The sequence below is a fragment of the Gossypium raimondii genome, chromosome 8 (genome assembly GCF_025698545.1).
Source record: "Gossypium raimondii isolate GPD5lz chromosome 8, ASM2569854v1, whole genome shotgun sequence".
NCBI lineage: Eukaryota > Viridiplantae > Streptophyta > Magnoliopsida > Malvales > Malvaceae > Gossypium > Gossypium raimondii.
The window spans coordinates 57,660,483-57,731,189 of record NC_068572.1 but is presented as its reverse complement, the minus strand read 5'-3'; the positions used below and the strand labels follow the sequence as shown (position 1 = coordinate 57,731,189).

At 33.9% G+C, this 70,707-nt stretch overlaps 7 protein-coding genes across 11 annotated transcripts; 4 read left to right on the top strand and 3 right to left on the bottom strand.

The window, feature by feature from the left end:
* The first annotated feature begins 7,737 nt into the window (after nt 1–7,737).
* LOC105792449 (root phototropism protein 2) lies at nt 7,738–10,056 on the top strand. The gene is made up of 5 exons (XM_012621030.2): nt 7,738–7,906; nt 7,995–8,064; nt 8,148–8,525; nt 8,607–9,332; nt 9,435–10,056. Exons 1-5 carry the CDS (start codon nt 7,845–7,847, stop codon nt 9,921–9,923), a joined length of 1,725 nt encoding a protein of 574 aa, XP_012476484.2. The 5' UTR covers nt 7,738–7,844; the 3' UTR covers nt 9,924–10,056.
* A 16,820-nt stretch (nt 10,057–26,876) lies between these two features.
* On the top strand, nt 26,877–29,790 carry LOC105792450 (UDP-xylose transporter 3). Of its 4 annotated transcripts, none has more exons than XM_052634338.1 (7): nt 26,877–27,094; nt 27,881–28,065; nt 28,273–28,340; nt 28,437–28,569; nt 28,682–28,843; nt 28,921–29,196; nt 29,341–29,790. In XM_052634338.1, exons 1-7 carry the CDS (start codon nt 26,974–26,976, stop codon nt 29,359–29,361), a joined length of 966 nt encoding a protein of 321 aa, XP_052490298.1. In that variant the 5' UTR covers nt 26,877–26,973; the 3' UTR covers nt 29,362–29,790. The 4 variants fall into 4 exon arrangements, with proteins under 4 accessions (XP_052490298.1, XP_012476485.1, XP_012476486.1 ...); XM_012621031.2 differs by having other exon boundaries at nt 26,881–27,094; nt 29,304–29,790; XM_012621032.2 differs by lacking the exon at nt 26,877–27,094 and adding an exon at nt 27,613–27,729 and having other exon boundaries at nt 29,304–29,790.
* A 19,670-nt stretch (nt 29,791–49,460) lies between these two features.
* Nucleotides 49,461–51,137, bottom strand: LOC105793709 (cationic peroxidase 1). Its single transcript, XM_012622552.2, has 4 exons — nt 50,878–51,137; nt 50,411–50,608; nt 50,147–50,312; nt 49,461–50,055 (listed from the first exon to the last, which is right to left on the bottom strand). Exons 1-4 carry the CDS (start codon nt 51,091–51,093, stop codon nt 49,670–49,672), a joined length of 966 nt encoding a protein of 321 aa, XP_012478006.1. The 5' UTR covers nt 51,094–51,137; the 3' UTR covers nt 49,461–49,669.
* A 4,483-nt stretch (nt 51,138–55,620) lies between these two features.
* LOC105792448 (uncharacterized) lies at nt 55,621–56,920 on the bottom strand. Its single transcript, XM_012621029.2, has 4 exons — nt 56,720–56,920; nt 56,475–56,600; nt 56,220–56,393; nt 55,621–56,009 (listed from the first exon to the last, which is right to left on the bottom strand). Exons 1-4 carry the CDS (start codon nt 56,807–56,809, stop codon nt 55,908–55,910), a joined length of 492 nt encoding a protein of 163 aa, XP_012476483.1. The 5' UTR covers nt 56,810–56,920; the 3' UTR covers nt 55,621–55,907.
* Nucleotides 56,921–62,852: 5,932 nt separating this feature from the next.
* Nucleotides 62,853–64,376, top strand: LOC105792447 (protein LURP-one-related 7). Of its 2 annotated transcripts, none has more exons than XM_012621026.2 (3): nt 62,853–63,229; nt 63,364–63,615; nt 64,057–64,376. In XM_012621026.2, the coding sequence occupies exons 1-3, from the start codon at nt 62,996–62,998 to the stop codon at nt 64,225–64,227; spliced, it is 657 nt and encodes a 218-aa protein (XP_012476480.1). In that variant the 5' UTR covers nt 62,853–62,995; the 3' UTR covers nt 64,228–64,376. The 2 variants fall into 2 exon arrangements, with proteins under 2 accessions (XP_012476480.1, XP_012476481.1); XM_012621027.2 differs by having other exon boundaries at nt 62,859–63,229; nt 63,403–63,615.
* Nucleotides 64,377–64,475: 99 nt separating this feature from the next.
* LOC105792446 (uncharacterized) lies at nt 64,476–66,821 on the bottom strand. Its single transcript, XM_012621025.2, has 6 exons — nt 66,173–66,821; nt 65,834–66,045; nt 65,440–65,694; nt 65,236–65,322; nt 64,879–65,051; nt 64,476–64,787 (listed from the first exon to the last, which is right to left on the bottom strand). The coding sequence occupies exons 1-6, from the start codon at nt 66,720–66,722 to the stop codon at nt 64,676–64,678; spliced, it is 1,389 nt and encodes a 462-aa protein (XP_012476479.1). The 5' UTR covers nt 66,723–66,821; the 3' UTR covers nt 64,476–64,675.
* A 251-nt stretch (nt 66,822–67,072) lies between these two features.
* On the top strand, nt 67,073–68,470 carry LOC105792444 (uncharacterized). The gene has a single exon (XM_012621024.2). The coding sequence runs from the start codon at nt 67,073–67,075 to the stop codon at nt 68,468–68,470; it is 1,398 nt and encodes a 465-aa protein (XP_012476478.1).
* The last annotated feature ends 2,237 nt before the right edge of the window (nt 68,471–70,707 follow it).

Here is a 70,707-nt window from a genome sequence, read left to right as displayed (position 1 = left end):
TTGCAAATATATATACCAATACAATTATAACATTAATAGGAACTCTGAATTTAATAGAATGCAAATACAACATCAACTTACCTCTTCATCGTCTCATCGATCGATTTCTTGTTACAACCAAGTCAAGTCCTTTTTATAACACATGTGATCCAAGTGGCCTCTAAATTCGTTCAAATATTCAATACAACAAAGGAATGTAAATACTAGTAGTTGAAGACATTTTAAGATATTGTACATGATTTTATTTTTACCTTTTGTTAAGAGGGAACTCCCATTCTTACGAAGGGATTGGCGCTAACCATGGATCTGTATCTATTCCCATGTTTGCAAATACAACCAACAATCATTTAATTTGTTGATCAGTTCTTGCTTCGCCTTGCATAGCATCTTGTATGGCTACACTAGTCGTAGAGCCCTAGTTGAATCTACTAGCATAGCATCCATAACATCCAATCTCTAGCATATCAATCCATTTCCTCTACAATTACATGTGGTGGAGGGTTGGTTGAATCGACCTCTCTAACCATGTACATTTCGCCCGATTCTCATCTAATTCCTTATTTGGCTTATCTTTAGATTGGACGAACCTAAAAACCAATAACACTTGTATGCCATATCAGCGTTACTAGCTCCAATTACCACATGCCTGTTGATTGAAAGGCCAATTACTAAAGCAACATTTTCTTGTGTTATGGTCGCCTCTTCGCATAGAAAATGGAATGTATGTGTTTTTGGCCTCCACGTTTCAAACAAGGCGACAAACAACTCCAATGTCATAATTTTTGGAACTTTGGTTGCTTCTCTTATTTCATGTTCGAACAATAAATAGAAAGACAACATTGGTGTAGTCAAAATCTTTGTGTTGGCATGCTTGAGTTTTGATTTAATCTCGTTAGTGCAGCAAATGAAGAAGCATTTCGTACCAAAATATCATGTTTATCCATTTGATTGACTTGGAGGAAAAGAGAAAAGTTTAAAGTGTTAAATATGCTTAGGTTTATCCTTATCTTATCCTTATCTTTCAAAAGTTTTGAAGCTGATGGAAAGTTATTTTATAAAGAGATTTATTTGAATATTTTTCAAGCTAAGTTATGAAGACAATTATCTACATTTAAACTAGTGACAAAAAATTATCTCTTGGCTGCTGATCAACATTGAAGAAAAGCCTATAAATAGGTTGATAGCCGACTTTGTTCTTCAGCTGTTTGGGGGTGTTTTAGACACTTTTTGCTTAGAGATTTTTATGGAGAGATATTGTATGTATTGTAAGGTATTTAAGGGAAGTAATTTGTAACAATTGGAGTTTGACTTTAGGGTCATGATTATGCTAGGGAAATGGTAGATTGAGTTTGAACCAAGAGTTGTACTCGATCAGTTGTTGAATAAAATCATTTTCTGAGCGAGGCTCTTCAAAGTCGGATTGGGGAATGCAAACTGCATTAACAGATATCATGTATTGATTCTCTCTTTATTATCTATTTGACTCACTTACTATTTCGGATTTTGTTAAACAAACTCTCTAAATACTGCTTCAACTTCTGTTCCTACATAAATAGAACAAGATTGTTTTTTTTGAATGATTATAAACCAACTGCCTTCAAGCACCCTTCGATACATGCATCGACCTCTGAAATTTTATATTATGTTAGATTTAAATAATTTGATCATCTTGCTATTAAGAAAATTACAATGAGTTAATATTTTTTTTGATTAGACAATAAATTAATATTTGATTTTTGCAATACGTTAAATATATTTTTTTAAAAATTACAAAATTCAAAATTTAAGTTGGAAATTTGACCATATTGATGGCATAGTGTGCAATACGTTGTTCGCATAAAAAAAAAGATAGAGATTTTATCATGCATGATTAAGTAGTCAAATAATTACCCTTGGAAAATTATTGAAATAAAAAGAAAAGATGCTGATAACGCGAAATTGCGGGTCACCATGACATTATTCAAAGAAGGAAAGCGAGCAAGACATTAGACATTATTGAAAGCAAAAGAAAGCTACGGTTGAATTCAGTCCACAAATTAGATCTAAGAAGGACAGAAGTGAAGAGGGGAGGGACCCGACATTTATTGCTTCCTCATAGGCTAAATGGCTAATAATAATAGTCGTCTCCTGCCTGCTGGTCCCCCATTTATGCAGGCATCACCCCCAACCTCGTGGATGCATTCATTCGCCCTTTTTACTTTTATCCAATTCCATTCTTCAATATTCCCGGTCTTTGTCCAACTAACATTATAAATACCTTAATATGTCCCATATCAACTTTGCAATTACTTACAATCATATTGAAAATGAGTAATAAATCGTATGTATACACATCACTGTTACAAGTATCTATGAGTTGGATTTCTGTTGATTAAATTTTCCTTTTTACATCTAATTAATTAAATTCAAGTATTAAGTGTACTGTAATTTAGTTATGTTGATGCACTGGATCAACGGTTGTGAATAGAGATGAGATTGAGTGGTTAAAATTTTTAGGAGCAGAGAACCAGAAGCAGAGAGGAGCCAGCCCCCTTTAAAATGTCTGTCAACTTTTATTAAATCGGATTGAATTTTGGGTCGGATTTCGAGTCGGATTATAATTATATATTATGTTAATATTATATTTATTTCGAATATAAAACGTGGATATATATACACGAATGAAAGGTAAACATTTTTCCAGAGGTTAGAGCTTTTAGGGAGGACAAAATTAAAATATTTTTATTAAATATTCATTAATTTAATGGCTAAAAAACTTAAATTAGTTGCTAGCAGGAGTTAGATTAATTTATTTGATAATAATAAGAACATAATTCCAATCTTGTTGAATAAAGGAATTAAAATTTATATTGAATAACCAAAATGTTTCAAGTTTTATGATTTAAATTATAATAAAATTATTTACAGATTTTAACTAATAGCTCCTTTTTCTTTTTATATAAATAGATATAATGATATTTTAGGTAAGATATTTTAACGGATCATGATTCCCTTATAAACTTTTTGTACTTTTATTTCATTTATATTAAATACTTTGGAAAAGTGGAATTGCCGAACTTAATACCATTAAATAGTATTCAATTTTAAATTAAAACTTTTATATCAGAGGGTAAATTACACCCAAGGTCTTTCAACTATCCATAAGTTTATATTTTAGTCACTTAATTTCAAAAAATTACAAATTGGGTATTGCACTATTCTGCCGTTATCGTTTAAGCCATTGGCAGATTAACTTGGTAACAAACATCTGATGTGGCAGTTAAGCTACTATTCATCATAGGGTAAATTACACCCAAGGTCACTCAACTATTAGTATATTTACACTTTAGTCACCCAATTTCAAAAAGTGTTGGCCATTAGACTATTTGAAAGTTTTGCAATGGGATTTTGGGACATCTTTCACAATTGTATTCTAGTAATCTTGTAATTGTTCAACCTCCTTTGGAGAAGAAACACACCAAACTAAAGCTTTTCCAACATCTTTCAACTTTACAATTTATTTTTTCCTTGAAATGGCCTGAAACACTGTTAATTTAAACCTGAAGCCCTAATGAAGAAGCTTTTTGATCTTTGTCCACCATCGTTGGATGGTCGCTTGACTCCAATATGTTCTTCTTCTCAGAGAGATTTTCTCCTTGATCGTTTGGATTGAGTCAAAGGCGAATTTAGTTGGGGGGCTGGCTGGGGGCCCAACCCCCTAAACTTTGGTAATTCTTTTTAGGCCCTTTTACATTAAAAACTTTTATTTGATATTATAATTATTGTTAAAAAAAAGGACAAATTTGTGTTTGGCCACCACAAAGTTTTTATAATTTGATTTCTTTTATAGAATTTATACTTTTTTAATGATAAATTTAGTAACATTTTTAGTTTAATTTGGTAAACTAATACAAGGTAGTATCTAAATATTAATTTGGTAAAAAAAAGTTTAATAATTGCAATATCTAAGTATGAATAATATTTAAATATTAATTAGGTAAAAAGATAAACCTATATAATTATAATATCTAATACAAGTTGAGCATTTAACTTATTTTGGTTTCCTTTTTCTAAATTTTGGTGATCAAGATTATCCCGAATTTAGAAATATATTGTAGTTTAGGCCTACTTTCAACATGTATATTTTATATAAATATCTCGATCCCCATTATCAAAAATTCTGGCTTCACCCTTGGATTGAGTCTTTGTTGCTTGGAGCTCTCCAACTAACTCTTGACTGAATCTAAAACGTTTGACTCCTTTTATGTATATTGATTATATTTTCTCTAATTTTATTCCATCCCTAGGTCCTATTTAGTGCTAGTTGAAATGGGAGATTTTTTAAAGATTTTGGTTTGTTTTGATTGTGATTGTAGTGATATTTGGTTGTTGATTCAAGGTAAATGTGTGTGAATAGCTTGATTGTGGATTATTGGGTTATGATTTTGGCCAAAGGAGAAAAAGAAGTGGGTTAACTATGAAAGGTTGCTAAGTTGGTTGGGTTAGGCATGTGATTGGCAATGGCTTTGATAGGTTTGAGTTGTTGATACGATTTGAATTATTGAGATGAGGGGTAGTGGTGTAAAGATAGAGTGATGAAAGGAGAAACTTATAAATAGTTGAGTAAACTTTGGTGTAAATAGTGTGACTTAATGGATAGATCAGATGCCCGTTATCAAGTTAATGGGTTAGTAAAGTAAATGATAATGTTCGAATTCAGTGGCTTAAATGACAATGTTCGAATAGTTTAGTAATCAACTTGTAATTTTTTTCAATTGAGTGCTTAAAGTGTAGACTTACTGATCATTAATTTATATTAAATGTAGTTTACTCTAAATTATAGATGTAGTTATAGGGTTTAAGATGTTTAACTAAATATATGGAAATAAATACATGTAATGTGGCATTCATAACCACTTTCTTTGCAGCTTAATCTTTAGGTTAATAAATTTATATCTGACATAGTCAAAGAAACATTGATTATAATATGAAAGTTGGTCTAGGTATATAAGTGTCTATATTAAATTTAATTTAGGCATAATAATTTTTTGGTTCTCCAACTTTATAAAAAAAGTTATGTTAGTCATATATTTAATTTTTGTCTTTTTAGTCTTTGAAATTGTATTTTTTGTCAAATCACCCCAAAATGGATGAAAAAGTTAGTATTTGTTAACTTTGCTAATGTGTCATACACGTGAATTGCCATGTGGATGACATATCAACATTCAATTAATATTTTAAAATTTTATAATTTTAAAATATTAAAACTTATAAGTTTTATACGGTTTTAATAATTTTAATGATTTATAATTTTAAAATAACTTTTAAAATTTTAAATTTTAAAAATTAATTAAATGTTGACATCCACTGACAAAGTTAAAAAATATTAACTTTTCATTTATTTTAAGGTGATTTGACAAAAAATACAAATTTAAGAACTAAAAAATTAAATGAGAGTTAAAATAAAATTTTTATAAAGTTAATGGGCCTTTAAATTATGAAATCTAATGAAATAAGTAGAACCTAAATGAAAAGAATAATTATTAAAAGTATGGAATGTGTGGTGAAATGGGGATGAGGGGCCAACAATTATTCTCATTCCCTTCTAATTAACAATAAAAACAAAACTGAATCCAAAAATTGCATACAGTGGATATGATGGGTTTCTTCTACTAAAATTGCATACAGTGCTTCTCTTCTTTCTTAACCCTTCTAATTCCACGACACGTCAATACATTTTATAATTATGATTGTAATAAACTTTGTAGCATCTAAATATCAGCCTTCCGGTTTTCCTGTTCATCCACTTTTTAGTATAATCCCTGCAAACACAATCGTTGCTTACCAAATTTGGATTCTTGATCTCCACTCTAATGGGTTGATAAGACGTGGATCATATATTGTCCATAAATTTTTAAAATTTAAAACCAGCAAAATAAAATTTAATTTTTAGATCATGTCTTCTTGCTGATAGCAGAGTATCAATAGAGATTGGATGTCATTTCCTGTAGACAAGGATGTCATGATGTAGGCTTAGTTTGGATGGGCGATGTATTTACCTCCGTTGAGGTTAAAAACAGCGGTGACGGTAAGATTGGATACTGTAGCGGTGAGATTAGAAACAATGGTAGAGTGTGTGTTTGGATTCAAAACGCAGCTGTAGCGGTGCGACAAGAATAAAAAATGACTATTAAGGACATCAGATTAGAATGGATATATAATAGAAGTTTTTTAAATTATTTTACTTTTTTAAAATTATTAAAATATGTGAATTTATAAATTAATTTAAATTATTTATTAGATAAAATGATAATTATTTTTAATTTTTATAGTTAAATATTTTTTATAACAATGATAAATATTTTTTATAACATTATTTTCATACATCTATTCATCTACGTGTTTATTAATTATATTTCTACTTATTTTTCATATAATTATTAAACTATATAAAATTAAATATTATTAACATAAAGAGTATTAAATAAATATAATGATTTATTTAAAATATAAATTATCTAAATTATTTTAAATTTTATTTTAAGATCTTAAAAAAACTAATAAATAATAAATAAAACTACAATCTTTAAAATAAAATGAAGACATTAAAAGACAACAATTGAAGGAAGGCTAAAATAGGAAGTAAAGTCCAGTGAGATTTAACTGGAACTTTTTTCACTGGTGAAATTTTTTTATTTCACTGATGGTCACATAAATTTACTATACTGAAGTTTGTCATCCAAATAGAGAGAACCAGTGCAATTGCTCCAAAAAGGTGATTAAACGCACTGCGCTGGAGCAAAATCAGTGTTCCAAAGGCACCCGTAATCTATATTACTATTTTTCAAATCAACATATTTTAGATTAAAAAAATCCATTGTTTCGATGGAATCACATCAACAAAGTTCTCAAATATTTTCGAATGATAATTGAGTTTTTCCTGTTTTAATTAAGTGTTTAATTTGATTCTTCAATATTTTTTTTCTTCAATTAATTAATTATATTTTTTTATTACCATACTTAAAGTTGGTGTTCCATGATACTTTCTTTTACTTTGAACATAAAGCGTACCGTTCAAGTGGACTCAAGGGCTGTAGCTGCAAGAGGAGTGCTACGAGGTAGAAATGGAGAGTAGATCTTAGGTTACAACAAATACTTAGGTAATTGCTCGATCCTTAATGCAGAACTTTGGGGTATTCTTGACGGTCTAAAACTCATCCAGCGAAGAGGCGAGGTCAAGGTTATAATTCAATCTAACAACTTGGAGACAGTTAAAGCTATTTACGAAAGTATCTTAAAAACCTCACACTCTGCTCTAATCAGAAGGATATAATGCATCCTATTCCAAAAAAACAATTAAATCCTACGTTACATTCCTAGAGAGCAAAATCAAAATGTGAATTTTATAGCCAAATTAATTTTTGGAGAAAAAAAGACCTACAACTAATTGAAACCCTCCAAAGCAATCTCAACACTCATCAAAGCTGACAAAGAGAAGAACTTTTGGATTCCATTTTTAAACCATGTAACTTAGTTTTATAAGTTTCTTTTTTCAAAAAAAAAAAAAAAAAGCGTAAAAGCTTTGCTTTTTATTTTTTTTCCATGATATTTAAATCCAATGTAATAGCCAAAGGAAAGTACGGTTTGTCGTGAAGCAGTATCAGGGTATAATGGTCCATACTCAAAATTAGTCACAGCTCACAGCGGATAAGGTCACAAGCATGAAAAGCAAAATCAAAGGAGCCAATGAGATTAATTGAATCTCTATAAAAAAAACTATACATCTTCTCTTAATAGAAACAGCTCCATTTCTCCTCAGTTTCCCTACGTTCTCCATTCCCCTTACCAAACCAGCTCGCCTATCTATGGCTACTCCACTAAGGAGCAACAGCAGGCTGTCCACTGCCATGGAGAGGACCGGCCAGTGGTACATCCAATTACTTCACCATGCCTACTCACTTGTATTACCCTAGTGCGATTCTTTAATAGTTATCGTTATTTATGGTTAATTTCAGGGTTTTCTCCCAAGAGATTCCTACTGATGTTATTGTCGAAGTTGGTGAAGCCAATTTCAATCTCCACAAGGTAAAATTCCTTTGCGTTTCATGTTTAATATTTAGTGGCAAATTCTGGGTATGATCCAACAGGGCATATGGTCATGAATGCAGTTCATGCTAGTGGCAAAGAGCAATTACATAAGGAAGTTGATAATGGAAACAAATGAAGCGGATTTGACAAGAATCAACCTGTCTGAAATCCCCGGAGGCCCTGAGATCTTCGAGAAAGCAGCCAAGTTCTGCTACGGCGTTAATTTCGAGATTACAGTGCATAACGTGGCAGCTCTCCGATGTGCTGCCGAGTATCTCCAAATGACGGATAAATACTGCGACAACAACCTGGCAGGGCGCACCGAAGATTTCCTCTCACAGGTTGCCCTGTCTAGCCTTTCTGGCGCCGTCGTCGTTCTCAAATCATGCGAGGATCTGCTTCCCATGGCTGAGGAGCTCAAGATTGTTCAAAGATGCATTGATGTAGCCAGTGCTAGGGTGCGTGTATTTTTTATGCGAATCGATTTAATTATGTTATATACCATGAATATTAAATATAAACTGGATTGGTGCCTGCAGGCTTGTAACGAGGCGAGTTTCCCTTGCCGTACGCCTCCAAACTGGTGGACGGAAGAGCTATCGATCCTGGACGTTGAGTTGTTTGGTAGAATCATTGGCGCAATGAAACAAAGGGGTGCAAAACCCCTAACCATCGCTACCGCTCTCATAACTTACGCGGAGAGATGGCTCCGAGATCTAGTACGAGATCACTCGGGCAACGGCATCAAGTGTTCGGAGCCCATTGACTCTGATCTTCGGATCCAGCAGCGTGAGCTTTTAGAGTCCATTGTGCAACTGCTTCCGGCGGAGAAAGCTGCCTTTCCGATCCACTTCTTGTGTTGCCTTCTCCGCTGTGCAATTTTTCTGAAAGCCTCCAGTGCTTGCAGGAACGAGGTGGAGAAACGGATCTCGCTCATATTGGAGCATGTTACGGTTGATGATCTTTTGGTCCTGTCTTTCACATATGATGGGGAGAGGCTCTTCGATCTGGACAGCGTGAGGAGGATCATCTCCGGGTTTGTGGAGAAGGAGAAGAGCATGGCTGTTTTCAATGGCGGCGATTTTAGGGAGGTAAGTTCCTCCGCGATGCAGAGAGTTGCTAAGACTGTAGACGCATACCTGGCGGAGATAGCAACTGCAGTTGAACTTTCCATCTCCAAGTTCAACGGCATCGCCAATCTCGTCCCTAAAGGAGCCAGAAAGGTGGAGGATGATCTCTACCGGGCCATTGACATCTACCTCAAGGTTAATTTTTAATCTTTTAATTAATCTAAAAGTTGAATAATTTATCAACAACTATGAATTGTGAGTTAATTTGCAAATGAATGAATTAATGCATGCATGCAGTCTCATCCAAATCTGGACGAGATAGAGAGGGAGAAGGTATGCAGCTCCATGGACCCCCTGAAGCTGTCCTATGAAGCTCGAGTGCATGCATCCCAAAACAAGCGCTTGCCTGTGCAGATTGTTTTGCACGCTTTGTACTATGATCAGCTAAAGCTAAGGAGTGGGGGGGCGGATGACCGCAACCAGCCAGACGCCGTGACCACCAGGAATCAGTTGCAGGCTGACGTGTCGCTGGTAAAGGAGAATGAGGCATTGCGAACGGAGCTTTTGAAGATGAAGATGTACATATCGGACATGCAGAAGAACAATCAAACTGGAACTAGTTCAAAGAGCGTTGGGACCAGAAAGCCTACCTTCTTCTCTTCCATGTCCAAGACTCTAGGCAAGCTAAATCCCTTCCGACATGGCTCCAAGGACACTTCCCATATCGATGATAACCTTGGAGTAGACGGTACCAAGCCTAGGAGGAGAAGGTTTTCAATCTCTTGATACCGCAGCTAGCTAGCTAGCTTGTTTGTTTGTTTGTTTGTGATGCTTGATGTTTACATATATTGTTTGATTTCTATATTTGTGATAAAACAAATCTAAATTTCTTAATTATAAAAACTCATTGTGAGCAGAATAGTCCTGGGAAAAGGGGAAGTTGTACTAGCTGCTGCTTCTTTTTAATTTCATCCATCCACTCAACTTCATAACCTTCCTTCGATGTTCAAAATCTAATGTATTACTACTGTTGCTACTCAATATATTTCTAATGCGCCTATTAAAGTTTTGACTTGTGTAATGACCCATTTATCCCGGGCCCAAATAAAACCAAAAAATAATCCATTTACAATAATGAGCCCAAAATGCCCTGGCCCAAAACCAAAATAACCCTATCCCAACATTTAAACATTTTCAGTAAAATCAAAACCCTAATGCCCCTTACGCCGTTGCTCATGTGCCTCCAGCGCACTCGTCGCCCTAGGCAGCCCCTACTTGCACCAAAACGGAAAATTCTTGCCTCCGTTGACCGACATCGTCTGCAAAAGAAGGATACCTGCAAGAAATACAAAAACAACATCCAATAACAGTAGAGGCAATGAAAAATAAAAGAAAAAAAACACTTTGTATTCGGCTATATAAGCCAAAAACCAAACAATGTAAAAAAAAAAGAAAAAAGAAAAAAACACGAACATTTGCAATAAGAAAAACAAAAAGCAAGTTTAAAGGTGATTTTTTTAACATTTTCGATTCGCATTTTTTTCTCTATCCATTTTTTGTATCTTCTGTATATACGAAATAAATAGAAAATAGGAGAGGAAAGACATACCTGAATCGCCCGTGGCTCCGTCGGCAGAGGACCCTTCGCCGTCGTCGGAATCGAGCTTTGATAGAGGTCTAAAGCTCTCGGTCCCTTAGGTTGAGGACCCAGCTTTGGTGCGCTGCGAAATAAGGGCCGAAGAGCCCATTTCTTTCGTCGTCGACCATTGGCCATAGTGGCGGCGCGTTGGAAGCCAGAGAGGCCCTAATAGAAGGAGAAAGGAAATTTATTGAGAAAGTTTGACTCTCTGTTTTTTTAAGTGAAGAATGAAATGCTTTTTTTGTATTTTTTAATATTTATATGGGGCATAATATGACGCCGTTTTGAACCTTGGCATCAGTGGCCAAAACGGTGTTGTTTTGGCATTTGACCCGTGACCCGACCCGACAGTACTGAAGATCCGCGTGTTTTGCTAGGAGGGGCTAATTGCATGTTCAGCCCCTCCGTTTATGCAGTGAAGTACAACCGGGTCCATCCCTTTTTTATTTTATTTTATTTCGACCGCGGCACTTTTAAACCCATTTCAATTGGGTCCCTGCGCAAAACGACGTGTATAAAAGACGGGGATATTTTCTAGATCAGTCCTTCACTCCTTGCACGTACTCTATTTCGGTCCCCTGCCTTGTTCTTCACTTGTATCAGCGTAACTCAGAATAATCTCCAAGAGTTGAAAGAAATATGGGCCCAATGGGATGATGAAGTCAAACAGTTATTTTGCTGTAATTATGGTGATTTGCCGTATTTGCTCGACATCAAGGTGGATGAGCATTTATTTCGAGCTCTAACCCAGTTTTAGAATTCTGCTTATAGCTGCTTCACCTTTAGGAAAGTAGACATGGTGCCTACTGTGGAAGAGTATACGGCTTTACTTCGTTGTCCGAGAGTTCAAGTGAATAAATTTTATTCTAGAGCAGCCAATGTTCTAACTTTTGCAAAGAAGCTAATGAAAATCTCTGGAATGAGAGAGCAATGGGTCACGGTGCGGATCAAATAAAAAAGGGAAAACAAATGTATCCCTTGGAAAAGTTTGCGATATCAGATTTTGGCACACCTCGATACAAAGAAAAAGGTTGATGTTTTTGCTTTGAGTATTTACGGGCTGGTTATTTTTCCTAAAGCGTTAGGAAACATAGACGGATCAGTTACAGATTTGTTCGATCAACTTGGTAGGAGTGTCACACCTATCCCAGCAATTTTGGCTGAGACATTTAGATCTTTGAGCGCATGTCGGGAAGCAGGTGAAGGAAGATTCATTTGTTGTGCACAGCTTCTGTTGGCTTGGTTTCACAGTCACTTTTGGAAAGTGGATAAGATTTTTTATCGAGTATTCTCTAAAAATTATTCACCATTAAAAGAATTAGAAGCGACACCAAGACGTGATGACATTATAGAGGAAAGATGGATGGCGATCCTTCAAAATCTCCAAGATGAAGATGTTGAATGGAAAGCTCCTTAGATGGTGCCTGACGAGATTTTGTACCGGTGTGGGGACTTCGACTGGGTTCCTTTACTTGGAATTTGGGGAGCTGTCGGATATACCCCTTTGCTCGTGTTAAGACAATATAGATCAAGACAGTTCATACCGGTAACACAGGGGCTGTCTCAGTGTGAGTTTTCTTACAAGGACGATAACTACAAGAGAAAGATTCGAGAAATGTCTAACGCGTGGAAACAAATTCACCAGATGAAAATATTTACCGTAGGAGCAATGACAACTCCAGAATATTATGAATGGTGGAGTAAGAGGGTCAATGACAATATCTCCGAGCTAGGTCATGAAAACAGCTAGTCGATAGAAGAACATCTGCGAGTCGTCCCTTCTAAATTGGAAATTATAAAGCAAGATTTTGAAAGGAGAAATACGGAATTAGAAAAGAAGATAGAACAAATGGAAGAAGAAAAGATGAATTTGAGATTAGATGCGGATGTTCAAAAACTCGAGACAGAAAGATTAATAAAAGGGAAAACCAAGGCGGAGGAGGATCTAGATAGCTTTAAGATAGATTATAAGAAGCTGCGCCGATCGATGAGAACTGCTGGGTTGGGAAAAACTTCGGAGCAGTGGCGTGAAGAGATTCAAGAAGAAAAGAACAAGGCTGATAGACGGGAAAGGAAATTCCAAGAGCTCCAGACACGAAATGAGGCTCTAATGAAAAGTTTTTCAGAGAACAAAAGAGAAAAATGTGAACTAAAAGATAAAGTGGCTGAGTTAGAAGGCTCTTTCCATCGGTATCAAAATCGAAACTCTGTGATAGAATTGAAAGCAAGCTTAAATAAAATTGAAGAAATGAAAGAAAGAAGAAAAGAGTTAGAAATGGCATTGCGAAATTGTGAGATCCGGATCGAGTACTTAGAGGCTAATGAAGACCGTCAAAATGAACAGCTTCACGTTTTTCAGAACCAGGTCAGAAACAGAGATCACATTATGGGAGAAGCCGTGGCTCAAATGGTTTCACAATGGCCAAACAAATCATGAGATTCAGATATTATTGGTTCACCATGGAAGGAGATTGTATCAAATATGCCAAGAAATGCCACAAGTGCCAAATTTATGGAGACAAGATTCACGTACCCCATTCACCTCTCCATGGCCTTTCTCTATATGGGGCATGGATGTCATTGGGCCGATCTCGCCAAAAGCTTCGAATGGGTATCGATTCATATTCTTAGTTATTGACTACTTGACTAAGTGGGTAGAGGCCGCTTCTTATGCCAATGTTACAAACTCAACAGTCAGCAGATTCCTAAAAAAGGAGATCATATGTCGGTACGGGATGCTAGAAAGGATTATATCCGACAATGCGTTAAACTTGAACAATAGCACTATAGCGGAGGTCTGTAATCAATTCAAGATCAAACACCACAACTCATCGCTATATCACCTAAAAATGAATGGTGCGGTAGAAGCAGCCAATAAAAACATCAAGAAGATCGTAGGAAAGATGACTGAGACTTATAAGGATTGGCACGATTAGTTACCATTTGCCCTTTTTGCCTATTGAACGTCTATCAGAACCTCTACCGGGGCAACACCTTTCTCATTGGTGTATAGAATGGAGGCAGTTTTACCAATTGAAGTAAATATTCATTCCCTCTGAGTTTTATCAAAACTGAAACTAGATGAAGTATAATGGATTCAATCCCGATATGATCAACTGAATTTGATCGAATAAAAGAGGCTACGAGTTATACGTCATGGTCAAATGTACCAAAGGAGAATGATGCGAGCTTACAATAAAAAGGTTCGTCCCAGGGAATTCTACGAAGGAGACTTGGTACTGAAGAAAATCCTCCCCATATAAAAAGACTTTAAAGAAAAGTGATGCCAAATTGGGAAGGACCTTACGTGGTAAAAGAAAGGCTTTTCTGGAGGAGTGTTAATTTTGACCGAGATGGATGGCAAGAATATGCCTAATTCTGTGAATTCAGATTCAGTCCAGAAGTACTTCACCTAAAAAAAAGGGAGGAGAGGCCAAGGTGAAAACCCGCAAAGGGTGCCTTCAGACCAAAGGGGTTTTGAATTGAAAACCCAGGAATGGGCAGTTCAAATTTTAATCAAAGGTGGGGCATGCGGTAGCTTTGTTCTCTCTAAATTAGTAAGAAGGTGAGACGCTACATCTTGGGGGATTAACACAGTCTTCTAGGACTTCGAAACACATATCAAGTTCAAAATGGTCCTCAAGAAGTTTGGGGCAGAGAAGCTCATGCTACGATATCTGGGGCACTTATTTCCATTTTATTCATTTTTTGTATTTTTGACAAAATACGCCATCTTGATTAATTTATTCTCATTTTGTATTCTAGCAAAATTTGCTATCTTGATTGATTCATTCATTTCGAGCTTTGCTCTCAACAAAATTTCATCTTGTCCATTTTGATAATCTTTTTCAAGCATTTTTCATTGAAATAACGATTATTGGACTGATAATATTCAAGCAAAAGAAGTTTTGCATATTACTCTAGAAGCTTCTAAATGGTACGAGGACCTGAAACAGGGCTATTGTTTAGAACTAATGAACTTAAGGGTTAGAAGCATTGGAGAAAGAATAGTTTAAATTGTGACTATTTCTTTGGCTTTTCTGTCAAAAATACTGGTTGAACAAGAAGGCATCGATGATAGAACCTTGATAAACAACGAGGAATGACAATCCATATATTAAAAAGGGATCATTCTCATGACATTCAACATTCATGTAAATATCATTCATACACATCTGGTTTGGAAATTTTGATTCATTCCGATCATAATATTCTAATCACTAGGCATAAATAGGCCCATGAAATGGATTCTACAGGTTATGTTCCCCAGAACAGATCGGTGAAACCATAAACCCTATACCATTAAAGTTGTAGTGGAATGGATTGAAGAAGATTGTAGATCTTGTTTTCCTGTAATGGCAGTGAAGCAGATCGAAGGCACTAGCCTTATCTCCCTAAGTAGTAGTGGAGTAGGTTGAAGATTGCAGATCATGTCTTCCTAAGTAGTAGTGGAGCAGATCGAAGACGGCGAATCTTATCTTCTCAAGGTAGTAGGGAAGTAGATTCAAGCCACCAATCCTATCTCCCTAAGCAGCAGTAGAGTAAGTTGAAGATTGTAGATCTTATCTCTCTAAGCAGTAGTGGAGCAGATCGAAGACTGTGAATCTTATCTTCCCAAGGCAGTAGGGAAGTAGATATAAGCCACAAACTCTATCTCCTTGAAGTTGCAGTGGAGTAGACTAAAACCACGAATCTCGCCCCCTTAAAGTTGTAGCAGAGTGGATTGAAGCTACAAACTATATTTCTCTAAAGTGCAGTGGAGTGAATCGAAGCAACAAGACGTAGTCGACTGGAACAAAGCTACTTGAAGAAGAAAAGCACAAAAAGAAGTCAAGAACTTGGCAAAACCGGGTAAAATTGGTCTTTCTTAGTCTTTGCTCTGTTCTCATTACATGACAACGAGTAAAGAGGGGTAACTGTAATGACCCATTTATGCCCGGGCCCAAATAAAACCAAAAAAATAATCCATTTACAAGAATGAGCCCAAAACACCCTGGCCCAAAACCAATATAACCCTAGCCCAACATTTAAACATTTTCAGTAAAATCAAAACCCTAATGCCCCTTACGCCGCTGTCGATGTGCCTCCAGCACATTCGTCGCTCGAGGCAGCCCCTACTTGCACCAAAATGGCAAATTCCTGCCTCCGTTGACCGCCATTGTCTACAAAAGAAGGATACCTGCAAGAAATACAAAAACAACAGCCAAGAACAGTAGAGGCAATGAAAAATAAAAGAAAAAAACACTTTGTATTCGGCTATATAAGCCAGAAACCAAAAAATGTAAAAAAAAAAGAAAACAGGAAAAAAACACGAACATTTGCAATAAGAAAACAAAAGCAAGTTTAAAGGTGATTTTTTAACATTTTCGATTCGCATTTTTTCTCTATCCATTTTTGTATCTTCAGATATATCTGAAATAAATAGAAAAAGGAGAGGAAAGACATACCTGAATCGCCCGTGGCTCCGTCGGCGGAGGACCCTTCGCCGTCGTCGGAATCGGGCTTTGATAGAGGTCTAAAGCTCTCGATCCCTTAGGTTGAGGACCCAGCTTTGGTGCGCTGCGAAATAAGGGCCGAAGAGCCCATTTCTTTCGTCGTCGACCATTGGCCATAGTGGCGGCGCGTTGGAAGCCAGAGAGGCCCTAATAGCCGGAGAAAGGAAATTTATTGAGAGAGTTTGACTCTCTGTTTTCTTTTTTTTTTAAGTGAAGAATGAAATGTTTTTTTTGTGTTTTTTAATATTCATATGGGGCATAATACGACGCCGTTTTGAGCCTTGGCATCAATGGCCAAAACGGTGTCGTTTTGGCATTTGACCCGTGACCCGACCCGGCAGTACTGAGGATCCACGTGTTTTGCTAGGAGGGGCTAATTGCATGTTCAGCCCCTCCGTTTATGCAGTGAAGTACAATTGGGTCCATCCCTTATTTTATTTTATTTTATTTTGACCGCGGCACTTTTAAACCCATTTCAATTGGGTCCCTGCGCAAAACGACGTGTATAAAGGACGGGGATATTTTCCAGATCAGTCCTTCACTCCTTGCACATGCTCTATTTCGGTCCCCTACCTTGTTTAATTATTTTTTTATTTTTTATTATTTTAAAAAATAGATTCTTTGATTATTTCAATTAATATTTATTTACTTATTTTTAATTATTAATCAGACTTACATTAGTATTTGTTTATTTATTTATTTGTTTGTTTATTATTTGGTTTGTTCATTTCGTTTTGGCCATTATGGTTGCTATTTATTTCATTATTTATTTATGTGTCCCTTTTTAAATACTTTCAAGTTTTAGTCTTTATTTATTATAATTATAGTTGTCGTTATGAATGTTATTATTATATTGCCATTTACATCGTCATTTTTCATGCATGTTAGCATTAGGATTTGTTAGCATCGATGCTATATAATTGTTTATTTATGTATCTTACATCATGATTATGTTCAATGTATATAGTGCTATTATTATTAATCGTGTATGATATTTTCTTGTTTTAAACCGTATGATCAAATTCGCACATATGATTTTTATTTTTTTTATTAAGAAAAACATTTCATTAGTTATTACTCGGATTCAAAAGGAACATTTTCAAAAGGTAATATTTTGCGTTTGAAAATTCGAGAAAACGTGTCCTAACGTGTTGGGTTTCGATTTCTCGTTTAACCAAATAGCCAAATATCCTTTTAAAATTTCAAAGTACGGGTTTTGGAAATCATAAGGTGATTTTAGTTTCGAGGGTTTAAAGTATCGTATCCTAAAGTGTTGGATGTGATATTTTCTCGGAACAAAAGAATCTTAAATTCCAGCCCATGATATTCGAAAATCCCTAGGATCGTGTTTTTTTTCTCTTCAAAGTTTTCAATCTTCAAAAAAAAAACGCAATATTTTATTCTAGAGAGGGAATATTTTGCGTTTGGAAATTCGAGAAAACGTGCCCTAACATGTTGGGTTTCGATTTTTCGTTTAACCAAATAGTCAAATATCCTTTTAAAACTTCAAAGTACGGATTTTGGAAACCATAAGGTGATTTTGGTTTCGAGGATTTAAAGTATCGTATCCTAATGTGCTGGGTGTGATATTTTCTCGAAACAAAAGAATCTTAAATTTCAATCCATGTATTTCGAGTTTTTTTTAAGGATCGTATTTTTAAAACTCTTCAAAGTTTTCAATCTTCGACATTAAGATATTAATTAATTAACTAGGTACCAATTTTGGGCGTTACGAGGGTGCTAATCCTTCATCGTACGTAACCGACTCCTGAACTTGTTTTTCTGAATTTCGTGGACCAAAATCGTTGTTTTAATAAAATTAAATAATTTATTAAAAACAACCACTTTTCGAGGTGACCCGATCACACCTCATCAAAAAAGATTGGTGGCGACTCCCGTTTTTTGTTTTCGTTTTCAAAATCTAAGTCGACCCCGTTTTATAAAAAAAAATGATGTCAACAACTTGCAATTTGATGATTATAACTAGATATGTAAAAATGAAAGAGTTATCAATCATTCTCCTCACCAAGTGGATTCTATGATATTCAATGATGAAACATCACACCTATATTAATCTGTACTGTGAAGTTTTGAGTCTAAATTTGTTGAGGCATATGTGCAAGTAATAAAACTTTGAGCTCCAAAAATGATAATTTCAGTTTCTAAAAACATGGTTTGTCGATGGGTTGGGTTGTGATATAAAAGCACTCTTTTTAAAGCTAAGACCTAATACGTGATACATAATCTGAAATTGTACTACTTAAAGATTCTTAAAGATTTTGCCACTTGCAGGTGCATCTTGATAGATTTGAACCTACATGTACAAAGCAATGCATTGTGTAAAATTATTCATAACTACCTTCTTTTTATCCACATATCCATGACTCCTTTTTTTTTTTATATTATCTCTCCTGCTAGTGGCAAGTATTTCATCCAGTTTTTCACCACTTGAATTAAGCTTCTCGAGCATGTGCTTGGTTTTATGTAACTCTTTCTGAGTTTCTACAGGTTGATTAATTCTTCTTTTAAAAGTAATAATTCTTTGGATTCAACTTAATTCATCAGGTTAGCATTTTATTTTAATAGTTTAGCATTCACATCACACACTTGTTCCCATTTTCCTAGCATGATTTTGTTTCCTAGCATTTGTTGTGAATGTCACATAGTTGTTAAGATGATCTTCATCCGACCCAAAGTTGTTGGTGGGATCATCATCACCCTATGACACTTGTGGCACTAGATTCCTCTCTTTCTCGGTTTCCTTTTTTATAATAACACTTTTAAATATATTTTAAGGAATGCTTTTAATAGTCTCCTTTACAAGGACTCCCATAATAGTCACTAATTTTGAAATATTCCTTAAAAATGCATAACAAAAATATTAAATAACACAACACAGTAAAAAAAAACCATTATTAATAATATTATTGAAATTAAAAAAAATGTTGATAATGAGAAATTATGGGTGAGCATGACATTATTGAAAGCTAAAGGAAGTCACGGTTGAATCCAGTCCACAATTTAGATCCATGAAGGACAGAAGTGAAGAGGGGAGGGGCCTGACATTTATTGCTTCCTCACAGCTAAATGGTTAGTACAAGTTTCAAAGTTGACACAATAATAATTGTCGTCTCTTCCCTCCTGGTCAATACCCCCAACCCCATGGATGCTTTCTTTTCACATCCATTTGCCCCTTCTATCCATTTCCATTCTTCATATCAGTATTCCCCGTCTTTGTCCAAGTAATATTATAAAATACCTTAAAATGTCCCATATCAACTTTGCAAATACATCACACATTGGAAGCATTTTTGGTTTGGATGAGTCACTTCCATTTCTGTTGATTCTATTTTTATATTTGTTTTAATTTTTTTACGAACATATATTTGCATAAATTATGCTAATATCTCTTTCGAGTATAAGAATAATTGATTCTAAGTTGATTAATTAAAATTTCTTTCTAATTTAAGCCCCTATTATCATATTAACTCATGCTATGGACTCTCTTATTAGATTTGACTCTAATCCAGTAGATTTATATTGTCCTATTTCTAGTATTGCATGCAAGTATACTTAATTACGTAAGATCTACTCTTAAACAAGGTTTATTCAACCTCCGAATTAAGTACATCAAACATGGACCAATACTCTAGAAATATTAAATCAAGAATTAAGCACACATAATTGAGAACAAGAAACTAAGTATTTTTTGCGTAAAAATATAAATCAAACGACAAAATCCATCATATGGTTTATCTCCCTTAGGTATTTAGAAATTAGTTCATGCTATAAAAGCATCCAAGACATAGTATAATCGAAAAAACTAAAGAAACTCATAATATCTTCCTAAGAAATCAACTGAGAATCTTCAATTTTAATGGAAATCCATTTCAGAGCCGACTTCAATGGTATTTTTCGAGTTGTTTTCTCGAGTATTCTCGGACGATTTTCTTCCATCTTCTTATTTTTGTCATTTATACGTCTTAGAATGCCCGAAATGTAATGACTCGATAGTCACGGGTGTCGAAAAGTGTATTTTTGGGACTTCGTTTTCGTAAATCAAACTCGTAAATATTTATTAAAAATATTTACGAAGCTAGTTGTGTGGTTAATTAGGTTTTGCTTAGGTGAATTTGCATGAATTAAGAGTAATTAGGTATAAGAACTAAATTGCATAAAGAGTGAAAGCTGAATTATAGATTAAAGAAAAATTATAGGGACTAAATAAGCAATTATGCCATTGCTTCTAAATGAGGCGGCATAAGATATATATTTATAAAACTTAAAAATATATATTATAATATTATAATATTATATCTTAATTATTAAGTATATATATATTATATTATATATTATAATAAGTAAATATAAAAAATAAAAGAAAAAAAAGAAAGACAGAAGGTTAAACGAAATAGAAAGAAAAAGAAAGAAAAAGAGAAAGAAGGAAGCCACGGCCAAGGGTTTCAAAGTTTCCAAGTTCAATTGCTAATGTCGTACCGAAATCCTCCACTAAAAAGGGAAAAGATAAAGTCAACGATGAATAGCTTGAAATTTTCAGTTTGTATTTTTATAATCCAAAACTAGTTAGTAATTGTTGTAATTTTTAATTAATATATATGGTAAGTGTTGAGGTAAGTAATTGATATTTTGATAATTGATTGAATTAATTGAATTGATGATATATATATTGATTGGATTGATTTTTGAATTGAAATGATTATATGTGTAATTATGTGATTGTATGAAAAATCAGTATTAGATATTGATTATATCTGAAATGTGAAATTAAACCCTATTAACTATATCAGACTGAGTCGGATATAGATGGCATGCCATAGTGTAACAGCCCAATTTTCAGTAGTATCAGAACAGTGATTTGAGATCACTAAATTCGATGAAAAAGTTAGAAAATTTTATTATTTAATAATTATAAGTTAAGCGTGATTTTAGAAATATTTTTGAATTAGTGAATTTTGTGATTTAAAAGAAATTATTAGGTAAATTGGGTCGAAAATGAGATATCGAGACCTCGATATTATAAACTGAGCCGTAAATATTTTTATAAATATTTACGGAGTGTCATTAGGTAGTATTAAAGTTTCGTTAAGAAATTTTAACGTTTCGATGGTTAATTGATTAAAAGGATTAAATTACAATAGAGATAAAAGTTTAATTAAATATTTAAGAAAAGTTAAAAAGACCAAATAGGCAATTATATATTTTTCTAAAGTTGAGGCGGCATAAGTAGATTTTTAAAAAAAATCTAAAATCTAAAATCTAAAATATATTATTATTATTATTATAATATTACTTAAAAGTTAAGTATAAATATTATATTATATTATATTATATTATATTATATTATAAAAGAAATAAAAGATAGAAAAGAGAGTAGAAAAGAATTGAAAAAAAAACAGAGAAGGAGAAAGGAGAACGAAAAAAAAAAAAGGAGAATTGGGGTTTTGAGGTTCAAACTTAATTTGGTAAGTCAATTTAATTTTTTTCTTATACTTTGAGTTTTGGAATCTTAGAACAAAATACTACTTGATTTAAGTTTAAAATTTGAAAGTTAGTAAATTTTTAGATGTTGTTCATGTTGAATTAATTGATGAATTAGGGTTAAATTGATTGAATTTCAAGTTAGAAGTTAGTAAATGGTTTATTTGTAAAATAAAACATAAGTTTTGAATAGTAGGGACTAAATTGAGAGAATTTCGAAATTAAGGATTTATGGTGAAATTAGAGAGTTAAATTAGTTTAAAGTGGGAATGAAATGAAAATATGAAATTAGTTTTGAGAATAAAAGTTAGTCTCGGTTCAGGGACTAAATTGGAATTTAGGAAAATATTGAGTAAAAAGTGAAATATTTAATGTGAGATTGAATGGTGTTGTATTGATGATTTTTAATTATTTTAATTCCGTAGCTAGCGTCCTATCGGAATTCTCGATAAAAAGAGGAAAAATATAGTCGATGAGGAATAGCTCGGAATTCCTGGTTTGTATTTCTATAATCCGAATCTAATTATTAATTGTTGTATTTTGATTAAATGTTATGGTAAGTGATTGAGGTGAGAATTATTGTGTTTTACAATTGAAATGGATTGTTTTGGTATGTGATGAAATTATAGTGGTTGAATTAAATATGAATATATATATATTATGAATATATATGTGTAAATGTGAAATTGTGCAAATATGATAATTGGATTATTTTTTATATGTATAAAATTCAGCCTTAATGCCCAAGTAGATGGAATTTAGAACTACTGGGATATTAGTGGCACGCCATTAAGGAACTTTAGCGCGCTCTCTGATTATTAGCACGTTGGTGCTCTCTGATTATTAGCACGTTAGTGCTCTCTGATTACTAGCACGTCAGTGCTCTCTGTTTAGCACATCTGTGCTCTCTGTATAGCATTTCAGTGCTCTCTATTCATTAGTGCATAACAATGCACTTCTGTATTTGTTCAGTATATCCGGTGTGTTCTATAAAATCTACTTTGGGCTAAGAATAAGAATATGAGATAGTAAACTGAAAATAGGATGTGAAATATGTTGTAAATACATGGAATACACGAGTTATATACTCAGAAATTGATTGTGGAATGGATAGTGTCATTGTTTAAATGATATGTGAATAAATTATGGAAATGTATTATATATAGCAAGTGATGAAAATCGAGTATTGTGTGATTTTAAATGTTCAATTGTGCTTAACATTTTATTATACATATTTTATTGTTTTTTTTTAATATTTAAATTATAGAAATGCCACTGAGTTTTTACTCAGCGTAAGGTTTTGTTTTCCGTGCGCAGGTTAAGTACTTAAGTTTGATCGTTGATTCAGCAATCAACAACGATCCCGAACTCAAATATGGTGATGTTTATTTCTTTGTGTCGGTATGTACCTAGAGTGTCTAAATATTAGTTATTTTGTGGTTTGATTGTAAATGAAGTTATAAAATCTATTTTGGAGAGTTTACAATTTGGATTAAAATGATGCTTTGATGACTTGTTTTGATGATATAAAATGTTTGAGATTTATGTCTGTTTGATCCGTAATCTCCAGTAATGCTCCGTAACCTGGTTCCGACGAAGGATAAGGGTTGGGGGTGTTACACATAGGATTAGAAGAGTTCAAGGATTGGAAGAGTTCAGGGATTTCTTTGAATTCGAGTCGATGAGACACTGGGTGTCAATTTACTACTTCGGATTAATTCGATGAGGCACTAGGTGTTAATTTACTTCGGTTTAGCCGATGAGACACTAGGTGTCAAATTCTTACTTTGAATTATCCGATGAGGCACTGGGTGCCAAACTAGTGTGTTTTGGTTGGATCCATGTATCTATTTGAGTCCGAGCCCGAGTTGTGTTAATAGGGGTAAATGAATAATAAAGTTTTATAATTGGTCTTGAAATGGAGTGTTATGATAAATGGAAGTGAAATGGTGAATTGAAAATAGATTATGAAATATGTTGCAAATACATGGAATGTATGAGTTATATACTTATGAATTGAATATAGAATGAATAGTGCCATTGTTTAATTGATATGTGAACAAATTATGGAAAGCTATTATATAGCAAGTGATGAAAATTGAGTTTGGTATATAATGATGTATTCACGAATTGAGTATTGCATGACTAATGCCATTGTATGAATAAATATGGTTTGATATGTGAATAACCATTTATATAGCAATTGTGTGACTTAAGATATTGTTTAATAAAAAAATAATGATAGTCATGATACTAGACATTAATATGTCCTTATAATTTAATTGTGCCTATTATATTATTTTGCCTTTAAATATTCAGATTATAGAAATACCACTGAGTTTTTACTCAGCGTACGGTTTTGTTTTCCGTGCGCAGATTAGGTACAGTGATTTTGAAGAGTTGTAATTGAGGTTATGAGCATCTATCTCATCACATCTCCAAGTGCCAAGAGGGTATGTTTTCAAATTTTGAATAGAATGATATGTACTTAGGAAGATCAAGTGTGTTCCAAGTAGTAGGGACAAAAATATAAGTTATGAAAACTTAAATTTTTTTTAATGTTCAAATATATTAGTGATTAGCCAAAATCACTTTGGCACCAAATATAATATCCCTATATCAGGTTTCTTGGGTCGAACTGGGTATAAGGGTGTTACACGAAAAACCTAAAAATCACGATTTTTCGCAGTTCAGTATACGATCGCGTGAAAACAACATGGCCTATCACACGGCCATGTGGTCTAGCCATGTGGAATGGTTCAGCTCGTGCTGCTCATGTAGCCTGTTCCAACGCTCTGATTTTCGCTCATTTTTCATTCTTTTTTGCTCCCAAGTACTTTATTAAGCATACAAAACATGTTAACATCGAATTTAAATGATTAGGAGTATAAACCTCACAATTAACATCGAATAATCACCCAAAAACACATTAATATTGAGGTTAAAACATGTTACTTTTAGCATTTATCATAAAGTAAATGTGGCCACGAATCATGTGTATTTGTGATAAATAAGTTGATTACTATTTGATAGTAATTGACTTTTCATGAAGGAATATGTAATGGTTATCATGAAATAAAATAAGATCATATTGAGAGAACAAATTTATCTCAAAAAAATTAATGATATCCTATAAGGGTAACGCGCTTATGACAAGGTCATTGGACGAGTACTGATTAAGTAGCTTTCGTAATGGTTTATAATTAGGGAGAGCTCAGTTATGATACTATAGTATAACGATTTCGCTACTAAATAAATTTATAATTAATAAGCGAAAAGTTGTAACTTAATTATAAAATATTTGAATCCTAATTATATATGTCCAATATGTCCATTCGCTAGCTCGTTGAAACTAGAAATGAATTGCAAGTAAAACCAAATGAATAGAAATGATGAAGTTAGAAAATAAGTCGCATTCACAAATGAATGTGTTTTCTCACTAAGTATAAAATTATTTGAGAATTAATTTAAGATTTTTGAATTATTTTTAATTAATTAAATAAGTTCAAAAATAGAAGTAAATTAATTAATCATTATTAATCCATTGAATATGAAAATTAAATATATTTCCTCGGATGCTTTTACAAGAAACTTGTCATGACTTTAGCAAAAATAGTATTGGGTTGAAAAATTATTTAATTAAGAAATCAATTTAGTTAATTAATTAATTAATATTTATTTTAGAAAACAAAAACAAATATTAGGTTCGATTAATTTATAAATTGTTGTGTCAAAAGTTCAAGAAACACATATAATTTGACCCAATACATGCGAGGCCCAATCCTCATCATATAATAAGCGAGCAATGACAGCCCTAGTAATATTTACGAGGGTGTGCATCACTTTTTTTTTAGTTAGACTAAGAAAGTATTTTCTATTAAGTAAATATTATTTGTGTAACCCTTATTCAACCAAGATTATTCTATCTCTCCCTATAAATAGATGACATTGATAGAGTCATTTGTACACAAGTTTTATATATCATTATTCTACTAGAAATTAAAGTGTAGCAAAAAATCTCAAATTTAGGCATAATAGTAGGACCAAAATTGAAATTTAACTATTTTTCTAAAATTGCAAAAGAAAAAAAGAGGTAAGCACCTGTAAACCTAAAAGAAATGCGAAGACATGTGTCGGTGTCTAAGGGTTTTAAGATATTCAGATTATAAATAACTATATAATGTTTTAACTAGAAAGTTAACGATATTAACTATTTGGACTAATTAATAATATGATAAAAATATAGGAACTGAATTATGTTAAAAATTAAAATATATATTAAATATTAAATTTAAGCATATTAGTGGGATCAAGGGTGAAATTTAACCTTTGAAAAAAAGAAGAAGAAAGGAAGCATGAGAAGAAAGGTCCTTTAAACCTTCACCTTATAGATAATAAGCATATTAGAGGGATTAGATTTGATATTTACCATTTTCTTAAATTGAAAAAAGAAAAGCAATGAGCTTGTCACGTGGTAGCAGAAGGAAGGTCCTTTGGTTCTCTCTTTTATATATAACAATATAGTTTGTAGTAGGGTTAAATATTTATTATTTTTTAATTAATTATAGAGTAAAAATTTAAAGGTTGTAATATGCTCTAAATTTTTATTATTTATATATTTGAAATTTAGTTTCCATATTTTTATTTTCGGTCATTTAATCTCTTTATTTTTTGAGTTGAAAAATATAAGTTTATTTATTAACACTGTTAAAATTCATTTGTTAAGTTTGTTGGTGTGACAGTTTGAAATTTTTTTTAAATATTCACTTGATATTCATGCATCAAAATAACATAATAATGAACTTAAATTTAATACAGAATTTTAACAGTGTTAATAATTCTTAAAATTCACATCAATATTTTAAATCTCAAATAACTAAAAATTAACTAATCTTATATGATTAAAAAATATAGAAAATTAGAATTGAAATTTAGAAGGTAAAAGAAAATGAAAATGAACAAGTGTCGAGTAAGGAAAGCTTTAGGGCCTTGTAGTATAGATATATTATATCTATGATTTCTCCTAATTAGTATTGTTATTATTCCTTTAAACAAGCAGATATTATTTTTTCTTTTTCCAATTTTCATCACTTCTTCTCGCCTATTCGAAGCGGCAATGAGGTAGCTCCACCATTCAAATACCCAAATACCCCACTATACTAAGCAGATCTAATTCCGGAACATAGCTTATTTCTCAACCAAAATGACTGAAAACCATAAGTTCCAACTGGGGACAATTGGTGCTTTGAGTTTATCGGTTGTCTCCTCTGTTTCCATTGTTATATGCAATAAGGCTCTTATCAGCACTCTTGGTTTCACATTTGGTCAGTTTCATCATATTTTATTCTCCCCTCATTGATTTCTCTATTCATTTTTCTTCTTATATATAGATTCCACGATGTCTTATATTGCTTTTCATTAGAATTGAATACCTCCATATTCACCCCTTTTTTAATTTTGGATTTAAAATGTCGTTATATATATGTATATATATATCTTTCCTGTTTGATTTATTATGCTGTCAACAAATCGATCCGATCACAATAACTAAAAATGGTTTTTTTGATGAATTTCAACCCGAAGAAATAAGGTGCAAGATAAATATTGTAATGGTAATTGATTAGAATCACAATCTGTGTGGGTATATATGAAAATAATTTGATAAGGTATTTTATTTCTAAGCATCAGTTACGTGCTCAAATTAATCAGGTCGGTGTGATCCTACAATTTCCCGATTATGTAATCAAATGAACTCAAATGATTATGAGTTAGCTTCTATCCATGCTTCATTTGTGACGAGTGATTTTTTATTGTTACTGTACAATTAGAGGTTAGTACTCTTACACACGATAGGAATGTATTCGCACCACACACGCATATATTACATCCAAAGGAGCTCCCCAAATAGAAGTCTACCATTTGCTCCGGAGGGTCGAACATCCTTGACAAGTGATTTTTGGTAGTTGGTGGATAACTTATAATATAATATGAGTTATAGTTTGTTGAAATCATATGTGGTTAACTTGAAACACATCATTAGAATTTCTCATCTTTACTTGCTTCTTGTTTGTTGAATTGTTTATACTAATTTTATGGGTTGGGTTCCGCAGCCACAACTTTGACAAGTTGGCATCTCCTGGTCACGTTTTGTTCTCTTCATGTGGCCTTATGGATGAACTTGTTTGAGCACAAGCCTTTCGATGCCACAGCTGTCATGGGATTTGGTATTTTGAATGGGATATCCATTGGGCTTTTGAATCTTAGTTTGGGTTTCAATTCTGTTGGTTTCTACCAGGTAAAGTTCTATTTTCCAGTTTTTGCCTAATCCCAACATAATTCGTACTGAAGATATCTTGTGCTTACTGCTTCTTGGGATATGGAAGTTTTAGTGCTATGTATATCCAGCTCAAAGTTTAGCCCTTCTTCCCTTTTTCTTTTTTTTATTTATTCTACAAGCATATTAGGAGCACCAATTTGTGATTTTTTGTTTTTTGTATTTTAGATGACAAAATTGGCAATTATCCCCTGCACTGTTCTTTTGGAGACCCTTTTCTTTAGGAAGAAATTCAGGTTAGTGATGAGCATGCTTGTTTTTTTGTATGTCTCAGATGTTCTTAGAATCTTGGTTGCTTACAATTGTAGTTTACATTTATATGCTATTTGCAGTAGGAATATCCAGCTTTCATTGGCCATTCTTCTTCTAGGTGTTGGAATTGCAACTGTGACTGATCTTCAGCTCAATCTCCTGGGTTCTATCCTTTCTTTGCTGGCAGTTATTACGACATGTGTAGCTCAAATCGTATCCTTAGCTGGAGTGTTTTTTTCTTTTTCTAGTTCATCTTATTTTTATTCTGTCATTTGTTTCCATGTTTCTCTTAAGTTGGTAAAGCTCCTTGACTCATTCTTCTTAGATGACTAATACCATTCAGAAGAAGTTTAAAGTATCTTCAACACAACTTCTCTACCAGTCTTGCCCTTATCAGTCTATAACTTTGTTCATCGTTGGTCCATTCTTGGATGGGCTTTTGACTAACCTGAATGTTTTCGCTTTCAAGTATACCCCTCAAGTGCTGGTAAGATTGGAATCGTTTTTGACAAATTCCACCCTTTTGATGCTTCTAATTGTTTCCCTGTGGAAACTTTGTTGCAGTTCTTCATTGTTCTGTCCTGCCTGATATCTGTCACTGTCAACTTTAGTACATTTCTGGTGATTGGAAAGACATCCCCGGTCACCTACCAAGTCCTAGGACACCTGAAAACATGCCTTGTTTTGGCCTTTGGTTATGGTCTACTTCATGATCAATTTAGCTGGCGTAACATTATGGGGATCTTGATTGCTGTAGTTGGAATGGTCCTATACTCATATTATTGCACTGTTGAAAGCCAGCAGCAGAAGGCTAGTGAATCATCAGCACAATTGCCTCAGGTAGTTCATCGCTAAACTGTCATACGCTATCCTTTTTCTTTCCTGATATCTTGGTATATACACTGACCACCTATATATATATATATCCTTATTCTTGAATAATGCAGGTTAAAGAAAGTGAATCTGATCCATTGATTATTGCAGATAAAGGAAGTGAGATCATGAGTGAATCTGATCCAAAAGCTCCTGCATGGAATTTGAAAAGGGATCTAGATGCATAAAATCTTCCAAATCTTAAAAAATTGTATTCAATTTTGGTAGATGAAACATTAGTGTCGCAAGTTTTGCAGCTGTGGTAGTAATAGTTCGGGTTATTTCGGAGATGACGGCAATGACAACGTTGTATAGAATGTTAGTGTTGGAGAGTGGAAGGAAGGCAAATGCGTAATGACAGTAGCAATTTCGGCTGATGGTTGTATTATCAGGCTTAGGCGTGGGAGTGGAAAGCATGCCCGAACTTGGCTTTGTTAAATTCTTTAGTACAATCTTTTACCAAGCATGCCTTGTGCATGCAGTTACTATTCTGTTTAATTAGAAACATTCTACAATTTTGAAGAAATGAAGGCTTATTCTCATTCTATTTTATTTATAGAATTCTAAATGTATCAATAGTTAATAGTTCCTCCATCTTGTCCTGGTTCCTCTGTAAGTTGGTGGTGCCAAGTATATTATAATAATATGTGGAAGAGCAGAGAGTGTGAGGTTTGGTCCAAGAGAACAGGAAATTAGAAATAGACTAGATTCAATCCGAAGAGATTGAAAGAGTTGAAATGAAGACTTTTGTCTTCGCCAAGACTCCAACATGATGATTGAGGAATATATATTTAGTTACGTGTTCGGCACTAAAGTTGCATGTAATGTGGGGAATTCAGTTCAAGCTGTCGATTGATTTTTTTTTTTGTTTGAACGTATGAATAGCTCGAGAATTCACTTCCTATCTTAGAAACATTACAAGGGTCATTGAGTACAACATCCCATCAAGCCAAAGATCGAACAGAAAAGTCGAGGCACACAGGCCTAAACACGACCTGACAAAAAGGTATGAGTGCCATAAACATGACCATGCCAAAACAACGAAAACCCCAGAGCCAATGGAGGTCTTTCTCAATAGGCCTTTGTTTCAACCATGAAAACATGGGATATATCGGAACCCGAACGAGTGGGCGGCGACCATTAGTTTGAAACTTGTTCTCTCTATTAGGGTGAGTATTCGATCGAGTCTGTTGAAAGCTGGACTGCATTGCAACATGAAACCAACAGCATGGTTGGCCATCAAGCTCAGCAGCATTGCTTGGTGCGCAAGATTGAAGCTGGACCGAATGAAGCAATCAACTTTGGATGTTTTGTTCTTTTGTAATTTAGTTTAGTTCAATCTTATCTTACTTACAAAGTTAGTAAGATTAAGTTAGTGAAATGATCTTTGATGTAATAGCTGATTGGTCAGCTACTTTTGAGCATAATTTTAGCTATTGCTTTGACTTGTATTAGTTGGAGCAGTTAAACATATTAGGTAACTGTCAAGCTATTTTTGCAACTCCTTTATATTTCAAAATTTGAATGAAATACATGATTTGATCAGTTACAAATTTTTGTTGTGCATTCAAGTTTTGTTTTTGCTGCTTTGTTTGTTCTCTTTTTGCTTCGATTCTTCATTGATTCTGCTTGCAAATCTGTTGAAGCATGCTGCCAATGTTCCAACAAATGGTATCATGAGGCCGAGTCTTTGAGGGGCCTTTGACATTCTGTTGTTTTCAAACCAAAAGCAAAGCTTAAAACAGTAAAGATCGAAGCCTTTGAACTTAGACAAGTAAAATGAAGACATACCTCCAGGCACACGATCTCTGGAGTGTAATCGAGAATGATGTTGAACCACCTCCACTGAGAGCCAATCCCACCATTGCTCAAATGAGGTAGCATGTTGAGGAGCGAGCCAAGAAGCATAAGGCTATGGCCAGTCTATAAAATGGAGTGTCTGATGTGATTTTCACTCGCATCATGGCATGTGACTCACCAAAGCAGGCATGGGAGAAGCTGAATGAGGAATTCATGGGGACTGACAAAACAAGGCAGCAGCAAGTGATCAATCTCAGTAGAGACTTTGAGAATTTGAGGATGAAGGAGTCTGAGACCATCAAGCAGTACTCAGACAGAATAATGGCCATTGTCAACAGCATAAGGCTCCTTGGAGTGGACTTAACAGAGAGCAGAGTTGTTGAAAAGGTCATTACAACTCTCCCTGAAAAATTCAAGTCAAAGATCTCTTCACTTGAGGACTCGAGGGACTTATCAGCCATTTCATTGTCGGAGCTGATAAGCTCCCTGTATGCACTTGAGCAAAGGAGGGCAAATAGGCAGGAAGAGAATCCTGAAGCTGCTTTCCAGGAAAAAGCCAGTGAAGGCTCGAGTTTGAGTGTGAAAGGTAAAAAGCCTTGGCACAATAGGAGAGTCAAATCAGGAAGAGATGAAGCAAAAAGAGTGTTTCCACCATGTGCTCACTGCAAGAAGACAACACACTCAGAAAAGTATTGCTGGTATAGGCTAGACATCCAATGCAGGAAGTGTAAGCAGTTTGGTCATGTGGAGAAGGTGTGCAAGGGCAAGCCAAAGGAGGCTACTCAGCAACAGGCTCGATCTGCTGAGGATTTACAAGCTCAGGAGGAGCATGTGTTCACAGCATCTTGTTTTGCTGGCACAACAAAGGCCATCAGTGATTGGCTATTAGACAGTGGTTGCTCACACCATATGGCAGCTGATGAGAAGCTGTTTAAAGGCCTAGACAGAAGCTTCTACTTGAAGATCAAAATTGGAGATGGGAAGCTAATTGAGGCTAAAGGCAAAGGCAATGTGTTGATCAGCACTGGTTCAGGTAATAAGCTAATCACTGATGTGCTCTTTGTGCCTGACTTAGACCAGAATTTGCTTAGTGTAGGCCAATTAGTGGAAAAGGGCTATGCCCTGGTCTTTAAAAATGGTTGCTGCAGTGTTCAAGATATGTATGGTCAGGATTTAGTTACAGTCTCTATGACTGATAGATGCTTTATGCTGGATGTTAGTCAAGAGGAAAGAAAGGCATACACCAGCCTTGTTGATAGCACTGACTTATGGCATAGGAGATTAGGCCATGCTAACCTCAGATCCCTTGATCTGTTGCAGAGGCTAAATCTTGTTGATAACATGTCTAAGATTGAACCTAGTGGGACTGTTTGTGAGGTTTGTCAGCTTGGTAAGCAGGCTAGATTGCCTTTTCGTGCTGACAATGCTTGAAAAGCTCAAGATAAGCTCGAATTGGTGCATTCTGATGTTTGTGGCCCTATGAGAACACCTTCAATCAGTGACAACAAGTATTTTGTCCTATTTATAGATGATCTGACAAGGCTGTGTTGGGTTTACTTCTTGAAGCAGAAGTTAGAGGTATTTGAGGCCTTCTGCAAATTCAAGGCATATGCTGAAAACCAATCTGGCTGCAAAATTAGAGCCTTGAGGACTGATAATGGCTCAGACTATGTGTCTGATAAATTTCAAAAACTTTGTGACAGTGCTGGGATTCACCATCAGCTTACAATAGTTTATACTCCTCAACAGAATGGAGTCTGTGAAAGGAAAAACAAAACTGTACTAAACATGGCCAGATGTCTGTTGTTCCAAAGCAAGCTTCCAAGTCAGTTTTGGGCTGAGGCAGTCAACACCTCAGTATACCTGCTCAATAGGTTGCCAACTCGAGCAGTCAAGGATAAAACACCTTTTGAGGCTTGGCATGGAGTCAAACCAGTTGTAACACACCTGAAAGTGTTTGACTGTGTGTGCTATGTTCATGTTCCAGTAGAGAAGAGAACCAAGCTCGAGAGCAGAGCTATTCCAGGAATCTTTGTTGGCTATAGCAGTAACAAGAAGGGTTATAGAGTGTATGATCCTTCAACAAAGAAGATCTTAATCAACAGAGATGTGAAGTTTGATGAGGAAAAGGTGTGGAACTAGAATGGTGCTGAAGCAGGCATGTCTGAAATGAACCAGTTGGACTTGGTTATTAACCCTACAGAAGAAGGACCAAATGAAGATGTTGTTGATGATACACCAGTGAGGGGCACCAGGACGTTAGCTGATGTTTATCAAAGGTGTAGTGATGTTGTGATTGAGCCTACAGATTTTTAGGAGGCTGCCAAAGATGGGAACTGGATAAAAGCCATGGAAGCTGAGTTGGAAATGATTAACAAGAACTAGACATGGGAATTGGTGAACAGACCAGAACACAAGAAGGTCATAGGTGTTAAGTGGGTGTATAGAGCCAAATACAATGCTGATGGCTCTTTGAACAAGCACAAGGCCAGGCTTGTGGTGAAAGGCTACAGTCAGCAATATGGAGTTGACTTCTTGGAGACATTTGCTCCAGTAGCAAGACTAGACACAATCAAGCTCTTATTTGCCTTAGCAGCTCAGAAACATTGGAGGGTTCACCAATTGGATGTGAAATCAACATTTTTGAATGGTTTTCTCAAGGAGGAGATCTTCATCGAGCAACCAGATGGTTTTAAGATAGTTGGACATGAAGACAATGTGTACAGACTAAGAAAGGCCCTTTATGGTCTGAAGCAGGCACCAAGGGCCTGGTATGACAGGGTTGATACTTACCTGTTTAAGCTTGGATTTGTAAAAAGTCCTAGTGAACCTACCCTTTATGTTAAGAAGTCAGAATAGGAGACCTTGCTGATTGTTTCCTTGTATGTAGATGATCTATTAGTGACAGGGAGTAAAGTTGAGCTCATTAATGAGTTCAAGGTCCAAATGCAACAAGTGTTCGAGATGACTGACTTGGGGATCATGACATATTTCCTTGGTATGGAAGTGCACCAGTCTGATCGAGGTATCTTCATCAGCCAACACACATTGGCCTTGAAGATTCTTGGTAAATTTTGCATGCAAAACTGTAAAACAGTCAGCACACCAGTGGCTCAAGGTGAAAAACTGACTAGCAGTGGTGATCAGGAAAGAGTTGATGAGAGGCACTATCGAAGTCTAGTAGGTTGCCTGTTGTATCTAAAAGCAACTAGGCCAGACATCATGTTTGTTGTCAGTTTGCTATCAAGGTTCATGCACTGCTGTAATGAGGCTCATTTGAAGGCTGCAAAGAGGGTCCTTAGATACATCAAAGGGACTACAAACTTTTGTGTAATGTTTGAAAGTGGAAAAGAGCTGAGACTTGAAGGATACTCAGATAGTGACTGGGCAGGATCCCTTGATGACATGAAGAGTACTTTTGGATACTTTTTCACACTTGGATCGGGTATGTTTATTTGGAGTTCAAAGAAGCAACAGACTGTTGCTCAGTCCACAGCTGAAGCAGAGTACATTGCAGCAGCAGCAGCTGTCAATCAGGCCATTTGGCTCAGAAAACTCCTTCAAGACCTTAATGAAACTCAAGCTGAAGCAACTGAGATTTGGGTGGACAATCAATCAGCAATTGCTATAGCTAAGAACCCTGTGTTTCATGGTAAGACTAAGCACTTTAAGATTAAATTGCATTTTGTTCGAGAGGCTGAGCAAACAAGGGAAGTCAGCCTTGTTCATTGTAGCTCAGGGGCACAATTGGCTGACATATTAACCAAGCCCTTAGGAGCTGCTCGATTTGAGACATTGAGAAGCGCAATTTGTATGTGTTGCATACAGTCCAAGGAGGAGTGTTGAAAGCTGGACTGCATTGCAACATGAAACCAACAGCATGGTTGGCCATCAAGCTCAGCAGCATTGCTTGGTGCGCAAGATTGAAGCTAGACCAAATGAAGCAATCAACTTTGGATGTTTTGTTCTTTTGTAATTTAGTTTAGTTCAATCTTAACTTACTTACAAAGTTAGTAAGATTAAGTTAGTGAAATGATCTTTGATGTAATAGCTGATTGGCCAGCTACTTTTGAGCATAATTTTAGCTATTGCTTTGACTTGTATTAGTTGGAGTAGTTAAACATATTAGGTAACTGTCAAGCTATTTTTGTAACTCCTTTATATTTCAAAATTTGAATGAAATACATGATTTGATTAGTTACAAATTTTTGATGTGCATTCAAGTTTTTTTTTTGCTGCTTTGTCTGTTCTCTTTTTGCTTCGATTCTTCATTGATTCTGCTTGCAAATCTGTTGAAGCATGCTGCCAATGTTCCAACAGAGTCGAGTCAAATTGAGTCAAAAATTTTCGAGTTAGTCAAGTTGATGAATCCTATTTTAGCAACCAAACTCAATTTGAATTTTTTTTCGAATCGGATCGAATCAAATCAAAAAATTTCCAGTCAAGTCAAGTTGAGCTAACGAATCATATTATTTATACTCAATGTTGCGTTTACATGAACCGATTATTTGACTAGTAAACGAAGTATAAAATTATTTAACTACATAAACAATATAATGGTTTTTCCTTTTAACTTAACAAGTAAACATTTATCAAAACAATGTAGTTTTGCCTTTTAACTTTAGAAAAGGTAAACATTTATTAAAATGGCATAGTTTTGCCTTTTCTTATTTGGATTTTCGAATAACTCGAATTGTGCAATTCATATTCGAGTTAAACCGAAAAACTTAATTTTTTATTCGAGTTGATTCAAATAACTTGATTAACTCAAATAACTCGAACTATTTAATTCAAAATTTAAAAATTTTATCGAATTTTTCGAATCAAATCAGATTTTGCTCACCTCTACTCTCTATTGTGTTATTCTCTCTTGCTCCCACTTGAAGATTGAAACCAGTACATGTGACACAAGCATGAATTGTTGGAACATTTTCAAAATGTTTATAACGTTTTAATAGTTATAATTAAAATATTACAGGTGATGCAAAAATTATATCACTTGATTATTAATAAAAATTATCACATTTCATGGTGATAATCTTAATATTAAAAGTTATGTCACTTGATTGAGTGATTATATCTATTTAGAAAAATGTTTATTTAAAAGATACCTATTGAATAGTTATATCTCAAAACTCCTATTTAATAGGTGTGGAACTTCATTTGCATGACACACAAAAAATTCATACACAAAATTTTATTTATTCTCCTCCCATCTCCTAATATTCAAAGATTGTTCTATAAAAAAATTGATGTAAAATTTTTTTTTATAGAACTTGATATTGTTGCTACGCTACACTCAGTGGCAGATCCAGAAATACGACTTAAGGGGGCAAACTTATAATTTGTTAATTGCTTTCTTCCACTACTACTCTTTTTCTTTTCTTTTTTTAGTTTGTTCTAGGTTTATGGGTAAGATTTTTCTTTAGTTGTTATATATTTTTTAAAAATTGATTATTTGTTTATTTTATCGTACCTTCCTTTGAAAGTTTTAAAATTTTGAAACTTCGAAAAAAGTTATTTTATAATAGATAAATATATATTTATATATATTTTAAAATTTAAAAGGGGTTGATATTTTTTTGGGGATTGGAGAGTAAAATTTAAATTTTTAGGGAGTTTAATATAATAAATTTTATCTTAAGGGGTCTATATAAATTTCTAAAAAGCTAGGGGCCAGTGGCCCCCACCTACTCCTTCTTGTATCCGCCAATGACTACACTTAGTACTTAGTAGACTATTTTTATCAGTGCAAAATATAGACAATCATTGTGTTTTATTATATTTTCAAGTTTTATTTGTTTGTAACCCTTTTGCATTTTAAAATATAGGTGAGAGCGAATAAAACTTTAAAGAAAGTGATATGAATACACACCTTGAAACCTTTGGTTAATTTTTTGTAAGTTTATTTTTATCGTCATGTTGTATCAAGAAGTGCCACCAAAACAACTAAGTGTGGGTTTAGATGGGCAGTGCGGTGCGTTTAGCTTATTTTTTGTCTTATGTTATAGTATCGTTATAGTATCTAATCTCACCACTACCACTATTTTTATACTAATATAAGGTAAATGCACTGCTAATCCAAATTCAACCTAACTAACAAACAAAAACCAAAAAAGAGACAAGCACCATACACCCCAGCAATAGAAGTCGGCGGCACTTCAAGAACATACAAAAAATGTACACAACCAAGGAAAATTAAAGAACATAGAGATCATAAATGTTAAGCTATAAAGATGGACGAAGCCCTACCGAAGAAATGATAAGGAGCGTGGCGGTCAAAGAGAATAAGCTAACGACTAGCGTAAAGGCTTCTTTAGGTGGCTACACCTCCTTTCAACTGAGGTGGAACCAACCCAATCCGACATCCCAACTAAATCTTAGGATTGTAAATGAACTGAGCTTAAACAAACAAACCTCTGTTCATATTCGTTTGTTTATTTTTAAGTTTATTCGTGATCAGTTTGTGTTCGTTAAGAATTTCAAAATTTTTTTATTATTTTTTATTTAAAATTATGCGTGTTCATATTTGTTTGTTTAATATTCACAAACATGCTCATTTAACTTAATCGAACATGTTCATAAACAATGTTAATAAATAATAAACAAACAAACAATAAATACATACACACATATATTGTTTAGATAAAAATAGTCAAATATAAATATTAATAATTATAATATAAATGAAAAAATACAAACCAAGATAATTTTATTAATATATACTAATGGAACGATAAACGATTTTTAAAATAATTTTATTAATATACTAATGGAATTTTTATAAAAAATATCATTAATAAATAAACGAGTCAATAAACGAGCTTATAAACAAGCTTTTAAACAAGCTTATTCGTGAGCATAAACGAACCGAAAGTACCTCTATTCGCGTTCGTTCGTTTATTAAACGAATATAAAAATTTTGTTCATACTCGTTTATTTAGCTTAATAAACGAATGTTATACGAACGGTTCACATACAATTCATCGTTTATTACACTCCTACCAAATCCCAACAAACAATAAAGAAGGAATGGAGCATCAGTCTAAACGCCATGGAGAGTGACCGGTGGTAAGAGAGTGGCACCAGCCATGAGGCCGGATGGTCGCTCATGCCACAGTGATGGATTTCTCTGTTTAACGGCAGTTTAGAGAAGGAAGTGAGACAAATTGTTCAGGTGATTAAGAGAAGTTTTTGGCCTTTTAGTGTCACCTATACTATATTACTATATGTTAAATACGTAGAGAAATGATTGTATAAAATTGTGATTCCATATTATTTTTATTTTTTTAAATAAAAGAATGTAATAGCCAATTTTGGATGGCCCAATATAGATAATAAAAATTAAGTAAAAAATAATTATTAAAGTCCAATAGCAGTCCAGTTTTTACAATAGCAGGCCTAAACTCGAATTACCCAAAATTCAAGCCTGATTTATAAACCTTAACCCTAGCCCAAACTCACTAACCCAATACACCTAACCCTAAGCCTATTACAGAAAAAAATAGAACCAAACCCTAGGGCAGCCTTCAGCAGCCAGCAGCGCCGCAGTCGAACCCAAGACTCTCCCGCGCGTGCTGCGCCTCTGCGCGCGTGCATCTCCTCCGCACATGCCACGTCCTCCTCCGTACGCCCGTACCTGCAGCGAACACAAACTAAAGCAATGGCAAATAACAGAAAAAAAAGGAAAAGAGATTTGTATTTTTTATTTTCGGGTTATAAAAACCCATGGATGTACTGAGGGTGTCCCTCTACGCACACAATCAAAAAAAAAAGATACAAAAAAGGTGATCGGAGTTTTCTTCTAACTATTTCTTTTTCAGTTGTTTTCTTTTTTTCTTTTTTTTTCTATGTTTTGGTTACAGTTTTAAAAAAGAAAAACAAATAAAAAAGGGAGAGCCCATACCTGGTTAAGCCCGCCGTCGAATCCCTCGTTGGTTCCGATTGGAACCAGATGGTTGGGGACTCCGATGTTGAAGCAGCACATGGAGGGTGCTTCTCTGTTTTAGGTTTTCTTTCAAAATAAAAGAGGGCTGCTGATACTTTAAGGTTTATTTTTTTAGTTTATAAACAACATAAGAAACGACGTCGTTTGACGCCAACGCAATGGTTTCAAAACGGCGTCGTTAAAGGCCGAGACCCGGGCGGTGACCTGACCCGAGGGAAGGATCCGCGTGTTTTGCCTAAAGGGTAAATTTGCGCATTGGGTCCTCTCTCTTTTGGGGCATGTTCAAATCAGTTTTTGCCTTTTTTTTATTTTCGCCCTACATTTTGTTTTTGTTTCATTTTGGCCCAAGTTGAAATGTTGCGTTTTGGAGGGATGGGAATATTTCCTATTTCCGTCCCCCATGTTATTCGATCATTGCACATTGGCCCTTATTTGGCTTTATTTAAGTTTGTTCCCCAGTAATTTTGTTTTAGTTGCAATTTAATCCCTTTCGTATTTTTTATCAATTTATTTAGATTAATGTATTTATATTATTTGGTATATTACATATATATTTTTTATTTACTTTAAAATTCATTTTAATATTATAATTTCACATATTATTTCTTTTTGTCTTCCTTTAAATCTATTTCAAACTCATATATATATATTGTTTATGATAAAATTTTATGCATGTGATTTATTGTATATTAATAATTTTCAATTTCCGCTCTTGCATGCTATTCATTTTTTATTTTATTTTAAAGCTTGTTTGTATTAATTTACTTGATATTCCTTTTAATTCTTTAGCTTTTAATATTAATATTTACCAACATATAATATGAGATTCTTACCATTGTTATATTGTATTGTTTATTTATATTTATTGATTGTTTGACATTCATTAGTATACGTTTTAGTTTATGAATCATCATCTCGCATTGTACATTATTATTCAAATCGTTTTTTTATTTGTTCAAAAGATTACGTTTAATATCATTTAAGTATCAAAAATCAATTTATTCAAAAACTTTCAAGATAACGTGATACTCGAAATTTGGGACCTTCGAGAGGATTGGGTCCTAACGTATTGGGTTCCAATTTTTCCTCGTTGAATCTAAACAATCGAGAATATGCTTTAATCAAAATATAAACAAAAAGCTCACTCTCGGGAATTTGATATGTTGTGTCCTAATGTATTGGACATGACATGTTGATTCTGTTGGAACATTTTCAAATATTTATAGCATCCCAATAACTATAAATGAATGGGTGTAATTAATCAAAAGATAAATCTTTTGCTCATTGGTCAAAAGTTATATCATTTGATTTTTTTAAAAAGAATTATAATTATTCAAAAAAATATTATTTGAATAGTTACAAAATTAAATGAATAATTATTATTATATATTTATTCATAAAGACACCTATTGAAAGATGTCTCTATGAAGAGACAAGAAAATTCCTATAAATAGGAATGGGTTTTCATTTGGAAATATATCAAAAAATTCTAATATTATTTCTTCTCTTCCTTCATTTTCTAATATTATTAGATTATTCTATAAAGTATTACTGCAGAAATCCTTTGTAGAAATTGAGTTTTTGTTACACATTACTTCGTGCATAGTGGACTATTCTCGTCAGTGCAAAACGTAAATAGTCATTGGCTTCATTGTATCCTCGAGGTTAATTTGCTTGGAACTCATTTGCACACTGAAGATAAGTGGGGGCGAATATAACCTTAAAGATAGTGGCTTGATACACGCCTTGGAGCCTTGTCCTATTTCTTCTTTTTCTTTTCGAGTTCTGATCGTGTGTTCGAGATTTTCCTTACCGGAGTTTTGTAATAACAATTTTAAGGTTATATTATGATGACTACCACAACACATGAAAGTGGAACACTAAGGGAGTTGGCTTCCAACTTTGTTAAACTTGATCGTTTTGATGGTGGCAATTTTCGACGATGGCAGAAAAAGATGCACTTTTTGTTATCAACTTTGAAGATTGCTGTTTTGGATACTCCAAGACCTGAAGAGAATGAAAACGAATCTGTTGCTGCAACCCGAGAAAGAAAAAAATGGGACAATGTTGATTACATGTGCATGGGCCACATATTGAATGGTTTATCTGATGGTTTGTTCGGCACCTACCAAAACGACGTCACCGCTAAAGAATTATGGGACAAATTGGAGGCAAGATACATGACCGAAGATGTTACAAGTAAGAAATTTCTTGTCAGTCATTTCAATAATTATCAAATGGTTTATGGTCGTTTTGTTATGGAACAATTTCGTGATATTGAAAAGATGCTGAATCAATTTAAGCAATATGATATGAAAATGGATGAAATGATTGTGGTATCCTCTATAATAGACAAACTTCCTCCATCTTGGAAAGACTTTAAAAGAAGTCTAAAACATAAGAAAGAGGAAATATCTCTTGAGGCTTTGGCAAATCATCTTCGTATTGAAGAAGAGTATCGAAAACAAGATCAGAACCTAAATTCTGAAAATGCCAAAGTACATGTTACGAAGGAAGTACAGACTACTAAATCATTCAAAAGAAAGTTCAATCAGGCTGATAGAGCACCTAAGTTCAAAAAGAAACAAAAGGGCTCATGCTATCATTGTGGAAAGCCGGGACATTTCAAGAATGAATGTCGATTTTAAAGAAGAAATCATCTTCTAAGGTCGATAATAACGAAAAGTTCGTTGCAATGATATCTGAAATTAATATGGCACAAGATGATAATACATTGTGGATTGATACCGGAGCAACCAAACATGTGTGCAAAGACAAAAGCATGTTCAAAAAGTTCACACAATGTGAAAATGACAATGTCTTGTACATGGGAAATTCTTCCACCGCAACAATTAAAGGCAAAGGGTCTGTTGAACTACAATTCACTTCTGGAAAGGTTTTAACCTTAAATGATGTATATTATGTACCAGAAGTTAGGAAAAGTCTATTGAATAAGTTTGGTTTCAAACTTGTTTCTGAGGCAGATAAGTTTATTTTGTCTAAGGGAGGAATTTTTGTGGGAAAAGGGTATATGTATGAAAGCATGTTCAAACTTAATATTATTAATAAGAATAAAAATACTATTTCTGCTTATATGGTTGAATCATTTTGTTTGTGGCATTATAGATTAGGTCTTTGAATTATAGAAAATTGAATGACATGTATAAATTAGATTTAATTCTGTTTTTAATAATAATATTGAAAATGCAATACCGTATGTTGACTAAAATTACAAGAAATCCTTTCCCTAAGGTTAAAAGGAAAACAAAATTGCTTGATTTGATACATAGTGATTTATGTGACTTGCATAATACTCCTACATTAGGTGGAAAGAAATATTTTGTTACTTTTATTGATGATTGTTCTAGATATTGTTATGTATATTTATTGCATTCAAAAGATGAAGCGCTTGATAAATTTAAAGTTTATAAATCAAGTTGAACTTCATGTGAATCATTTATCAAGTGCTTAAGATCGGATAAAGGTGGAGAATACTATAATCCAAGTTATTTTGAACTCACTGAATTGTCCATCAAGTTTCAGCCCTTACACACCACAACAAAATGGTGTAGCTGAAAGAAAAATAGAGTCTTGACTGAAATGGTAAATTCAATGTTATCATATTCGTGTCTTGGATAAGGTTTTTGGGAGAAGTGTTCTAACGACTTGTCACATATTGAATAGAGTTCCTAATAAGGAAACTAAAATAACCCCCTATGAACAATGGAAGAAAAGGAAACCAAACCTTAATTATTTGAAGGTTTGGGGTTGTAGAGCTATTGTAAAAGTTCCAACACCTAAACGTAAAAAGTTAGGTGAAAGAGGAATTGAATGCATATTTATAGGTTATGCACATAATAGCAAGGCATATAGGTTCATGGTAATTGAACCAAATGATTCAATTTCAATTAATCTTGTTATTGAATCAAGAGATGCTATTTTTGATGAAAATAGGTTTAATTCTATATCAAGACAATTACAACCACAACAATTGATTCATTCTTCAAATGAGAATGAGATTCCATTGAAATAAATTGATAATAATAATGAATCTTGTCAAGAATTAAGAAGAAGTAAGAGGATTAAAAAGGTAAAAGATTTTAGACCAGATTTCATTATGTTTCTTGTAGAAGGAAAAGGTGAAAGTATATGCAATAAGATACCTTATTGTTATAATACCGAATCGATCCTATTACATTTGAAGAGGCGTGAAATATCAAGACTCGCTTTTGGAAAGAAGCAATAAATGATGAGATGGATTCAATAATGGAAATCAAACTTGGATCTTAGTTGATCTTCCACCAGGTTCCAAATCAATAGGTTGTAAATGGATCTTCAAAAAGAAAATGAAGGTCGATGGAACCATTGATAAATTTAAAGCAAGGTTGGTAGCAAAAGGTTTTACACAAAGACAAGGTATTGATTACTTTGATACCTATGCTCCAGTAGCAATAATTGCTACAATTAGACTATTAATATCACTTACCTCTATATATAATTTGGTTGTTCACCAAATGGATGTTAAAACTGCTTTTTTAAATGGTGAATTGGAAGAGGAAGTGTACATAGAGCAACCGGAAGGATTTGTTGTTCCAGGACTAGAGCATAAGGTATGTAAGCTTGTTAAATCTTTATATGGGCTTAAACAAGCACCAAAACAATGGCACCAAAAGTTTGACAAGGTTGTTTTAGCTAATGGCTATAAAATAAATGAATCCGATAAGTGCATATATAACAAATTTGATAATGGAAAGGGTGTCATAATTTGCTTATATGTAGATGACATGCTCATTTTTGGCACGGATTTGGAACAAATAGAAAACACAAAGAAATTCTTGTCAAACAACTTTGCTATGAAGGATATGGGTGTAGCAAATGTTATTCTTGGGATTAAAATAACCTGAGATGAAAGCACTATAGCTTTATCACAATCACATTACATTGAAAATGTGCTTAAAAAGTTTGATCTCTTCAACTGTATACCAGCATCTACACCCATGGATCCTCAATTAAAATTAGTATCTAATGCTGGTAGGAAAATTGATCAATTGAAATATGCAAGTCTAATTGGTTGTCTTATGTATATAATGACTTGTACAAGACCAGATATTGCATATGCTGTTGGAAAATTGAGTAGGTACACAAGTAATCCAAGTAGTTTGCATTGGCAAGCTTTGAATAGAGTACTTAGGTACTTAAAGAAAACTATTAACTATGGATTGTGTTATAATGGATACCCTCCAGTTTTAGAAGGGTATTCGGATGCTAGTTGGATTACAAGTTTGGAAGATCATGCATCTACTAGTGGATGGATCTTCATTCTTGGTGGATGAGTCATTTCTTGGGGTTCCAAGAAACAAACATGTATTCTCGATTCCACCATGGCGCAGAATTTATTGCATTAGCATTTGCATCTAAAGAAGCAGAATGGTTAAGAAATTTGCTTTATGATGTACCTTTATGGCCTAAGCCAATTTCACCTATTTCTATTCGTTGTGATAGTGAGGCTACTCTAGCAAAGGCATATAGCCAAGTATATAATGGAAAGTCTAGAAACATTGGATTAAGATATAGTTATGTCAGACAATTAATCTCTGATGGAGTGATCACTATTAATTATGTGAGGTCAAGTGAAAATTTGGCAGATCCTTTGACAAAAAGTCTTGCTAGAGATGCGAGAAAAGGACCTCAAAGGGATAGGACTCAAGCCTATTAATTAGAGTCACCCATGATGGAAACTCGACTCAACGCTTGGTATAACGTCAAGTCTTGAGTTCAATGAGACAAAGTACATCATTAGTATGTGACTGTTAGCACTATAAATAAATTCATCCTAAGATTAAAGTGCTAGGTACCCGTAATGATAAGGGAAGGATGAGTAATATACTCTTAATGGACCCATAACATAAATATGTTAGAGTGTTATAATTACGGGAACACTTTTGATGGGATCTACCTATGTGAGTGGAAGTGTGGCCGCTTCTAGGAGCTTAAGGGCTTGGCTCGACAAAGCACTCATGAAAAGAGGACATAGGCACATGGCCATAATAGTGTCCCTAGATACTAAGCATTGACTGATGTTGAAATCATTGTGTGAGATGTGTTGATTAATCAAATGGAATAGTTGGTTCAAAGCTTAGTCTACCATGCAATTTCGATTAACTTTAACATGTTTTTCACTAAGTGAAGGTTCAATCGTAAGACACCTTTATTTATGCAAATTGATTTCCAAGAATATCAAAATCTAAATATTTTGAAAATGGGGAGATTGTTGGAACATTTTCAAATATTTATAGTATCCCAATAACTATAAATGAATGGGTGTAATTAATCAAAAGATAAATCTTTTGGTCATTGGTCAAAAGTTATATCATTTGATTAATTACACCCATTCATTTATAGTTACAAAAAAGAATTATAATTATTCAAAAAAATATTATTTGAATAGTTACAAAATTAAATGAATAATTATTATTATATATTTATTCATAAAGACACCTATTGAAAGATGTCTCTATGAAGAGACAAGAAAATTCCTATAAATAGGAATGGGTTTTCATTTGGAAATATATCAAAAAATTCTAATATTATTTCTTCTCTTCCTTCATTTTCTAATATTATTAGATTATTCTATAAAGTATTACTGCAGAAATCCTTTGTAGAAATTGAGTTTTTGTTACACATTACTCAGTGCATAGTGGACTATTCTCGTCAGTGCAAAACGCAAATAGTCATTGGCTTCATTGTATCCTCGAGGTTAATTTGCTTGGAACTCATTTGCACACTGAAGATAAGTGGGGGCGAATATAACCTTAAAGATAGTGGCTTGATACACGCCTTGGAGCCTTGTCCTATTTCTTCTTTTTCTTTTCGAGTTCCGATCGTGTGTTCGAGATTTTCCTTACCGGAGTTTTGTAATAACAGATTCCTCGAGACGAGAATTTTTCAAAAAATAATAAGGGCAATATTCAATGCTCGAAATTTTGAGAAACTGTGCCCTAACGTATTGGGCTTTGATTTTTCATCTGACTTAAAGCAATTGGATATCCCTTTTAAACTTCACCGCACGAGTTTTGAAAGTCAAAAGACAAGCTTATTCTCGAGGACTAAAAATGTCGTGTCCTAATGTATTGGGTGTGACATTTTATTACTCTGAGATAAGAAGGTCTTTAGCATTCGCCTCGATTTATCCAAGTATCTTTTATAAAATGAACATTAATAAAAGGGAGGATTGTATTTTTTAAATTCTTCACGGATTTTCGATATTCGGAATTAAGACCTTAATTAATCAATTCGGTACTAATTTTGGGCGTTACGAGGGTGCTAACCCTTCCTCGTGCGTAACCGACTCCCGAACCTGTTTTCTCAAAATTTCGCAGACCAGAATTGTCTTTAAGGTGAGCCGATCGCATCCCAATAAAGGATTGGTGACGACTCCAATTTTCGTTTCATTTTTAAGTCGACAATAACATTTTTTTTATTCTTTTAATGTCACCTATACTATATTACTATATGTTAAATACGTAGAGAAATGATTGTATAAAATTGTGGTTCCATATTATTTTTATTTTTTAATAAAAGAATAACAAATCAGATTTTTCCTCCTGATTTTTAACAGTTTTAGTTGAATTTGAGTTAGTAAAGTACCAATTCAATTAAATAATGATTAAAAAAACCAGAGGGTCTTTTTTTGTCTTTTTATCTTGATGTATAAAATCAATAAAAAACTAATAATAAGTGTAGTAACCCAAATTTGCCCGGCCCACATACATTTCAGAAAAGAAAAAAAACCAAATAAAAAATTAAAAGTCCAAATGTCCAGATTACAACAAAATAACAGTCCAAAAATAGCCCAATTATGATGGCCCAAATACCTCGGCCCAATTACATTGAAGCCCAAAGCAAAAAAATCACAAACAGAAAACCCTAGCAGGTGTTGCGCCGCAATCGAACACAGGCTTTGCCCTCATGCGTGCGCCACCGCACGTACCACACCTCCGAGCCGCTCCACACGCGCATCTCCGTACACTCTAGCTGGCTGTACTTGCAAACACGACAAACTCACGAGAGCAAAAGAAAAGGACAGAAGGACAACGACGAAATTTTTTTCTTTTATTTTATTTTCTTTTTCCTCTGTAAAGAGGAGGCTATAAGAAAGCCAAGATTAGACTGTAAACAAAAAAAAAACCCACGCAGATATTGTATCAAATACACAAAAAAAAGACATATTGAAATGAAAAAAAGAAACAGAGATTAAGATCGATTGACTCTTTTTTCTCAAAAAGGTGGTTCCTTTTTTCGTTTTTTTCTCGGTATCTGCTTCCTAGCAAGTGATCCTGTCGTTTTTTTGTTGCATGCATATAGATATAACGAAAAGGGGTTAAAGGAGAAGCGGCGTACCTGGCTTTGCCCACTCCGTCGCAATCGGAGATCGGGCAAAGATCGGAGGCCTTGGTGTGGCCTGGTTGTCGGCGGCGCTCAAAGGGTTAGGGTTAAAACCCTAACAGATTCCTTTTTTTTTTTGTTTTTTTTAAGGAACTGAAGCAGAAATGATTTTGAAGGAAATTTTTGTTTTAAATAACAAAAGGGAAACGACGCCGTTTCACGGCCTATGCCCGCGCGGTGACCCGACCCAAGGGAAGGATCCGCGCGTTTTTGGCTCAATGGTCTATTTGCGCTATAAGTCCCTATGTGTTTGGTTGTTGTTGCGATTCAGTTCTTTTTCTTTTTTTAATTCGTACTGTGTATTTGACTTCAGTTTCATTTGAGTCCGCAGTAAAACGATGTCGTTTTCACTATTTGGTTTTGAATACCTGATTCTGTATGTTTATTTGCTGTTTCGGTCCTTCATTTTTTTAATCGAATTAAAATTAATCCTTCCTTTATTTATTATTTGTACCCCGTATTTTGGCTGTAGTTTCAATTTAATTCTTAACCTTTATTTTGATTATTTTAACATATATATATATATTTTAAATCGTTTATTTTCTATTTTTATATTATTTTACTTACATATTTTTAAATTATTGTATATAGCACTTATTCTAAAATAAATATATATATACATAGGTGTTATTTAGTTTAAATGATTTATATATATTATTTCAAAATCCGATTATCTTTAAGTTGGTTTATTTTAAAATTCCTCTTTTATATATTATATAACTCATTATATGTTATTTCAACCTATTTCAGTAAATGATTTTTTTATATATTGTTTTGTTTTTAGTTGCTTTATATACTAATTTTAACATTATTCTATACTATTTGCTTTAAATTGATTTATATTAGCTATTTAAAACTCGTTTTCACGTACTATTTGTTTGTTTGTTTTACTTATTAAATTGTTTTCTATATCTATTTTTAAAGCCCTATTTTACTATATGCTTGGTTTATTTTAAACTTTATACATATTATTCATGTTAGATTTTTTTATACAAATAATCCCTTAATTACGATTTCCCTTCTTTCACATTTCTTAAATTATTAAAAAACTTGTACAATTTCATATGTATTAATTTGTTGGGTGCTTTGATTGACCTTTAATTCATTAGCCTTTGAATGTTAACGTAATATATGATGTGAGATTATTACTCTTATATGCATTGTATTAATTGTTTGTATTGATTGATTACTCGTGTTCATTAATATATATTTTGGGCTTACGAGTTATTGCTTCGCATCGTACTTTGAAATTCCATCGCGCTTTATCCGCTTAAAAAGTTACGTTCAATATAGTTTAAGTGTCAAAACCAATTTATTCAAAAATCTTCAAAATACTCGAAGTTTGGAATCCTCGAGAGAATTGACCCCTAACGTATTGGGTTTCAATTTTTCTTCGTCGAATCTAAATAATCGAAATTTTTTTAAAACATACAAATTTTAAATAAAAACTCATTCTCGGGAATTCGACACGTTGTGTCCTAACGCATTGGATATGTCAAGTTATTTTCTCGAGACGAGGATTTTGAAAATAAAGGCAATATTCGATATTTAGGAATTTTGTGAAATCGAGCCCTAACTTACTGGGTCTTGATTTTCTCATTTAACCCAAATAATCGGATATCCTTCTCAAAATGCATAGGTTTTAAAAGTCAAGAGATAAACTTAATTTTGAGGATTTAAAATGTCGTACTCTAACTTACTAGGTGTAACGATTTATTTCTTTGAAATAAGTGAATCTCATTGTCCAATTCATCTTACTCAAGTTTTCTTTTCAAAGGATCGTATTTTAAAATCTTTTCAAAATTTCGATATTAAGACATTAAACAATCGATTCGGTACCAATTTTGGGTGTTACGAGGGTGCTGACCCTTCCTCGTGCGTAACCGACTCCCGAACCTGTTTGCTCAAATTTCGTAGACCAAAATCATTTTCAAGGTGAGTCGATCACACCTCAATAAAGGATCGATGGCGACTCCCCATTTCCATTTTCAAAATCGATACCCATTTTTTTTCAAAAAAAATGGTTTCGACAATAAGATTTGAGAAGAGAAATTTATTATTATTATTTGAGTTATAAGGCTTACATGAGAGACGAGCATAGCCAGCTTTAACCGGTCATATAAACGGGAATAGAGGGGTAAAAAAAGAAAGAAGAAAATTACAAGCTATCAATTAATAATATAGTACGGGGTAGCTAGTATTATTGGCTGGATTAACTTGTTGCTGACACTAACTGAATAGTTCAAATCAGTTCACTTTCCTGCAATTAGTGCGAATTTCACCGTCGGTTCCTGTCAATACGCTAAGGTTCCCCATTTTCACCATAGCATCCGCAAAATCCACATAAAAAGTGATAGGATTTTCGCTGTACGTAGCAACCTGAGAATCCATGGAGCCCCCATTGAAGAGTGCTTGGTCTGAATGAAGTAGGCCCTTGTTTTTAACCAAATTCTTGAAATAAGAATTGTCGAAAATGACGGGGCTGCCATCATCTAGCGGAGAAAGGTTGTCACCGCCTCCAGAGCTTGGACAGTTTGATTGAATTGATTTTGCGAACTCTGAATCTATATTCGTCTCATTGTAGATCCGGTTTCGAAACAGTAAACACCTGGCTTTGCCAGTGGTATGACTTCCTGATAAATTTCAAAGTAATTAATTATCGGTTTTTCGCACAATTATGACAAAATTATATAGTTTTTTGAGAGTTGAACAAGTAGTTTTTACCAGAGAGAGCAACCATTTCTTTTTCAGTGAAACCCTTTTTGGAGAAGACGGATATAAGTTCATCGAGGTTCATTAGTGGGGAAGCAAGGTCGGTATTGGCATTACTGAAACTTGCTGTGGTCGAGTCTCTTCTACCTAATTCAACTGTCCAAGTTGGCCCGCCTAACTGGTGAAATAAACACACACACACACCCCATAAAGTCATTGGTTAAAATACTTAGGAAAGATACAGATTGACCATATATATATTTATTAGTAACTTACAGTAGCGACAGAATCACGGGCAGCGACTGCCAGAATATCTGCACAAGAAACAACACCAGGGCAGGCAGCTTCCAGCTTAGATTTAATAGAATCAATCACTTCAAAGCCTCTTAGTGAATTTGCATTCGGGGCTGCGCTCTTCTCCCCAGTAAAATTTGAAGCGTCATCATCGTCGAGTAGTACAGAAGCATCACAACCCTGTTCCACGCTCACATCAATTCACCTTTCTGCTTCTACATGCATGCATGCATGTTGTTTATTATATCTAAACTAAGAATTAAATGATCCAAATGTAAATTTAAGTTTCATATCTCAACTCATCTTTTTATCCCATGTTCACTTTAGTTGTAATCTATATGCTTTTACATAATATATATCCAGCATCAAAAGAAAATCAACATGTTTAATTATAATCGAAATGTGTGCGTGCATGAAGAATCGAGACAGCAAAGGAAGGCAGAACATGCATTAACAAAACAATCGTGGAAATGGAGACGGAGCAAAGAAGCTCCCATGCGAGACTCTTTGGCCACTGCTCCCAATACTGCAGTTTTGATAATATAGAGAGCTTTTGGGCATGTTTTGGCATAATAATACGATGATAATTGTGCAGAGCACGACCCAAAAAGGATTATCATCGCAAAGAAGCAGCACAAGTTAAAATAATGAGACCGAAACGCCATGATCACAAAAACCAATTGAGTAATAGAAGCGCAGGGAGCCTTTGTATTTGTGAAGGATACTGTTTTGTATGCAAATTAAGCTGAATATATATAGAGATGCAGTTTGCAAGAATGTCAAATATTTTACCATCCGATTCCAATGTCAAAAAAGTAGAGAACATTAGTAAACGAGGGACAGCTCAAAAAGTGCATGCACATGGACAGTGGATATCTCACCTCCTCAATCGATCGATCAATCAAACATAAACATATGCACATGTATAATATATATGTATATGGTGATGAATACAAAATAAAATACGTAGACGTTGAGAGGGCAGGTCAGCATATACGAATACGATACCAAAATGATACGCTAGCTAATATCTAGTTAGTAATAAGTATTTCTCTAATCAGTCTACTGTAATCTAATCTGCATTTGCATTGACAGGTCCTTGGAAATTATTTTTCCTTTCTTGGTTGTTGTTGGACCAAATTTAGAGAATGGCTGGGGTGAGTGCAAGTGTGAACAAAATGCTAATCAGGAATCTATAAACTAGTAAGTCAACTAGTAAGGCAGAAGCTTATGTTAATGAGTTAGTTGGATATATATATATATATTTCAATATTGTTAAATGTGGGATTTGCAAATGCCCCAAACTTGAGAATCTTCCACAGCTAATTGGACTCCCAAGTCTTTGTGATAGAGAGGGTTTGGGTTAATTTGTCAAAATATAACAACAATCACTCCCGAAGAAATTAATTAAAGAATACATGATGAAGTCAATAAGGTATTAGTAAAATTTCATCCCTCTCCCAATTTCTTTGAATATAATGGAAACTTTCATTATGTTGGGGAGGGAAAAAAAACTCTTCATATAAATTGAGCTTATTGTAAAAAAGGGAATTCCCTACATATGATTAAATCTTATTGATTAGCTACTTCTGAGAATTAATAGTTGGGCAGTGAGTGGTCAAAAAGTCAAATAAAATGGAAAAGGCAATTTGGGTGAACTTTGTGACTTAATTAGCCAATGTTGAGGAAGCAGCAGGAAAGGAATATAAAAGAGATTAGAGAGAAGAAAAGAAAAGGGAGAAAATTAATATTTACAGGCTTATGCTCGTAACGTTCACGACGCTGTAAATTCAGTTTAGAAGAGTTAAAGAATCAGGTTGGGTCGGGTCTATATTTTATGTTTGTCTAAGCTTGGCTCAGCTTGAAATATAGACTTAAAATTTTACACAAATCAATCTATATTTGTAAAAGATTAAATCAAGTCCATATTATTTTTTAAAATATTTATATTATATTATTTTAATATTTACTAATTTTATACTTTTTTATTTATTGAAATTTTTATATAGTTATCTTAAGATTATTTTAATATTTACATTAGAGTAGATTATACACTTTGTATCGATTTATTTTTTTAATGTGTTCTAGATTGCATAATATATAAAAATAACATAATATCAAGTATTATAAATGTCAAAACGGGTCTTAAATGTTCAAGCCCGAGCCCGACTCATATTTTAAACGAGCCTAATTCTTTTACCCAGGCTCATTTTTTGAGTCTAATATTTTTATCCAAATCCTCTCATATTTCAAGCGGATCTTCGAGTCTAAACAAATAACACAACCATGAACAGATCTAATTCAGTTCTCTAGAACCTAATTAATTCGCAACCAGGGTAGAGCAACAAAGAATGCATCCGTTTAGTGAAAAAGCTTTTAGCAAAAAACAATTCCAAAAATGGATTAAGATTTTGGTGAAAATTTGTGTCAATATGAGCTCTAATTGAGTAAAATTAAATCAATTTATTTTTCTATTAATCAAAATCGTAATGGATCAATTTGATTTTTAGCGACGGATGACGTAACAAACAAGAAGCATAAAATGCGGACATGTAATAAAATAATATTAAAAAAATTAAAAACTGCTAAAAGGTTATAGAAAATTCTATATAATATTCAAAATATGAAAAAAAATATATTAAAATATTCAAAAAAAATTCAAATTACATTGGTTTCGTGATATCCAGGTTTGGATTTTCCTTTTTTCTTTAATTTTCCCAAACGATGGAGCTCCTTGTAATTATTATTTTTGGGGGGTTTCCGACCTATTCACCATTGCTAATGGACATGGATTTCCTAGGTTGTAAATCCGAAGAAAAAATTGAACTTTAATCACTCTTGGTTCATCCAAGTTCAGGTTTGATTCATGTATTAAGCAAAACCTCATAATTATCATTGCTATTAGCCACAATGTCAGTTGCAATTTGTGAAAAAGCTGGAAACACATTATAATTTGCCTTATTTAATTTGGTCCTTCATTTATCCAACCTTAAAGATTGTTGGCAATCATTACTTTATGCACATCAAATTACACTTTCAAGTTCTTTTAAATAGAATATCCTATCATAAAAGATTGTTCAAAGATCTCTCTACCAATATGGTGATTATTTGAAAAAAAAAGGGGGCTATTTTAAGGGGATAAGTTATTGTAATTCAACAAGCTCATTTGTATTATTGAAAAGCTTGGGTTAAGTGTATAGATTAGAGAATACGTTACCTATTCAATTAGGAATTATTTTTGAGTGAAAAACTTCTAAATAAACTAGACTGTGTCAGTCAGTTTACATCTAAACTTTTGAGGGGAAAGTCTATGACACCCAAACACCAGACTTAATTATTGGATCCAAATGTGTGACATCACATTACATCACCAAAGCAATTGTGACTAACTTAACATAAATTCACAAAATCTAAATCCATATTCTTCATTTAGAACAATAAGCCCACTTATTATAATCAAACACATGCATTTGTAATACATAAGAATCTATCTCAACTAATTACAGGGTTATAACGAATTAATATCAAACTTAGGACTTGAATTTAGACTCAAATGTCAAATTTTAAATTTATGTCTCAAGACAGGTCAAAAATTATTTTGGAATTTTTAGCTTCGAAGTTAACATGTCTCAAGATACTACATGTTGTGTCTCAATACAAAGAGTTTCTGTCTCGAGATCTGGAGTAGGACAAAATCTATTTTAGCTTCGATGTACTTCTGTCTCAAGACAAATGCCACCTTCCTTGAGACTTATAAACAATTGTCTCGAGACTATATAGATATGTCTCGAGACATTAGGCTCTTGAATACAAAAACTACTAAAAATTTGTTCTAACAATCTAGACTAGTGACAATACCTTCTGTCGAGAGGTACCCATTTCCATCAATCGAGGTGGCCCCCCTCTGTGAACTGTACATCGACTCTTCACGAAGATTAAAGACAATACCTTCCTCTGAAAGTTTTGTCGATTCCCAAACAAACAACATTTTGAAAATTTCTCTAAAGAGAAAATCCGACCTCCTCCTAATAATAAAAAACCAAAAATATTAACAAAGTTCAAATTAAGCAATCATACATCTATAAAACTATAATCAAATAATGAATCCAGTAAATAATTTCTGAATAGAATAATTATACAAGCTGAATCTACTCAACATCGTAAGGATAATTGCACTCACACTTCTCCAAATTACTTACCTACTGGCTCACAATTAAGTCAACCCAATCTCAAATTCTACTCTCTCATACATTTAGGGAGAGTGTCAATACGGTTGACCATGGATTAGAAATAAAGAAGGCTGGCCATGGAAATTGATGAATGTATTAATGCGTGTTTTCTTTTTATATTTTATTTTACAGATTGATTCCATGTTTGCGGTGATGTTAGCTAGGCTTGGGGCAGCACGAGCAAATAACAGCTTTCGTACCTGGATATTCTTTGATGAAAACTTATTTGATGGCTTGATATGCAATTTTTTTGGCCAGAACTAAATGACAAATCAGTTTTAATTAATCAACATTTTAGCTTTGGTTAGATGTAAAATTTATTTGGGTTTTAATTAATTACGAGACTTTAGTCCAACTTAAACTAATGAACAGTATCGATAATTTAATTTGCATTAAAAATTTTAACATAAAAATATAAAAGGTATTTTTTAAATATAGTATTCAATTGTACTACTGTATTCTATTTTTGTACATATATTTCCATGTCTGTTTCCCCGCTGCGTAGCTTGAAATACAAAGCAGCATAACATGAGACAAGAAACATCACAGGATGTTTCTTGAAGGACTGTTGTGGTTGATGTTTTGTAAGAATATTATTCAAAAGAGAGGTTGGTAGGCAGTGAAGTGCAAGTTTAGCCAAGTTCTGGTTGATGGTCCTACCCTTGCTCCATCACAAGTTGTAGTTTGAGGGGAACTACATTCATACTGAGAAAGATGCCTGACATGCTGACTATGGTTGAATCATACGAAATCCTCAAGGCACTATACAAGTTCTGTAAACTATATGCCACGAGTTTCAAAACTGTTGGACCCTGCTAAATCTCCCTCGAAAGAATGGGGTTGAAAATTTAAATGGAGTGCTTGATTTTATTGGATGGTGAAAAACCAAGTTATGTTGTGCACCTAATATATACCAGGTTAGCTATCTGTAGGGGAACCAAGAAGGGGATCATGAGCCATGAATAAAATAAAATAAATATTGGTCCCATTATTTGTCTTGCCACATAAAACAGACGCCAATCACATGTTTACATATTCGACATTTCAAAGTCTTCAGTCTTTGTATTTTCTCGGCCAAATTGGCGATCATCAGGTATCACATGGTGTACCCTTGACAACATATATATGCCCAACTCTACTGATAGACTGATAACAAATTGCTGGCAAGAAATTTGAAACTTATCAAGCTAGCTACCCTAATAGATCTCTAAGATAAAAGAACCAAGGATGGTACGTAAGCGTTGCCTTCATCATGTTCTCTCCTTAACTTGATTACTCCAGTTTTGGATAGCTTTCCATACCCCTCTTTTAATATCTTGAACATTTAAGCACTCTGATGATCCTTGGTCATCCTGAAATGTTCAAAAACAAACTCAATCATTGGTCTTAAATTTAATTTTAATGCCTAATATGGAAACTTATTGTATGAGTATGACTGAGTGCATTGCTGGGGTGCCACACACACAGATATATATTATGAATAAAGAAAGAGATGCATGCGTGCGCTTGTGAACGACTCAATTAACATATACATTTGTGTCAAATAAATATTGGTTTCTCACTTTTACTCCAACAGCTTCAAAAAGAAAACCTTCAGAACAGGAAACCCTAGCTTGGAAGATATCAAGACCCAGCTCTTCAAAGGCTTCCAATAAGAATACAAGCAGACCTCCACAGCATCTTTCGCTGAACACCTTGATGAGAAAACCTTTATCTTGAGCTTCAACCCTTAGTTGCTGATACATACACCAAAAGAGAAATCAGAATATGACTAGGAACATGTATACAAAATCAAGTTTAACCTAAACTTTAATTACCACAGGACAACTCTTCTGGCAAGTGGAGTTTTGTGCCATTGCAATATCTTGATTAATTCTTTCAACCCTATGCTTCAGTTCATCGATGTATTTTGTTGCATCCAATATGATGGAGGTTTTACTGTACTGCAGAGATAAACATGGAAAAGGATTTCAAAAGTAGTGGAAAACCATGGAAGCCAATATTATGGTGGTGATTGCAGGCATAGAGAAGAGAAGTAAATATATGTATACATATATATTACCGCATGGGAGTTAGTGATGGAACGAAGGGTTCGCATCTTCTTACAGGTAGCAGCAGCCATCCTGCGCTCCCTAGAAACCACGTTCTTCATCTCTTTCTTTCTCTTTTAACTTCTCTCTTCCTTTACAGTTAATTTGATAGGGTTGGCTGTTTAAATAGGAGGGTGAAGAGCCAGCCAGCCCCATGCCAGTTTTATGTGACCCCCATGAATTGAGATGCCACTTTATTATTTGATCACATAAAATATAAATAAATTTGATCATATAAAATATAAATAAATATATAGTACATGATTATTTTCCTCCTCCACATTCCAAAACACGAATTCAAAGTTGGCTATGCCTATATATAGTAAGCCAACATCATCAGCAAATACAAAAATCAATGCAAATTAATCACCTTTATCAAATTCTTCACCGACGATCAAATCATTCACAACTTCATCTCTGCTCCTATATGGTTCAGGTTCACTCCCTTTTACCAATTGAATACTTTTTTTTATCCAATGAAATTGGTGACTATATATTATGATGTTTGTATCTAGGTTGGAAGAAAGTGATATCTAGATTTGAAGAATAAGAAGTTAACCAACCCAAGTTATTTGTAGCTAGGAATGTTAATTATTTACTTTCCTAAATTTTGTTCCTTTCCATATCCTATAAGAGTGGACTTCAATTCTCTGAGCAAAATAGATGTGGGGGGGCCAAATTATGACTCAAAAGATTCTTATTTTTATGGGATGATGGTCTTCAAGTTTATATCAGTATTGGGAGAGGAAAACTATGTTTTGCATGTTGATGGATTGGAAGTCGATCATGGATGTACATGCATATACACATACATACATGGAAATCAATAGGTATGTGTGTATGTATGTATGTATGTAAAGTAAGGGAATGGTGGGTGAGTGTGGTGGGGTTAAGTTGAAAGGACGGCAGCGAAGGAATCTACTCGTGATTGCGACACCAATATCGAAAGTTGGAAGGGTAGCGTCAAAACATAACATGCATGTTCCAAGCTGGAAGGGGGGAGGGGGGGATATTGTGAATGCCTCCAAGTTTCCCTCACGGGGAGGATAATTCTCTCTCTTTATAAAATCTCCACTTCTCTCTCCACTTTCCATTCTACTACCCTATCTATTTTTGCACTACACTTCCTTTTCCACCCTTGTTTTTGGTTTACTTTCCAAGAATGGGGAATTTCAAAATGAATTCATGATCTCAATTCCCTAAAATGATAGCAACAGTTAATCAATTTAGTTCTATTTCTTCTTTCCATCCTTTTATTTTTTTTAAAATGATAAATTAGTCATTTCATTACTTTGCCGTAATTTGATCCCGTGCTTTATAAAAATTAAAAATTAATCCAATTAAATAATACTGTTAAGCCTTACCATATTAAATCACTGACCTAGAAATTAGCAATTCAATAACTTATATCAATGAAATTAGTAAAATTGGCGATCATGTAATTTATATACTACAAATTAGTAATAATAATAATAATAAAACAATAGCTCAAGTTCATGTATTTACTAACAACAAAGCTAACTTGTTAATTTTTATAAAATACGAAAATTAAATTTTCATAATCTAACATAAAGAGACAAACTGCTCATCTTTTATAAAACAAAGAGATGAAATTCATAATTAAATCATAAAGTTACATGCACTAGTTTTATCTTACACATGTGAAGGATATAATATATAATTAATAATACTTTACTTAAATAATTAATATGTCAATGAAAATATTATAAATAATTTTAATAATATTTATGAAAAGTTATCTTTCAAGAATTAAAAGCTTATATATCTTCAAATAATTAATACAAGTAAATTACTTTATCAAACCATTTTACTAATAAATCTAAAATTATTTAATATACATTAATTTTTTATTTATTAAATCTCGAAAATTTGAATAAATAATTTTATATCCAAGCAGGTTGACTATATACAAAACAAATAAATTTATTACATTCATGAAATAACATTTTGTATGGAGGTGTTCATGGATTGGATCAAGTTATATGATCCGAAAAGTTTAAAATCTCTTACCAAATTCATTCGAATTTAGTACATTAAAAAGAGAAAAATCTAAAATATTATAAAAAACCCAAAATAAATAAGATATTGCACAACCTTCCAATCAAAGAGGAAGAGATAATAAACCTCTATTTTTTTTTTATAAAGAATATGAGGAAGAATATATTAGTTCATTCTACTTTCTTCTTCAAGTGGTAACCAATTGAAAGAGTTGAAGGTGAACAAGAGTTTTCTCAAATTTTCCCAGATAACATGATCCATAATTGTCTTTTATTACTTCTTTTTACTTTTGATCCAACAGTTCAGCTTATTGTCATCTGAATAATTCCCACCGTAATCATCACTAAAGTATTTTTCGTTTGTTTTCCCCTTGAATTCGTGTTGCGTCTAGATCATACATGCATTCTAGTTTTGGTGGTCAATTTGATTTCATCATGGCCACAAAGAAACATCAGTCCCTGATATGCAGCCCCAAGTGCCTCGAATCAAGAGCCATGCGAAACTAGCGCCAAATCAACAAGGTCTAATATGCTGTTACTTTATATTGCTCAATGTCCTACATGCATAGGCTCTTCCATATATTTTTCGAAACGTGTAGGTCCATCTTTAATTAATTGTTATTCTGATTTTTGGAATAATTAAGATTGATTAGTTTAAGTAAATGAGGGGTACACTACTGCTAATTCATGTGTAATCGGTCGAGTGGGCTTCCTCGGAGATTCTCTGCATCCTCTATTCCACACGAGAGACCCCATTTTGTAATGATCACAACCAAACAAATCGATTACACATTTCCCTGCCCCATCCATGTCCCTAACCCTAACATGCAAATTTAGCCTCGAATTTAATCTATTTTAATTTAGACTTACTTTGACATAAAGTTTTGTCTAAATCTCTCCCCCCACCCCACCCCACCCCACCCACCCATCTTTTTATTGCTCTATTTTTTCCTTTGATTTAAGCTAAAATATTACAAACGTAATGCTATTTGAGTTCGAAAAGCAATCTTCATTTTTATTTCGTCTTCTTAGAAATGGAAAATATTGAAATATATATATATTTGGTTGAAAATTTTAAAATTTTTTTTGAAAAATGTGAAAATTAGAAAATAATAAAAGTTGTTTTTGTTGTTTTCACTAATAATATTTTGTAAAAGTGAAAATAATAAAATTAAGGTTTTAACTTTAAACGAATTAATCCTAGTTTAAACCCATATAAAAAAATATTACAGTTTTGAAATATTAACTTTGATACCTTAGTTTAAATCCATATAAATATATTTTTTATGTTTCTATTATAGAAAAATAATTACTAAATCTATTTTTATTAGTGAAAACAAATTTTTTCTATTTATTATGTATGTTTTTAATTTTTAAAAATAAAAATAAAAACTATTTTCTAAAAATGAAAATAAAAATATTTTCAGAAACCATTTCCCACCAATTAAGATTTTAATTTTAAAATAATAAAGACCAATAAAACTTGATTTTTTTTTAATGTTTGGATAGAGTAGTCAAATGAAATTCGAAATCATTTGAAACAAAACAATTGGGCATTACCATGACATGATTTTTGTGGAAGTGTGTCAACCAAAATTTTTAAAGATATATTGTTTCGACCAACAAATTATTGTGAATTGGATCAAGTAAATCATATCCCTAATTTGAAAAGATTTGATCGATTAATTTGAAGACTTATTTTGAATATCTCTAAATTATCTTAGGATGCTTTTGTTGCTTCTTTAGTGGAGATCTGTGATTGTATTTGATTTGTATGTTAGTAAGTCTAAAAATGTTCTTATATGTGAGATTTGTCTTGGTGAATGTGATAGAGAATTTTAGCACTGCTTGGTTCATTGGGAATTGTTGTTGAGATTGCATTTTCGTAAGTAAAATAAGTGAATCACTTGATTTTACAAATTAAGTTTTTAGGGGAAAATTTAGTGGAGAGAAATCTAGATCTTAAGTGTAAAAGTGAGGTTGGTACAGGTGAATGGTTGAAGTTAAATCATTTTTTGTATAAAGTTAAAGATAATAAATACGCAAATAATTACCAAACTACATATATAATCAATTATTTTTATGTTTCTACCAACCATGTGGTTATAACAGCTTCTTTTGTACTTACAAAATTCAATTATTTTCTCTCCAAATAATAAGTTGAAAGTTTGACCCATGTTAATGTCTTCAAATTGCTGGACTAAGCTCAAGATTACTCAGCCAAATTCTAATATATAATAGGATTCTTTGTTATTAAAGTCCACTTATTTATTTGCAATAATTGAGTTTAGGTGAGAATCCTGATTTTTAAATTATTAATTAATTTTTCATATTTAAAATAATTTATATTATTATAATATTTTATTTATTTATTTTATAGTTTTAAGAAAATCAATAAAAATTACATAAAAGATATTTAAATTCATATCACCAGCAACTTTATCACTTCAATCAAAACATTATTTTAATTTTTTATACATTTTAATACTATTATATAAACTATTTCGCCCTACCTAACATGATGACATTTTAATGTACTATAAACAAAAATAACAATGTGGGTTAAAAAGTCGCATTTAATATTTTTAATCACATGTACTTACCTATTTAAATTTATTTTCACTCACGATTTAAACTATTTTATTTTATTTTCATACATATATATATGTTGTTAGTATTAGTTTCAAACCATATATTTTATTATTTAAACTTTCGACAAAATTTGATATCTCAGCTTTTACAATGTCACTGATTAATTAGCCCAAATACATTATTCGATTAAAATGTTGATTTAACTTTAAAGAGTTGCCAACATTGCTAAAATTATTTATTAAATTCAATCCCATTGTAATATCATTTTTTAAAATGTCAAAATGTTACACCAATAAATTTAAAGATGTACGAATAATAACAAATATTAATTGAACAAAAGAAAATTAATTCGTGATAAATAGTTGATAAATAGGAGAGAAAAGAAAGGCCATGCAGGAACATATATATTGTACATGTATGTTACAAGTAATATAAAAAGTAGAAAAAAGGGCAAAATAACGATATGGAATTAAATAAAAATGTGAGTTAGGAACAAAAGTGACGGTGAGGAAAACATCACGTGAGTCAATAATTGAAAATATTTTTAAAAAAATTAATCATTTGTACTTTGAACAAGACTTGATGTTTATCACAACAACATGTAGAAAAATACAACGACATACCAAATATTTTCCTCGACAAGAGTTGATGTGATCTCACCAACCTCGAATAATTTCTCTCTCTTTCTTCTTTTTTTTCCTTTGATAATAGTGATTATTTTTTTACCTTAAAAAAGATAAATGACTAACAAAGAAATATGCTCTATTCCCACGAACGGAGCTGCATTAATAATATTAACAGAACATCAAAAACAACCAACTTAAAAATTCAATGATATGAAGATAGTGGCAATGTTAGTTGTAATCGAACAAACAACAATTGCGCAATCAATCAGATGCACTAATAATTTCTTCGCAGCAAAAGGAAATAATACCCCTTACAAAATTAATTAGATGCGCTAGAAATACAAATGAGTTCTTGAGCTTAAAAATTAATATTCAAGTTCAACTCAACTCGACTACGCACCTAATCACAACTAGGCTAGGAACTCTAGAGTTTCTTCATTATCAAAAATTGTTATTAATTTCTTCAAGGATGAAGCTCCTTTAGAACGATAAGATTTTATGGTAAGTTTGTATGAACTATAAAATAACGGAGATAGAGAATACATTAGGTCTACTAAAAATATATATTTATATCCATGTAAAGTTTTCTATTGAATTATACCAAAAGTAAAAGTGAATATTATTTAGAGTACATTTTAAGCCAAAAAAAAAAGTGATTTTTCTGCTATTAGCAATTTTCTATTTTTTTTAGTTAAGCATTGCGATGATACTATGAAGTTATTGTTCTATTTGAGTGTTTTTTAAAGTAACCTAAAAGGAAAAGAAGTTGGATTAGAGCCCAGCGCAGGCCCATTAGTAAAATTCAGTGGGCTTTCAGTTCTTTGACTCCTCCTGATTCCTTCCGCGTTAATGTTGTTATCAAAGTTGGAAAATGGGTCGGCTCGCCGTCCTTTTTTGAACTCCTCCGTTCTTATTTCTTATCTTCTCTGAACACGCTGCAATAACCAACCAAACTCCTGTATTATTATTTTCTTAGCTTTGATTTCTTCCTTCTCCACCCGTTTTTCTTTGAATGCTGGAAGCTGAGGTAGAGGATGCAGAGAATTTGGCTATGGCGCATTGGCCTATTCCCGTCGATCTGTTCGTATCCGAGAAGCACCCTTCTCTCCCGCGTGGCCTCCTAGCATTCGCTGATTCTTCCGGCAACATCCTTTTCCGCCTCAACTCTCTATCTCATCACCCCAAAAAGACGCTTCGAATCCTCGATTCCGCCGGAAACCCTCTCATCTCTATCTACCGCCACCATGTTAGTTTCTCCCTATGTCTTCATCTTCTTATATGCTGTGTATTGCTATCTGTTTAAACTTGGTTGATTAGGAAGTAGAAACCCCTTAAATTATTGATTCTTGTCATTGCTGTTCAACTTGATTTTATTTGGAGTTCCCTAGAAGTAAATGCACGTATGTTTCCTGGTTGAAGGATGGGTCTTGGCAAGGTTTTAAGGGTGATGATGGGCAGAAGGATTTGATATTCCAAGTGCAGAGGGTATCCAATAAATTCGCTAGAACTGAGTTGGAGGTATTTCTTGTTGCTGAAAACCACCGGGGAGAGTTAACTTGTGATTTCAAGGTCAAAGGCTGTCATTTCCAAAGATCTTGTACCATCTACAACGGCGATTCTATTGTGGCTCAGGTAGGTATAAAATCTCTATATATAAAAGCATTCCTATTTACAAACCACCAAGGTCTCGATGAGCCGTTATAGGCACTATTATGACCAATATGAGCTCAACTTTGTTCCTGCAAACATGGGTAATGAGAATGAGATGCTCATTTGTCTCCCAATATGCCCTTGGGCTATTGTTGTCATGTCCCTTCACCACTCTAAATAGCTTGCCTTCCCTACCGCGTTGACCAATGTCCAAGTGTCAAATAGCTATACTAACATGAGAGATCATAGAGATTTACTGAAGTAGTCTGATAATAGCGTAAACATAAAATATGATGCAATTGGCGGTTCTTGTTACAGACCTCAGCTTAGTTGAATGTGTTACTGGATCCTACCTCCTAATCTCTTATACCATACTTCTTGTGCACATTTTGAGATTATAATTGTATACTTTCATTTATGCAGACCAGTCTCATGCACAAGCTTCGGCAGATTTATGTTAGTAGAAGGAAAATTCAACTAACCATGTTTCCTAGCTTTGTTGATCCTGCTTTGATTGTTGCAGTCGTGGTGATATTCTTGGTTAATGGTCCCAAAAAGTCCAAAATTTTGGATAAATTACCAGTATCGATATGAATATAAAAACCCATAAACTGAAAGCAGAGGGTGGTTAGATACCTATTACATTCACAGGCATTGTATTGTTATAGTTTTTCGAGATTGTGTATTCTTTTCAATTCAATTATTTATGAAAGAAAAAGCCACATACATAATGTAAAAATTCAGCCTGAGTGTGGTAACAATTTATTTCCTTTAGATTCTCAAAATGTTTTGAGCATCTAAGCAATGCAATCAATCCATTTCTTAATGAAAAAAATTATCAATTGCAATGAAAAATAAACAATAATTTCTTAAAGATGAGAGCACTGGTCCACTACATTATCTGGGAATATAAAATGACAGCTTCAACCAAATCTCTCACCAGATTTTTTTGAGAAAAGACACCATGACCGAACAAGCTAGTCTATCAATGCAGGTCTTTAAAACTTGTAGAGGCAATTTTATGTTCTCTATCTTTCTTATTTTACCGCATCAAAGGAAGTAACCATCTCATCTCTGCTCCGTTTCCGTTGGATAAGTAGTACACTTTTTTCCAGCTTTCCTCCGAGAATGCTTCCCTTCTTACAAGCCTTTGCCTGCAACGTATGTAGGAGGTTAACAACAAACCATGTAACTCTACTAAAGGCTCGCATGTAATCTACAAGAGAAAAATCGACGTATGCAAACCTGACGTAGTAATGGCAAACAGTTGCTGCCTCATCAGGACTGTAACGAGGCATGTTAACACGGGCACCAACAGGTACATCTGGCAAATCTAAACGAAGTTTTCCCACAGCAGTTGAATGAGAGAATGCACCAACCATCATGTCCTCATGCATCATGGACCTAAAGGCATTCACCTGCAAACAAACAAGTATAAAATCTTAAGATGATAAAAAGATAGTGATGATGGATGCGAGACCTATCCAGATTCCACTCTTTTCAACAGAGAAACACACAAAAGAAAGTTAATACCTAGATTTCTATGTTAAGAACATAATCCACCAAGCAACATAAATGAAACAACGGAGTCGATATACCAACCATTGCAAGTTCTCTGGCATGTATTGGTCGACAAGAACGGACAGTCACTGGCTCCTCATACTCACTGAAGGTAAACCAATTATTATACTGAGAACATAACAAGATACATCAGTAAAAATATACCAACTATTTACAACAACAAAAAGTTAGAATAAAGTTCAATCATGTAGCTAGGGACTCTAAGAATGGAAATGTGGTGCCAACCTGGTCAATTGCTATAAGCACAGGGACATCTTTAACGAGTGATAATTCTTTCCTCAACCGAACTACAACTCCAACAGCTGCATGTGTGTACTTGATTCCCATTTGAACCAGGTCATACAATGTTGCCCCTTCAGGGAGGGCCATGGACTCAACTCCTTTCATAAATCCAACACCAGCACCTTCTCCCAATCGAATAGGATCAAAAATTTGGCATGGCAATTGTTGCAAGCGTGATTCATTGTATTTCAGAAAATCCTGTATAACCATAAACCACTAAGAACACGTTATACAACTTCATGGCATCAAACCAAGCGGACTTATTCTCTTTCTTTCTATTGTGGAAAGGACATGAGCATGAAAACAGTTTGAATTGACATAGAGAAAAGGTTCTTGCCTTGAGGACATTTTCAGCCTGTATAGGTGTGTCCCAAAAACCTGTTTCGGAATTTTTATAGAAACATCCTCCATGCGACCATTCACGACCTCTAGGAGCATAGAGAACAAGCCAACCCTCATCACGAGCCCAATGCACAAGCATTGCAAGCGCAATACTCTTCCCGCAGCTAACCGGACCGTCCAATACTATTTGCTTTCTCGCTTTAGGAGCTGAAAATGTAAATATCGGAATGAATTCACACCATAAATGCAATCTATTAGCAACACCACCTTCAAATAGCAGGGAAACGAACACTGACATTGTATCTTTGAAATATAGAAGATGAAAAAGATGCACCTTTAGCATTAGAAGACCACATTGGAGGATCTACAATGCGTCTAAAATTATCACGAAGATCCAAGAAACTCTGTCGAACAAGGAGTGCCGGCCTCATCGACTCCTTGAACTCCGTCACCATTCCCGTCGGCAAACCCTCCGGCAACACTTGGTTGAATCCCTTCTCACTGAACTTCATGTACGAGCAACAGTCTTTCCGAGTGAGCAGGGAAAGTGAGGGAGTGGAAGTGAACAAGGGACGTCCATTGGGACCCACATCTAGAGAAGGGTCATTCTCGTCCTCGACCAGGCGGCGGGCTCGAGCAGCCTCGAAGTCGTCGGCGCCGGCAGAATCGAAGTCATCACCAGTGGAGGAGGCAACGGAGGAAGAGGAACCGCCGGTCTTGGACTTGGTCTTGGACTTGGGATCGCCTTTCTTGGATTTCCCGTGGGAGGCCTTTGCGTTCTTGGAAGAATAGAGCTTGGATTGGGAAGAGATGAGGGGAGGGATTATAGGTGAATCAGCTCGTGGCTTTAAGAGCGTGGCTCGTTTTGCAATGGACCTCAACATTTCTTCGTTTCTTAGCTCTGCTTTATCAGTAAATTCTGTGTCTTCCTTCCCCTTTCTCAGGGTAAGAGTATGGGGGTTTTAGGTTTTGGAGAAGAGAAGGGAAAAAAGCATAATTACATGAACCCAGTTTTTTATCTACCAGAGCCCAACCTTTTAATTTGGGCTAAATTTGTTAACATTTAGATTTACAGCCCAAACCATAGCTTATTCAACCCAATAAAACCTTCCCATAGAAGAAGAAGAAGAGACACGTGAGATTCCTACTATACCCTTCAATTCCTTAATTTTCTACTTGGCGCCAAACCAGTCTTTTCAATTCCTTCCAGTTCCGAGCCAATATCCAACCGTCAATGGACCCTTCTTCACTGAAACCTAGCCTCCTCAAGAACATCCTTGTACGCTTCCTTTCCTTCGGCGTCCTCATCTTCGCCGTCCGTTTTGCTTTCTTAGTCGCCATCAGGGGCCAATCCTGCTCCGTGGGCGATGACTTCTGCCTCTTCAACGTCCGCCACACGTCTTCCGTTGCCGTCCAATCTGATAAAAGATACATCCATTATTACGCCTCTGTTTTTCAAGACTTGATCGCCTATGGGTATCTTTCTCCCAACTCGAAGTCTCTTTGCATTGAAACCCTGACCGGAGAGGAAGTCCAAGCCTTGAAAAGAATCGGCGTTTTAGATTCCGTCGGGATTCCCAAAAGAGCATCACGGAAACTTCCGTTCAAAGGCAACACCTTTGACTTCGAGTTCTCAAGCGGTTTGGAGGGCTATCGTTTCCCGGTGGAGTTGGGTTCGGAGATTTGCCGGACGCTAAAACCAGGCGGGTTCTTGGTGGTTCACTTGACGGCTAAAGATGCCTATAGTTTTCAATCATTTCTTGATCTGTTTGATTGCTTGAGATTGATCAGGTCTCGTGAAACCGACGGCCCTGATCCTTCTACCAAAATCCAGGAGATTGTGATGAAGAAAGAGAGGCAGAAACAATCATCTCTAGGTAACAACAATAATTCAGAGTTGAGACGCGAAATAATCCGAAATGCGGAGCCTTTGATCGAACAAGAACCCTTAAAACCATGGATCACATTGAAAAGAAACATCCAAAACATCAAATACTTGACTTCAATGGTGGACATTAGTTTCAAACGCAAGTACGTCTACATAGACGTAGGAGCAAGAAGCTACGCATCAAGCATTGGCAACTGGTTCAAGAAACAATACCCGAAACAGAACAAAAACTTCGAAATATACGGCATTGAAGCCGATAAGGCATTTCATGAAGAGTACAAGGCGAAGAAAAGTGTGAAGCTATTGCCTTACGCGGCGTGGATTAGGAACGAGACATTGTTTTTCGAGATAACCAGGGATCCCAAAGGGAAGAGTATGGGAATGCAGCGAGGTAGAGGGATGGGGAGGATACACCCGGTTCAGTCATCAGCTAGCTACGTGGATGATGTGGATAAGATTCAAGGGTTTGATTTAGCAGAGTGGTTGAAGAGTGTGGTGGGCGAGAGAGACTTTGTGGTGATGAAAATGGATGTGGAGGGCACCGAGTTTCATTTGATGCCAAGGTTGATTGAGACCGGAGCAATCTATTTGATCGATGAGGTGTTTTTGGAGTGTCATTATGATAGATGGCAGAAATGTTGTCCTGGACAGAGAAGCCCCAAGTATCACAACACATATCGCCAATGCTTGGACTTGTTTACTTCTTTGAGAGCTAGAGGGGTTCTTGTACATCAATGGCGGTGATCATCGGTAATCGTACATTCTGTAAATGGTTCTCTTTTTCATCGTGTTTTTCTTTTTCTTTTCTGCTGTATCCTAAATGCATGTTCAGAGAATTTGTGTTTCAAGCATATACAAGATTGTTTCATTCAAAATATTGTTGTAAACTTGTTCACAGCCATTTGACCATGATGGAGCTTGCACTAGTCTTGCCATTTGGCCACAAGTTCCACCATCAGTTTCGAGTTCATACTATGACATTGGAATGATCATTATGAAAGGCCCTAATGATCGGGTTGCATCACCATACGCACGTCAAGAGCATGGAACAATACCCAACATAAGCATCACAAGAAGAAAAGAGAAGGCAGCATCAATCAAAGAACTAGTCAAGCTCATTATGAACGACTTTAGGATGGCATATGCCGGATTCGTGGTCATTAGACTCCGGACGTCACGTCTCGATGATGGTTTTTGCAACAACAAACTTGTGCAGTAGGTCACCGTTCTAGATATAGCTCACAAGTTTAATGGTGTTATCAGAGTAGAAACAAATACTAATGGCAATAAATTAAAATAAGAATTTCACCATTCCAATTAGAGCGGTCTAAAGTTCATCTTCTTTATCCATCCAAAATATAAGAGGGTTTGAACAAATAGACAAAACTCAAATTTTCTGTGTCAAGCTTTGGATATAGTTTTTGAAGCTTAAGCTGGCAAAACCAAACTATATATATTCTTAAAATATTTGACCAGGAAGAAATATAAAAAACTCATAGTTGAAATACTCAGTTCAATAGATTCTAGATTAGAAGACAAGAAATCATCAACATCTTCAATCAAAACAGTGTATCTTGCAGAAGATACCACCTCAGTAATTATCAGTAGAATCAAGAAAGAATGATGAAAATTTTGCAAAGACAAGAATGAACAAGAGCACCAAAAGCAACTAAGAATAAACAGTGAAATTCCTTGAAAGGCAAAAACAGAAATGAACAGGAGTGATTCCTTATAAAAAACAACTAAGAATGAACCGTGATATTCTCTGCAAAAATATTGTAATCAGAGAATATATTCTCTTGCAAATTATAACAATAATTTAAAAGGTTATTATGCAATCTTTGTAATAGTGTAAGGGATTGAGTTCTAAAAAAAAAAAAATTGTAAAGAGGCAGGAGCTATCTATAAAAGGCTCCCAATTTTATAATAAAAGACACTACAAATACAAATATATATAGTTACAGAATTTTAATGGTAAAACCAACCCAAACCCAAATATTATTAACATACAAATTTTAATAGTGAACTGTGTCGTTGCAGAAGCCACTCAAGCCAGAGCTTAAAGATGTCTGCAAAAAATTCTTCTTTCGCAAAAAGGGGTTTTCAAGACACTAGTGGTTGGAGCTCTTACTCTGGAACAACTACATTAAAAAGTTTATATGAAACCAACATTGAGTGATATCCTAATCTATCATTCCAAATCGAACTGCTTTTCTAATATGGATTACCATATTTGTGGTTTTAGTAATAAATAAAATTGTAATTGCATTTTTATTTAAAAATTTCACTTTTTGACTGGCTGAATTGGGCCAGGCCCACACTATCCCATATTATATTATATAGGGTTGGGCTACGCTCAAGCTATTTATTTTGGAACTTTTTTAGGTCATAGATGGTTTTCTATAATTTTATGTATTTTTTATGATTATTATTAATTTATAATAATTTATATTGTTTTATATAATTAAAAATATTTTTAAATTTTTATAGTTTCATTTATATTAAGTTTTGGGTAAACTATCAAAATAGTCATTTTATTTACCTCAGTTACATTTTAACCACTTATATTTAAAATGTTACATTTTAGTCACTTACGTTATCATGTTATAACATTTTAGTTATTGAGCCGTTAATTACCGTTAACAGTGTAATGGTAAGTTGACGTGACACGTTAAATCATCATTTCAAATGAAAATTTTAGGTTAAATTCTACAATTGGTCTCTAATTTTTTTTGAATTTTGAGCAATTTAATTTTTTATTTTATGTTCTTTTAATTTTTTCTTTATTCTCGATTCTCTTCGCTTTTCCTCTATTTTCATCTCTTCTTCATTTATTTTAATATAGTTTTTCTATGTTTTTATTTGTTAGCCCACAAGCTTGCCTCTTGAAAAAATTAAATTGTTCAAAAAATAAAATTATAGGGACTAGTTTTAACAAATGACAAATATAGAAAAACTACATTAAAAGAAATGGATAAGAG

What these genes read in the sequence shown, in the direction of transcription:
- LOC105792449 (XM_012621030.2), top strand. Translation starts at nt 7,845, where the DNA reads ATGGCTACTCCACTAAGGAGCAACAGCAGGCTGTCCACTGCCATGGAG. An exon ending in ATGGAGAGGACCGGCCAGTG is followed by an intron (nt 7,907 to 7,994) that starts GTACATCCAATT and finishes GGTTAATTTCAG; the next exon opens with GGTTTTCTCCCAAGAGATTC. An exon ending in CCAATTTCAATCTCCACAAG is followed by an intron (nt 8,065 to 8,147) that starts GTAAAATTCCTT and finishes TCATGAATGCAG; the next exon opens with TTCATGCTAGTGGCAAAGAG.
- LOC105792450 (XM_012621031.2), top strand. Translation starts at nt 26,974, where the DNA reads ATGACTGAAAACCATAAGTTCCAACTGGGGACAATTGGTGCTTTGAGT. An exon ending in AGTATACCCCTCAAGTGCTG is followed by an intron (nt 28,844 to 28,920) that starts GTAAGATTGGAA and finishes ACTTTGTTGCAG; the next exon opens with TTCTTCATTGTTCTGTCCTG. An exon ending in CATCAGCACAATTGCCTCAG is followed by an intron (nt 29,197 to 29,303) that starts GTAGTTCATCGC and finishes TGAATAATGCAG; the next exon opens with GTTAAAGAAAGTGAATCTGA.
- LOC105793709 (XM_012622552.2), bottom strand. Translation starts at nt 51,093, where the DNA reads ATGGCGTTTCGGTCTCATTATTTTAACTTGTGCTGCTTCTTTGCGATG. An exon ending in TCCACGATTGTTTTGTTAAT is followed by an intron (nt 50,609 to 50,877) that starts GCATGTTCTGCC and finishes AGCGTGGAACAG; the next exon opens with GGTTGTGATGCTTCTGTACT. An exon ending in AGAAATGGTTGCTCTCTCTG is followed by an intron (nt 50,056 to 50,146) that starts GTAAAAACTACT and finishes GAAATTTATCAG; the next exon opens with GAAGTCATACCACTGGCAAA.
- LOC105792448 (XM_012621029.2), bottom strand. Translation starts at nt 56,809, where the DNA reads ATGAAGAACGTGGTTTCTAGGGAGCGCAGGATGGCTGCTGCTACCTGT. An exon ending in CCATCACTAACTCCCATGCG is followed by an intron (nt 56,601 to 56,719) that starts GTAATATATATG and finishes TTATCTCTGCAG; the next exon opens with TACAGTAAAACCTCCATCAT. An exon ending in TTGAAGCTGTTGGAGTAAAA is followed by an intron (nt 56,010 to 56,219) that starts GTGAGAAACCAA and finishes TGAACATTTCAG; the next exon opens with GATGACCAAGGATCATCAGA.
- LOC105792447 (XM_012621026.2), top strand. Translation starts at nt 62,996, where the DNA reads ATGCTGGAAGCTGAGGTAGAGGATGCAGAGAATTTGGCTATGGCGCAT. An exon ending in TCTCTATCTACCGCCACCAT is followed by an intron (nt 63,230 to 63,363) that starts GTTAGTTTCTCC and finishes TTTTATTTGGAG; the next exon opens with TTCCCTAGAAGTAAATGCAC. An exon ending in GCGATTCTATTGTGGCTCAG is followed by an intron (nt 63,616 to 64,056) that starts GTAGGTATAAAA and finishes TCATTTATGCAG; the next exon opens with ACCAGTCTCATGCACAAGCT.
- LOC105792446 (XM_012621025.2), bottom strand. Translation starts at nt 66,722, where the DNA reads ATGTTGAGGTCCATTGCAAAACGAGCCACGCTCTTAAAGCCACGAGCT. An exon ending in GTGGTCTTCTAATGCTAAAG is followed by an intron (nt 66,046 to 66,172) that starts GTGCATCTTTTT and finishes TTACATTTTCAG; the next exon opens with CTCCTAAAGCGAGAAAGCAA. An exon ending in TGCTTATAGCAATTGACCAG is followed by an intron (nt 65,323 to 65,439) that starts GTTGGCACCACA and finishes TTATGTTCTCAG; the next exon opens with TATAATAATTGGTTTACCTT.
- LOC105792444 (XM_012621024.2), top strand. Translation starts at nt 67,073, where the DNA reads ATGGACCCTTCTTCACTGAAACCTAGCCTCCTCAAGAACATCCTTGTA.